The following is a 72,089-nucleotide window of genomic DNA, read 5'->3' as shown; positions in this document are numbered from 1 at the left end:
CATACATACATACATACATACATACATACATACATACATACATACATACATACATACATACATACATACATACATACATACATACATACATACATACATACATACATACATACATACATACATACATACATACATACATACATACATACATACATACATACATCATACATACATACATACATACATACATACATACATACATACATACATACATACATACATACATACATACATACATACATACATACATACATACATACATACATACATACATACATACATACATACATACGGCCACACACATATATATACATACAAGTTCATCCATTTTATTTTTCTTTAAAAACCCATTTGTTTTAGTTTCAAGTTTATGTTTAGATTCAAGAACAAGAGAAACTTCCATCATTATTTAAGATCATCAAGAATTAAAACAAGAATTGTGAAATAAACTTTATACCTTCAAGATTTTAGATGGGTTTTTGAGAATAGATGATGAGATGGAGGTTGTTCTTTGCTTGAAATCACTTCTAAACACCCTTTTTAGCTTGAAATCATCTTGAAAGAACCTTGAATCTTCATGGAAATAGTTCAAAATTGTTGAATGTGGGTGTTTAGAGGGGTGTTCGGCCGAAGGTTTTCAAAGAAAGAGAGAGGGTGAAAATTTGAAATGCATTCTTGGAAGGATGAGTGAATATGAGGACATAATCAAGATTAATCATCATGCATCTTCCCTAGGTTGGACAAGTGTCCATATTGCAAGAAACTAGAGAAACATGGTAGCCCAAAGTGCCGCCACCCATGCCCTATCTCTCATATTATATATATATATATACATATACATATTATATGTAAATTAGCTCACAAATAGGTATTTTACTGATTACCGGGCATTATATCTAGCGTTTTAATCCCGCTTTAATGCGTTTTAAATTATCTTTATCATCCTATTAAAATAATCACTCAAAATTATTACTGAAATAATTACCAGTTGCCTTGACTGGTTGCGTTGTCATTATTTGGCAGTATGCGCGTTGTGCTGCGCGGTACACGTTAAAAATCGCAAAAATAGGAATTTAAGTGTTTTTATTTATTTTTGTCATTACATAAGAATAAACTTATCAAATTATTGATAAAATGATTTTTCAGTTGTCTTGACGGGCTGTGTTGACAGTATTTTGTCGATATACGCGCTGCATCGCGCGGTACGCGTTTAAATTCGAAAAATAGAGTTTCTTAGCATTTTAATTCATTTTTCCTCACGTATAGGATTAAAATTATTATTTAATCATAACAGGCTGTTTTTAGGATTTTAACACTGTCCGGTTGGTCAGCGATGTTCGTTTCGCATTTTAACCGTTACGCGATAAGCGCTTATTTTACCGTTGCCAACATAATTTTTATCAAAGTTTAGTTTTACCAATACACTAAATTTCACATATAAATATCATAATCAGTCAAACATAGTCCTGTTAGCTATTCACAACACGTGTTATAATTGTACGGTACGGCCTGAAAAGCTGGGTGTCACAATTGATATCTTGCGCACAGGCATGTGGGATACATAATATCAGGTCTCCACGTTGTAAGATACACAAGTGAGCCTATCATTGAGCGGTATTTTGTAACATCAACCTTGTCACTTGTTAGATCTAGATTGATATTATGATTTTGGGCAAGAGGAATACTCGAAGCTGAGGTTTTTGTCATCTTGAATTTTGTAAAAATATCATTGATGTACTTTGTCTGATGAATGAAAATGGCGTTATGTAACTGATCCATCTGCAGCCTTAGAAAGAACTTCATCTCCCCCATTGAGCTCATTTCAAACTTCTGATGCATCAAAGCTTCAAATTCTTTGCACAGCTTATTGTTCGTCAACCCAAAATTTATGTTTTCCACATATATTTCTACAATCAGAATGTGCCCATCAATTTCTTTTGTGAACAAAGTGTAGTCGACTGTTCCTCTGACAAAATTATTATCCAAAAGATGCTAAGATAATGTTTCATACCATGCATGTGGTGCCTGATGCAATCCATATAGCGCTTTTTCGAGAGGAACCACTTTATCTTTGTTATATGGATCTACAAACCCTAGAGGTTGTCCAACGTAGACCTCTTCTGTGACACCCCAGGAAAACCAGTAAATCAACTTACCTAGCTTCCTCAGTAACCGCATGCTAAATTTCGGGACGAAATTTCTTTCAAGTTGGGGATAATGTGACAACTCGAGTTTCCGACTTTCACTTTCGCATTTGATGCACGTTGACTTTGACTGTTTAGATGTTGACTTGTAATGTACACTTCGTGTTATAATAAAACGAATTGTGTTTGCTTGATTTTGTGTTTGGTTGTATACGTATAACATGTGACTTATCAGAAAACTTAAACTTAAACGGTTAGAACCCATTAAGGACTCGACGAAACAAGAATGTGTTTCGCCAATAACCATCCGACGAAACAAGATGTGTTTCGTCACCTGCCTCTCGACGAAACAGGCTGTTTCGCCGGCCCGCTGATTCGCCAAGCCCATTAAGGGCCCAAAACACTTAGACGCATATAAGTTATACGTAACCACTCCATTTGTTACACTTTAGCAAAACAGAAAACCCTAGAGCTTCCCCTTTGTGTGACGGCAGCTTTGCATCCTTCCAGACTTCACATAGCGACCGAACCATTCTTGTTAATATTCCGGTTAGTGTGATTAGTTCCGTAATTGTTTTGTATGTTTATGTCATTGATGTTGATCTCATAAATCTGATCAGGCTAGCGACTAGAGTTCTAATAACGTTTATGTGTTAGGTTTTTGTAACGTATGATGATCTATATGGTTCGGTGTTCGTAAACTGTCACGTATGAACGTATAATTGATTGGCATGTACAAATTGGTCAACTGTAGGGTTATGCTGGGTTGATCGAATGATGACATGATCCCTGTTTCATTGATGTTTGATTTTGATGCGTATAGACTAATGATGGGTAGTATAAGGCTCATGGTGTTGAACGATTTCTTTATGATGAATCTGTATGATGATGATGATTCTGTGTGATGATGATGATCGATAATGTTCATGACGGCTGTTAGCAATAATTAGGGTTTCCTGTGATTTTGCGTAACTGTTGAAATTGTAACTGAATTTGCATTAGGACGTAACTGAAACTCGACGTAACTGACTGTCGACGAATCGCATGCTCGACGAAACGGATATGACGAATCAAAACTTTGTTTCGTCAAGGCCAGTCACGACGAAACGGAATGTGATTCGCCAAGGGGCATCACGACGAAACAGATAGTGTTTCGTCGAAGGGATATAACGACGAAACGGGTGTTTCGTCGAGTGGGTAAAACAACACAGTAACTTAACCATTTCCATTAAAACTTAACTGAGTTAACTAACTGCTGTTAGATTGATATGCATGACTTGTATGAACTCGAATACGTACAATGTGCTACTTGGTGATTATTGATGCATTGTCCACTGTGATTACATTTACGTGCCAACTTAGTGAATACGAACTAATTACGTATACGTGCGTACCTTAGGACGTGATTGACTTACTTTGAGCACATACCTAGCATACCGAGCAAACCAAGGTGAGTTCACACAGCCAAGGCATGGGGTTCCCAGGGTGGGAATGGGTTTGGATTATTTACTTGTACTTACCTAGCTTATGGAACTTAGTTATATGGTCCTCGGGTGAGGAAGGGTTATTGATAAGATACGACTAGACTAGTGATACTTAAAGAACTGATCTTCGCACACACGTCGGGGTTGGCCGCGATAATATGACTAATCTTCGCACACATGCCTAGGAAGGCCGCGAACTATATACTAAACTTCGCACACATGCCGGGTGGCCGCCATACCAATATACCTAGTCTAGAATACTTGGGGAATTTTCCCTAATCTTCACATACATGCCTAGAGGGCCGCGATACGAACTAATACGATACATGACTTAAAGAACGAACACAAGGCATACTATAGTATTACGATTACTGAACTATTAACTGTGAACTCGCTCAACTAGTTGTTGACTCTCTGCTGCATGCCTTGCAGGACCTTAGGTACATATGGAGCTTGCACAGGGAGGAGCAGGTCGTTGTGGGACATGGATCGTGGATGCCATGTGAAAACATTTAAACATTTGAACTTATGTTATTTATTGGGTTTTCATACTTATGCTTCCGCTATACTTTGAAACTATACTTACGTTTTGAACACCTATCGTATTTGAATGATTGGTTTGCATTTACTATTACTTGTTATTAATTACATGTTCGATATGATTGGTGGCTTGATCCTGGTCATGTCACGCCCCCAAGCGGTGATACTCCGCGTGTGGTTTTTGGGGGTGTGACAGATTGGTATCAGAGCCATTGGTTATAGAGAACTCGGTTTTAATAAGGGAAAACGTTTTTACTAAAACTAGACTATAACCAGAACAGTGCTCTCAACGATCCACAAGGATGCTTCGCTCCACGTGCTAGACTAAACATCCTAGGTAATAAGGTTTATTTTTATTACCTGCTTGCTAGAACTACATAGAAATTTGCTCGTAGTATGCTTAGATTACATTGTCTACTATACGCCATTACATGAGAACACCTATGTGCTTACACTCTTCTGTCATCGCATTACTCGCGAACCATTCTCACTTATTCTACTTTTAATATGAAGATCATGTCTGGACGTGTGAACATGACTCAAGCCCAGTTGACGGCTCTCATTGCTGAACAAGTAGCTGCGGCACTTGCAGCTGCACAAGCAGGTAGTATACCCTGCGGATGGGATACACACTAGGATCTTTGAATCCTACATTCCTAAATCAACTCTTGTATTTAATACTGTCCTATTCTATGCACAATAGGTCAACACGCTCAACAACCTGTCTGCACATTCAAGAACTTCATGGACTGTCGTCCAAGCACATTCAGTGGCATGGAGGGAGCAGTGGGACTCCTCCATTGGTTCGAAAAGCTCGAGTCGGTGTTTGAGATGTGTGAATGCCCTGAGGCTCGCAGGGTCAAGTACGCCACTGGCACGCTGGAAGGGATTGCGCTAACCTGGTGGAATGCGCAAGTTCAGATTTTAGGGTTGGCAGCTGCTAACGCCACCCCTTGGAACGAATTCAAAGAACTGATCAAAAGGGAATACTTCACACGCGATGACATCCACAAGTTGGAAGTGGAGCTTTATCATTTGAAAATGACGGGGTCAGAGATTGAAGCTTATACGAAACGGTCGAACGAACTGGCCATCTTGTGTCCAACCATGGTGGACCCTCCAATCAAGCGCATCGAGTTGTACCTCAAGGCTCTAGCATCAGAGATTCAGAGCCATGTGACATCGGCTAACCTCGACAATATCCAAGACATCCAGCGTCTTGCTCATCGCCTCACGGATCAGGCGGTGGAACAGAACAAGCTGCCCAAACGCATCAGTGCTACCACTCCAGCTGCTACTTCTACTACACCCAACGATAACAAAAGAAAGTGGGATGGGGATTCCAACAAGGGATCAGTTTCTGTTCAGTCTCAAGCACAGCAACGCAAGACAAATGACTACCAGAATCCGAGTCAGCAATCATCAGGCAGTCAGGGGCAGGGTGGATATCGGGGATTTCACCCACTATGCAATAGGTGCAACAGACACCACAGTGGACGGTGTCGCAAGGAACGTTGTCAGAGATGTCTCAAGTTAGGGCATGAAGCTAAAGACTGCAGGAGTGCGTGACCTGCGAACCAGAATCAGCAACTCCCACCACCAGCTCCACAGAACCAGCAGCAGCAGCCACAGCGAGGAAACCGGGGATGTTTCCAGTGTGGGGCTGAAGGTCATTTCAAACGTGATTGCCCTCAACTGAACCAGAACCAGAATCGCAACAACAATCACCAGGGCAATGGGAACAACAACAATGGGGGAAACAACAACAATGGCAACGAAGCTCGGGGTCGTGCTTTCGTGCTGGGTCAGGGCGACGCAAGGAATGATCCCAATGTGGTTATGGGTAAGTTTCTTCTCGACGATATTTATGTTACTGTTTTGTTCGATTCGGGTGCGGATACAAGTTATATATCTTTGAAAGTGAGTAGATTATTAAAACATACACCAACACCCCAAAACACCAAACATGTCGTAGAATTAGCTAATGGTAAGAGTCTAGAAGCCACACATGTAGTCAGGGGTTGTAATATTGTCTTAGCCGGTCAGGGGTTGTAATATTGTCTTAGCCGGTTAAGCGTTCTCCATCGATCTTATTCCCATAGTCTTGGGAAGCTTCGACATCGTTATTGGGATGGATTGGCTGTCCCGACAGCAGGCAGAAATCTTATGCAAGGAAAAGATAGTTCGCATTCCTCGTTCGGGCAAGGAACCTCTCGAAATTCAAGGCGACAAGAGTGGTGCTGTGGTTGGCATCATCTCTTTCTTGAAGGCTCAGAAATTTTTACGAAAGGGGCACACTGCCATCTTGGCACTTGTTACTGATGCATCAGCGAAAGAAAAGAAATTGGAAGATATTCCAGTGGTATGTGACTACCCTCAGGTGTTCCCTGAAGATTTACCTGGGCTACCGCCTCTTCGCCAGGTCGAATTTCAGATTGAGTTAGCTCCTGGAGCAGCACCAATAGCCCGCGCACCGTATCGTTTGGCTCCAACTGAACTGGAAGAACTGTCAAAGCAACTACAAGAGCTCATGGAAAAGGGCTTTATTCGTCTAAGCTCTTCGCCTTGGGGAGCTCCAGTGTTATTCGTGAAAAAGAAGGACGGTACCTTCAGGATGTGCATAGACTACCGGGAACTCAACAAGGTGACGGTGAAGAACCGTTATCCTCTTTCGCGTATTGATGATTTATTCGACCAGTTGCAAGGGTCGAGTTACTACTCCAAGATAGACTTGAGGTCAGGGTATCATCAGCTGAGAGTCCGGGATGAAGACTGTGACAACTCGAATTTCCAAGATTTCTATTTCGCATTTATTGCACGTTCACTGTTTGTGTAGTTAATTATTTGCACAATTGATTGCTATGGAATTGTATACGTTTTGATGCAATGAATCGTATTGTGTGATTGTGCATGGTTGTTTGTTAATTGTGATAGACTTGTCAAATATGTGAACTTGGTGGTGAAACTGTGAAATTGTTGTGAGTTGGTGTGCTTGTGTAAAATATAATAATTCAGGGTGTATAGAGTAATTAATGAAAATTTAATTATACTTAACCCTAATCCTTCACTAAATCACACACAAAAAAAATCCAAGCACGTAGTTCACATTCTCTGGCAATCATCACCAAATCATTGGCAAGACATTCATCACTTTTGTTTCCACATTCTCTCTAGAATCATCCAAGGTAATTGTTTAATCATTGCTTGTTGTTAATTGTTGATTGACTTATTGATTCATGATAAAAACCCTAGTTCTTCATATGATCTTCTGTGATTGTTGATTTGGATTCTGAATTATTGTGATGGTGATGATGATTAGTTGTATGTTTGATAGATTGTTCCTGTAATGGTTGTTATTGTTGATCATAGGTTGATTGGTTATATGATTCTGCCGTCAAGATGAATGAAATTAGGGTTCTTTGTTCGTATGCGTAACTGTTGCATTGTGTTGAATGTTTGCACGATTGATGCCAACCTTTGATTACACCTTGTCCGAATTCTTCCTTTTAAATTCATGATCCGACTTTCTTTTAAAGCAAAGGGGTCCGACTTTTTACAAGTAACTTATCCGAACTCTTATAATAAAACAAAGGTCCGAGTTTTTAAGGAAGTAAATGGTCCGAGCTTTGTATCATGCTTGTTATGTCCGAATTTTGTTGATGTAAACTTGAAGTCCGAATTTTATAATGCTAGCATGATGTCCGAGCTTTTAAACAAGTTCAAGGGTCCGAGTTTCCATATGAATATCATGTTGTCCGAAGTCTTGTAAGGAAAGCGGGTCCGAGTTTTGATCCCCACTATCCTTGGTCCGAGCTTTAACCCCAAGCCCACTTATCCGAGTTTTAAACCCACCCCAATGGTCCGAGCTTTGTGCCATTTATATCATCACACCTTTTTAAATTGTAATGGGTCCGAGTTTTTGGCCCATTACCCTTGTCCGAGTTTTGTGACTTGTTCTCATGTGCCATCCGAGTTTCGAACAGGGGAAACCCCCCCCCCCACACACACACACATGTCTGAGTTTTACAGAGGGCAAGGCCCTGTCTATTTCGTGAGGCCAGGAATTGTATATTAATTGATGATTGGATCTGATAAGATATGTATGTCCTTTGCTAGCCACTAACACCGTTAAATCTGTTAAGGTGTATGATTTAATTGAAGCCGCAACTCTGTTAAACTGTGAAGCTTATTAACGATGTGACATGTTAAGTATGTTAACAGTGGCAATTAGATTAACATCCACGTTAGATTAAACTGTGTAATCAAGACGCGACGCATGAATTACGTGAAAACGATTAACTGTTTACGTGACGTATGATTCTATATATGATCGTATGATACTGAATGCAACTGTATGATCTTGCATCATCCTGTACACAATAAGCACACAAAACACAGTTGCTTGAATGTCAATGATTTGCAAACCCTAATTTGATGCCAACACTTACATCGTATCACGTGCAATGAATCCTAGGTCGTGTGTAACGGACTTAGACATTTACTAAACCCTAGAAGCAATAACATACCGAGCAAAACAAGGTGAGTTCACACCCTTACTAAGGCATGGGATTCCCAGGGTTGGGAATGGGATTGAAGGAATAAGGTTGAATAGATTCATACTGACACTACCACTAGACTACCATACCAGCGTCCTCGGTTGTGCAGGACACATACGTAAACCTACGTATGCTTATACTACTTACTGTCCTCGGTTGTGCAGGACACATACGTAAACCTACGTATGCTTATACTACTTACTGTCCTCGGTTGTGCAGGACACATACGTAAACCTACGTATGCTTATACTACTTACTGTCCTCGGTTGTGCAGGACACATGCGTAAAGCTCACATATGCATATGCTTCTTACTGTCCTCGGTTGTGCAGGACCCCTACGTAAAATCTACGTATACTTATACTTACTACTATCCTCGGTTGTGAAGGATACTCACGTAAAACCTACGTGTATTTATACTTACTACTATCCTCGGTTGTGAAGGATACTTACGTAACCTACGTAAAGCTTATACGTACTATTGTTCTCGGTTGTGAAGAACACTTATGGTTACGAATAGTCTAGTGGTTATACAACATGGGAAGCCCCCACCAATAGAACGTACTATCGGCCCAGTAGAGCCACATGTTACAAACGAACTTACTATTACGCATTTACTTTCTGTGAACTCGCACAACTAGTTGTTGATCCTCTGCTACATGCCTTGCAGGTCGTTAGATACATGGAGCTTGCACAGGGAGGAGCTGGTCGTTGTGGACTTGGATCGTGGTTGTTTTATTAAACACTTATGACATTTCGTACTTATTTATGTAGGGTTTTACTTATACGCTTCCGCTAAACAGTGATAACATACTTGTGTTTGAACACCTTTCATATTGGTGATTGAATGGCATTTACTTTTATTTATTAATTACATGTTCGATATGATTGGTGGCTTGATCCTGGTCAGTCACGCTCCCAAGCGGTGATATTCCGCAGTTGGATTTTGGGGGTGTGACAGATTGGTATCAGAGCCATTGGTTATAGAGAACTTGGTTTTAATATGGGAAAACGTTTTTATTAAAACCAGACTATAACCAGAATAGTGCTCTCAACGATCCACAATGACGCTTCGCTCCACGTGCAAGACTCGACATTCTAGGTAATAAGGTTTATGGTTATTGCCTACATGCTAGAATTGCATAGAATTTTGCTCGTAGTATGCTTAGATTACACTGCTCATTACTTGTTATTGCTTGAGAACACCTACTTGCTCACACTTTTCTGTCATCGCACTACTCGCGAACCATTCATACTTATGCTACCTTTACTGCTCGATCATGTCTGGACGTGTTAACATGACTCAAGCCCAGTTGACGGCTCTCATTAACGAACAAGTTGCTGCGGCGTTTGCAGCCGCACAAGCAGGAGGTATAACCTGTTATTCCAGACCTATCCTAGGATGTTAGATCCTACTCTCATGACCCAACTCTCGCGCTTAACCTTGACCTATCTTTCTCGCGCAACGGGTCAGAACGCATAGCAACCTGTCTGCACATTCCAGAACTTCATGGACCGTCGACCAAGCACGATCAGTGGCACGGAAGGAGCAGTGGGACTACTCCATTGGTTTGAGAAGCTCGAGTCAGTATTCGAAATGTGTGAATGCCCTGAGGCTCGCCGGGTGAAGTACGCCACTGGCATTCTCGAAGGAATAGCGCGAACTTGGTGGAACGCGCAAGTACAGATCCTAGGGTTGGCAGCTGCTAACGCCACACCTTGGGAAGATTTCAAGGAACTTATCAAACGAGAATACTGCACACGCGATGACATCCACAAGTTGGAAGTGGAGCTTTATCATTTGAAGATGACGGGGTCAGAGATTGAAGCTTATACGAAACGGTCGAACGAACTGGCCATCTTGTGTCCAACCATGGTGGACCCTCCGATCAAGCGTATCGAATTGTACCTCAAGGGTCTAGCCTCAGAGATTCAAAGTTATGTAACATCGGCCAACCTTGCTACTATCCAGGATGTCACTCATCTTGCTCATCGCCTCGCAGATCAGGCAGTGGAACAGAACAAGCTGCCTAGACGCATTGGTGCTACTACTACTACTACTTCTGCTATTCCCAGTGACAACAAGAGAAGGTGGGATGGAACCTTTAGCAAGGGTTCAACTTCAGTTCAGTCTCAGGCACGGCAGCGAAAGATTGATGACTATCAGAGCACTGGTCAGCAATCTTCTGGTAGTCAAGGGTTGTAACCTCGTCTTAGTTGGTCAGACACTCTCCATCAACCTCATTCCCTAGTCTTGGGTAGTTTTGACATCGTCATTGGGATGGATTGGTTATCCCAACAGCAAACGGAGATCCTATGCAAAGAGCAAGATTGTTTGTATTCCCCGTTCTGGTCAAGAACCTCTCGAAGTTCAGGGCGACAAGAGTGGTGCTGTGGTTAGCATCATCTCTTTCTTGAAGGCACAGAAATGTTTACGCAAGGGGCACACTGCTATTCTGGCATTAGTTATAGATGCATCGACGAAAGAGAAGAGAGTAGAGGATATTCCAGTTGTACGCGAATTTCCTCAGGTGTTTCCTGAAGATTTACCCGGTTTACCGCCTCATCATCAAGTCGAATTTCAGATCGAGCTCGCTCCAGGAGCAGCACCTATAGCTCGCGCACCGTATCGTTTAGCTCCAACTGAATTGGAAGAACTTTCAAAGCAACTACAAGAGCTCTTGGATAAGGGCTTCATTCGTCCAAGCTCTTCGCCTTGTGGAGCTCCAGTACTATTTGTGAAAAAGAAGGATGGCACTTTCAGAATGTGCATAGATTACCGCGAACTGAACAAGGTCACAGTGAAGAACCGTTATCCTCTTCCTCGTATAGACGACTTATTCGACCAGTTGCAAGGGTCGAGTTACTATTCCAAGATTGATCTAAGGTTAGGGTACCATCAGCTGAGAGTCCAGGATGAGGACGTCTCTAAGACAGCATTCAGAACTCGCTATGGTCATTACGAGTTCCTAGTCATGCCATTTGGGCTTACGGACGCGCCTGCAGTTTTCATGGATCTTATGAACAGGGTGTGCAAACCCTATCTAGACAAGTTCGTCATCGTTTTCATCGACGACATTCTGATCTACTCCAAGAGTCAGGAGGAACACGAGCAGCACTTACGACTTATCTTGGAACTTCTTTGAAAGGAGCAACTGTACGCAAAGTTTTCGAAATGTGACTTCTGGCTTCGTGAAGTCCACTTCTTAGGCCATGTGGTGAACAGGGATGGGATCCATGTCGATCCATCCAAGGCAGATTCGATCAGGAATTGGCCAGCGCCTCGCACACCAACGGAAATACGCCAATTCTTGGGTTTGGCAGGATACTACAGACGGTTCATTAAAGACTTTTTGAAGATCGCACAACCGCTTACTATGCTGACACAGAAAGGTGTCACCTACCGTTGGGGAGATTCCCAGGAAACTGCTTTTCAGCACTTAAAGGATAGGCTTTGCAGCGCGCCTATTCTCTCACTGCCACAGGGCACAGACGATTTTGTGGTCTATTGTGACGCATCGATACAGGGGCTTGATTGTGTATTGATGCAGCGGAATAAAGTTGTTGCCTACGCTTCGCGGCAACTCAAAATTCATGAACGGAACTACACGACGCACGATTTAGAGCTGGGAGCTGTTATTTTCGCGCTTAAGATAGGGCGACACTACTTATACGGTACCAAGTGCACTATTTACACCGATCACAGGAGTCTCGAGCATATCTTCAAGCAAAAGGAATTGAACATGCGTCAACGACGATGGGTCGAATTACTTAATGATTATGAATGCGCCATCAAGTACCATCCAGGCAAAGCCAATGTTGTGGCTGACGCTCTCAGTCGAAAGGACACTCTACCTAGATGCGTACGAGCCTTGCAGCTCACTATTCAGTCCAGTCTTCCTGCACATATACGAAATGCTCAGGTGGAAGCATTGAAACCAGAAAACGTCAGGGCTGAAGCCTTACGCGGATCAAGGCAACGATTAGAACAAAAGGAAGACGGCGCCTACTATGTAACAGGACGTATTTGGGTACCACTATACGGCGGTTTACGAGAACTTGTGATGGACGAAGCTCATAAGTCTCGCTACTCGGTACATCCAGGGTCGGATAAAATGTACCACGACATCAGAACAACCTATTGGTGGCCTAGTATGAAGGCCCACATTGCTACTTACGTCGGCAAATGTTTGACTTGTGCGAGAGTCAAGACAGAGTACCAGAAACCCTCAGGCCTACTTCAACAACCCAGGATACCACAGTGGAAATGGGAAGAAATTTCCATGGATTTTGTTACTGGCCTGCCTAGATCCCAGCGTGGGAATGATACTATCTGGGTAATTGTAGATCGACTCACAAAGTCTGCTCATTTCCTGGCTATTAAGGAAACAGATAAGTTCTCTACCTTAGCAGACGTCTACTTGAAAGAAGTTGTTTCGAGGCACGGAGTGCCAATCTCTATTATTTCGGATCGGGATGCACGATTCATGTCAGAGCTATGGCAAGCGATGCACAAATCTTTCGGCTCACGGTTAGTCATGAGCACAGCGTATCACCCTCAGACGGATGGGCAATCTGAGCGCACGATCCAAACTCTAGAAGACATGCTTCGGGCATGTGTTATCGATTTCGGCAACAGCTAGGAAAAAGCATCTCCCGTTAGTGGAGTTTTCGTACAATAACAGTTACCACACCAGCATACAAGCCACTCCATTCGAGGCATTGTACGGACGTAAATGCCGTCACCTCTCTGTTGGGCAGAGGTGGGAGATAGTCAGATTACAGGTCCAGAAATGGTAGTTGACGCTACTGAACGAATAGCACAAATACGACAACGCATGGCGGCAGCTCGCGATCGCCAGAAAAGCTACGCGGATAAGCATAGGAAGCCATTGGAATTTCACGTCGGGGACCGGGTTTCACTCAAAGTCTCACCCTGGAAGGGTGTGGTTCATTTTGGTAAACGAGGCAAGCTCAACCCACGGTATGTTGGACCGTTCGAAATCACTGAAAGAGTAGGCCAAGTAGCCTACAGACTGAACCTACCAGCTGAACTCGGTGCAGTTCACAATATATTCCACGTGTCGAATCTGAAGAAGTGCCTGTCAGACGAGACCCTTATAGTTCCTTTTAAGGAACTCACTATCGACGAGCGGTTGCAGTTCGTCGAGGAGCCAGTTGAAATCATGGACCGGGATGTTAAGGTCCTCAAAAACAAGAGAATCCCTCTTGTTCGAGTTCGTTGGAACTCCAAACGTGGCCCAGAGTACACCTGGGAACGCGAAGACCAGATGACAGAAAAGTACCCCCAGTTATTCGGAACCAATGCAACCACTACTGAGGCTGAAGCTACTACTACTGAATTTCGGGACGAAATTCCAAATCAACGGGGGGATGATGTGACACCCCAGGAAAATCAGTGAACGATACAACTTACCTAGCTTCCTCAGTGAGTGCGTACCAAATTTCGGGACGAAATTTCTTTTAAGTTGGGGATAATGTGACAACTCGAATTTCCAAGATTTCTATTTCGCATTTATTGCACGTTCACTGTTTGTGTAGTTAATTATTTGCACAATTGATTGCTATGGAATTGTATACGTTTTGATGCAATGAATCGTATTGTGTGATTGTGCATGGTTGTTTGTTAATTGTGATAGACTTGTCAAATATGTGAACTTGGTGGTGAAACTGTGAAATTGTTGTGAGTTGGTGTGCTTGTGTAAAATATAATAATTCAGGGTGTATAGAGTAATTAGTGAAAATTTAATTATACTTAACCCTAATCCTTCACTAAATCACACATAAAAAAAATCCAAGCACGTAGTTCACATTCTCTGGCAATCATCACCAAATCATTGGCAAGACATTCATCACTTTTGTTTCCACATTCTCTCTAGAATCATCCAAGGTAATTGTTTAATCATTGCTTGTTGTTAATTGTTGATTGACTGATTGATTCATGATAAAAACCCTAGTTCTTCATATGATCTTCTGTGATTGTTGATTTGGATTCTGAATTATTGTGATGGTGATGATGATTAGTTGTATGTTTGATAGATTGTTCCTGTAATGGTTGTTATTGTTGATCATAGGTTGATTGGTTATATGATTCTGCCGTCAAGATGAATGAAATTAGGGTTCTTTGTTCGTATGCGTAACTGTTGCATTGTGTTGAATGTTTGCACGATTGATGCCAACCTTTGATTACACCTTGTCCGAATTCTTCCTTTTAAACTCATGATCCGACTTTCTTTTAAAGCAAAGGGGTCCGACTTTTTTACAAGTAACTTATCCGAACTCTTATAATAAAACAAAGGTCCGAGTTTTTAAGGAAGTAAATGGTCCGAGCTTTGTATCATGCTTGTTATGTCCGAATTTTGTTGATGTAAACTTGAAGTCCGAATTTTATAATGCTAGCATGATGTCCGAGCTTTTAAACAAGTTCAAGGGTCCGAGTTTCCATATGAATATCATGTTGTCCGAAGTCTTGTAAGGAAAGGGGGTCCGAGTTTTGATCCCCACTATCCTTGGTCCGAGCTTTAACCCCAAGCCCACTTATCCGAGTTTTAAACCCACCCCAATGGTCCGAGCTCTGTGCCATTTATATCATCACACCTTTTTAAATTGTAATGGGTCCGAGTTTTTGGCCCATTACCCTTGTCCGAGTTTTGTGACTTGTTCTCATGTGCCATCCGAGTTTTGAACAGGGGAAACCCCCCCACCCACACATACTTGTCCGAGTTTTACAGAGGGCAAGGCCCTGTCTATTTTGTGAGGCCAGGAATTGTATATTAATTGATGATTGGATCTGATAAGATATGTATGTCCTTTGCTAGCCACTAACATCGTTAAATCTGTTAAGGTGTATGATTTAATTGAAGCCGCAACTCTGTTAAACTGTGAAGCTTATTAACGATGTGACATGTTAAGTATGTTAACAGTGGCAATTAGATTAACATCCACGTTAGATTAAACTGTGTAGTCAAGACGCGACGCATGAATTACGTGAAAACGATTAACTGTTTACGTGACGTATGATTCTATATATGATCGTATGATACTGAATGCAACTGTATGATCTTGCATCATCCTGTACACAATAAGCACACAAAACACAGTTGCTTGAATGTCAATGATTTGCAAACCCTAATTTGATGCCAACACTTACATCGTATGACGTGCAATGAATCCTAGGTCGTGTGTAACGGACTTAGACATTTACTAAACCCTAGAAGCAATAACATACCGAGCAAACCAAGGTGAGTTCACACCCTTACTAAGGTATGGGATTCCCAGGGTTGGGAATGGGATTGAAGGAATAAGGTTGAATAGATTCATACTGACACTACCACTAGACTACCATACCAGCGTCCTCGGTTGTGCAGGACACATACGTAAACCTACGTATGCTTATACTACTTACTGTCCTCGGTTGTGCAGGACACATACGTAAACCTACGTATGCTTATACTACTTACTGTCCTCGGTTGTGCAGGACACATACGTAAACCTACGTATGCTTATACTACTTACTGTCCTCGGTTGTGCAGGACACATGCGTAAAGCTCACATATGCATATGCTTCTTACTGTCCTCGGTTGTGCAGGACCCCTACGTAAAATCTATGTATACTTATACTTACTACTATCCTCGGTTGTGAAGGATACTCACGTAAAACCTACGTGTATTTATACTTACTACTATCCTCGGTTGTGAAGGATACTTACGTAACCTACGTAAAGCTTATACGTACTACTGTTCTCGGTTGTGAAGAACACTTATGGTTACGAATAGTCTAGTGGTTATACAACATGGGAAGCCCCCACCAATAGAACATACTATCGGCCCAGTAGAGCCACATGTTACAAACGAACTTACTATTACGCATTTACTTTCTGTGAACTCGCTCAACTAGTTGTTGATCCTCTGTTACATGCCTTGCAGGTCGTTAGATACATGGAGCTTGCACAGGGAGGAGCTGGTCGTTGTGGACTTGGATCGTGGTTGTTTTATTAAACACTTATGACATTTCGTACTTATTTATGTAGGGTTTTACTTATACGCTTCCGCTAAACAGTGATAACATACTTGTGTTTGAACACCTTTCATATTGGTGATTGAATGGCATTTACTTTTATTTATTAATTACATGTTCGATATGATTGGTGGCTTGATCCTGGTCAGTCACGCTCCCAAGCGGTGATATTCCGCAGGTGGATTTTGGGGGTGTGACAAAGACGTCTCCAAAACAGCTTTCAGAACTCGCTACGGTCACTACGAGTTTCTTGTCATGCCATTTGGGTTAACGAACGCGCCTGCCGTATTTATGGATCTAATGAACAGGGTATGCAAGCCCTACTTAGACAAATTTGTGATAGTTTTTATCGACGACATTCTGATCTACTCCAAGAGTCAGGAGGAGCACGAGCAGCATTTACGATTGATTTTGGAACTCCTTTGAACAGAGCAGTTGTACGCTAAGTTTTCAAAATGCGACTTCTGGCTTCGTGAAGTCCACTTTCTAGGCCACGTGGTAAACAAGGATGGGATTCATGTTGACTCATCCAAGGTAGATTCGATCAGAAATTGGCCTGCGCCTCGCACTCCAACGGAAATACGCCAATTCTTGGGTTTGGAGGGTTATTACAGACGGTTTATCAAAGACTTCTCGAAGATCGCACAACCACTTATGCTACTGACACAGAAGGGTGTCACCTATCGTTGGGGAGATCCCAGGAAACCGCTTTCCAGCACTTAAAGGATAGGCTTTGCAGCGCACCTATTCTCTCATTGCCAGAGGGCACGGATGATTTTGTGGTTTATTGTGACGCGTCGATACAGGGTCTTGGTTGTGTATTGATGCAACGGGATAAAGTTATTACCTACGCTTCGCGGAAACTCAAGGTTCATGAACGGAACTACACGACGCACGATTTGGAGCTGGGAGCTGTTGTTTTCGCGCTTAAGATATGGCGACACTATCTATACAGTACCAAGTGCACTATTTACACCGATCACAGGAGTCTCGAGCATATCCTTAAGCAAAAGGATTTGAACATGCGTCAACGAAGATGGGTCGAACTTTTGAACGATTACGAATGCGCTATCAAGTACCATCCAGGAAAAGCCAATGTTGTGGCTGACGCCCTCAGTCGGAAAGACACTACACCTAAGCGCGTACGAGCATTGCAGCTCACCATTCAGTCTAGTCTTCCAGCACAGATAAGAGATGCTCAGATAGAAGCATTGAAACCGGAAAACGTTAGGGCTGAAGCCCTACGCGGCTCAAGGCAACGATTAGAACAGAAGGAAGACGGTGCCTACTATGTAACAGGGCGTATTTGGGTCCCACTTTATGGAGACTTACGCGAGCTTGTAATGGACAAAGCTCACAAGTCTCGCTACTCGGTACATCCAGGGTCGGATAAAATGTACCACGACATCAGAACAACGTATTGGTGGCCAAGCATGAAGGCCCACATCGCTACCTATGTCAGCAAGTGCTTGACCTGTGCAAGAGTCAAGGCAGAGTATCAGAAACCAGCAGGCTTACTTCAGCAACCGAAGATACCACAGTGGAAATGGGAGGAAATTTCCATGGATTTTGTTACAAGCCTACCTAGATCCCAGCGTGGGAACAATACTATTTGGGTGATCGTGGACCGACTCACCAAATCTGCTCATTTCTTGGCTATCAAGGAAACTGATAAGTTCTCCACACTAGCAGACATATACTTGAAGGAAGTAGTCTCAAGGCACGGGGTGCCCACATCTATCATTTCGGATCGCGATGCACGATTCACATCAGAACTATGGCAAGTAATGCATAAGGATTTTGGCTCTCGGTTAGATATGAGCACGGCTTATCACCCTCAGACGGATGGGCAATCTGAGCGCACGATTCAAACACTAGAAGACATGCTTCGGGCATGTATTATTGATTTCGGCAACAGCTGGAAAAACATCTCCCTTTGGTGGAGTTCTCATATAATAACAGTTATCACACCAGCATTCAAGCCGCTCCATTTGAGGCATTGTACGGGCGTAAATGCCGGTCACCTCTCTGCTGGGCAGAGGTGGGGGATAGTCAGATCACGGGTCCAGAACTTATAGTGGACACCACGGAAAAGATTGCACAAATACGACAACGCATGGCGGCAGCTCGCGACCGTCAGAAAAGCTACGCGGATAAGCGTAGGAAGCCATTGGAATTTCAGGTCGGGGACCGGGTTTTACTCAAAGTCTCACCTTGGAAGGGTGTGGTTCGTTTTGGCAAACGGGGCAAACTCAATCCGAGGTATGTCGGACCATTCGAAATCGCAGAAAGAGTAGGCAAAGTGGCCTACAGACTAAACTTACCAGCTGAACTCGGTGCAGTTCACAATGTTTTTCACTTGTCGAATCTGAAGAAGTGCCTGTCAGATGAAACCCTCATAGTTCCCTTGAAGGAGCTCACTATCGACGAGCGGTTGCAGTTCGTCGAGGAACCTGTTGAAATCACGGACCAGGATGTTAAGGTCCTCAAGAACACAAGAATCCCTCTTGTTTGAGTTCGTTGGAACTCCCGTCGCGGCCCAGAGTTCACCTGGGAGCGTGAAGATCAAATGAAACTCAAGTATCCCCAGTTATTCGGAACCAATGCAACCACTACTGAGGCTGAAGCTACTACTGCAGAATGTCGGGACGAAATTCCAAATCAACGGGGGGATGATGTGACACCCCAGGAAAACCAGTAAATCAACTTACCTAGCTTCCTCAGTAACCACATGCTAAATTTTGGGACGAAATTTCTTTCAAGTTGGGGATAATGTGACAACTCGAGTTTCCGACTTTCACTTTCGCATTTAATGCCCGTTGACTTTGACTGTTTAGATGTTGACTTGTTTGACTTGTAATGTACACTTCGTGTTATAATAAACGAATTGTGTTTGCTTGATTTTGTGTTTGGTTGTATACGTATAACATGTGACTTATCAGAAAACTTAAACTTAAACGGTTAGAACCCATTAAGGACTCGACGAAACAAGAATGTGTTTCGCTAATAACCATCCGACAAAACAAGATGTGTTTCGTCACCTGCCTCTCGACGAAACAGGCTGTTTTGCCGGCCCGCTGATTCGCCAAGCCCATTAAGGGCCCAAAACACTTAGACGCGTATAAGTTATACGTAACCTCTCCATTTATCACACTTTAGCAAAACAGAAAACCCTAGAGCTTCCCCTTTGTGTGACGGCAGCTTTGCATCCTTCCAGACTTCACATAGCGACCGAACCATTCTTGTTAATATTCCGGTTAGTGTGATTAGTTCCGTAATTGTTTTGTATGTTTATGTCGTTGATGTTGATCTCATAAATCTGATCAGGCTAGCGACTAGAGTTCTAATAACGTTTATGTGTTAGGTGTTCGTAAACTGTCACATATGAACGTATAATTGATTGGCATGTACAAATTGGTGAACTGTAGGGTTATGTTGGGTTGATCGAATGATGACATGATCCCTGTTTCATTGATGTTTGATTTTGATGCGTATAGACTAATGATGGGTAGTATAAGGCTCATGGTGTTGAACGATTTCTTTATGATGAGTCTGCATGATGATGATGATTCTGTGTGATGATGATGATCGATAATGTTCATGACGGCTGTTAGCAATAATGAGGGTTTCCTGTGATTTTGCGTAACTGTTGAAATTGTAACTGAATTTGCATTAGGACGTAACTGAAACTCGACGTAACTGACTGTCGACAAATCGCATGCTCGACGAAATGGATATGACGAATCAAAACTTTGTTTCGTCAAGGCCAGTCACGACGAAACGGAATGTGATTCGCCAAGGGGCATCACGACGAAACAGATAGTGTTTCGTCGAAGGGATATAACGACGAAACGGGTGTTTCGTCGAGTGGGTAAAACAGCACAGTAACTTAACCATTTCCGTTAAAACTTAACTGAGTTAACTAACTGCTGTTAGATTGATATGCATGACTTGTATGAACTCGAATACGTACAATGTGCTACTTGGTGATTATTGATGCATTGTCCACTGTGATTACATTTACGTGCCAACTTAGTGAATACAAACTAATTACGTATACGTGCGTACCTTAGGACGTGATTGACTTACTTTGAGCACATACCTAGCATACCGAGCAAACCAAGGTGAGTTCACACAGCAAAGGCATGGGGTTCCCAGGGTGGGAATGGGTTTGGATTATTTACTTGTACTTACCTAGCTTATGGAACTTAGTTATATGGTCCTCGGGTGAGGAAGGGTTATTGATAAGATACGACTAGACTAGTGATACTTAAAGAACTGATCTTCGCACACACGTCGGGGTTGGCCGCGATAATATGACTAATCTTCGCACACATGCCTAGGAAGGCCGCGAACTATATACTAAACTTCGCACACATGCCAGGTGGCCGCGATACCAATATACCTAGTCTAGAATACTTGGGGAATTTTCCCTAATCTTCGCATACATGCCTAGAGGGCCGCGATACGAACTAATATGATACATGACTTAAAGAACGAACACAAGGCATACTATACTATTACGATTACTGAACTATTAACTGTGAACTCGCTCAACTAGTTGTTGACTCTCTGCTGCATGCTTTGCAGGACCTTAAGTACATATGGAGCTTGCACAGGGAGGAGCAGGTCGTTGTGGGACATGGATCGTGGATGCCATGTTAAAACATTTAAACATTTGAACTTATGTTATTTATTGGGTTTTCATACTTATGCTTCCGCTACACTTTGAAACTATACTTACGTTTTGAACACCTATCGTATTTGAATGATTGGTTTGCATTTACTATTACTTGTTATTAATTACATGTTCGATATGATTGGTGGCTTGATCCTGGTCATGTCACGCCCCCAAGCGGTAATACTCCGCGTGTGGATTTTGGGGGTGTGACATCTTCTTTTACTATGGCGTAGAGAAATTTTGATTTCACATCTAACTGACCCTTCCAGGAACAGAACGCTAAGAAAATTCTAATTGCTTCAAGCCTTGCAACCAGTACATATACTTCGGTAAAATCAACACCTTCCTGCTGACATAATCCCTGCACAACCAACCTGGCTTCGTTTCTCATAATGACTCCTCTATCATCTCGCTTGCACTTGAGAACCCACTTCGTATTGATTTTCTTGTGATCATCTAGTAGGTCTACAAGCTTCCAAACACCCAACTTCTCAAACTGTGTAATAATTCTTCTTGCATCACAGTGACCTAGCTTTCTTCTGTTAACACCTCTTTGCAATTCTTTGGTTTAATCTCTGAAATAAAACACTTGTAAGAGAACCAATTTTGAAGTTCTACAACTTTTGAATAAAAATAGTTGTATCCTTGATTAATTTGGTTTCGTGTTTATATGTTGCTTTGTAGATTTCCAAGAATATTCTCCAACAGATGATAAGATAGAGACCGTGTAATAACTTCTGTTGAAACAATAACTGACGATTCTAATTTGTTAACCAGATTGTGTCAGAAAAACAACAATTGGACTAGGAATTTGTTCTAGAGCAAGACTCTATTGTTGTTGATATAACAAAGCAAGCTCTTCATTGGTTGGCTTAGTAGGTAAGTTGAATGACTTCCACATATTCTCATAGTCAAATAACCACAGGTTACCGGGCTTTTGAATCGGACTTGTGTACTTTTGACAATCAACATGTTGAGCTTGAACGATCTAGTAATTATATTTGTTTAAAGTTGGCTCAAAACTTACTAAGTAGGTAATAGGGTTGATATGAAGCATGCATTTATTATACCCAAAGCTTGTTAACTATATCTATTCATTTTCTTAGAAACAATTGCTATAAATGCCTTTTTTTCCTATATATAACAACAAGGAATATGACCATGACTAAGGACTTATACATGTGTCTCAGTTTGGAATTCGTTGATGATTTACTTTGAAAAAGTCGATTTTTAAACACGGTTAAATCAACTTAAAGGCAAAATGTTTCAAAATTTCCAATTTTCTCCATCTCTATAGTTAATATTGACATTGTCCTCAATTTGTAGTGTTTTGAATGAAGGTTAAGATTTAGAACACTACAGTTCGCCTGAGATGATTATAGTGGATTTACAAACATGGAGGTGGATGTGATGTTCAGCTCTTCAACTTCGGTGTTTGGATCTTCAATTGGGATGATAGGAGCTTTAAAAAAACAATCCAAGTAATACACACAAATTAAATTCTTATTGACTAAATTAATATTTCCTTTTGGTTTTTAAAATAAATACTAATTGCAACTCAACAGTTATCTAGTATAGTGTGATCATAGTATACATTGATTAAATTTATAGTTTATTAAAAATATGTTAATTGTTGAGCTTTATAAGATTTTCCTTTTTCTATAACTGAAAGAGTTGTTCTTGATACATTATAGACTTCTACACTTGTTCTAATAAAAGAAGGTTGGCCTTTAAGATCTTGTGGTCCTAGATTTTAATACAAATGACATGTTATACATTACAACGTGTACCACTACTAGAAAATAGCCCTAAGACAACCTTTTAGATGCAACTTTATTCAAATGAGTTAAATTTGATTCTAATGCAGTTTCGTAAAACATAAAAGTTATATTAGAATATCTAATCCAACCTCTTTAATAAAAAGTTACAAAATTATATTAGATTTGTAACCTTTTTATTAAAAGATTGTGAATTTAACTAAAAAAAGCAAACTTTTAATGAGAGTTTGCGAATTTTATTGAAAGTTGCAACTTTTGTTAGAAAGGTTGTATTGAGAAAATTCAAATGTAACTATATTTTAAAATTTTGCATAGTTAAAAGTTAAATACAACTATTATTTTAAAACGTTTCATTTAGATGTACGTGGTGTTGTGTCATAACGTAATTACTTTCCATAAATTTTGGCGACCAACAAATTTTGGGTTGAGAGATTCAGTAAATCAACATTATCAGACCGTTACCTTTTAGATGCAACTTTTTTAAATGAGTTACATTTGATTCTAATGCAGTTTCGTAAAACATAAAGGTTGCATTAGAATATCTAATGCAACCTCTTTAATAAAAAGTTACAAAATTATATTAAATTTGTAACATTTTTATTAAAAGGCTATGAATTTAACTAAAAAAGTAACTTTTTACTGAAAATTTTGCAAATTTCATTGAAAGTTGCAACTTTTGTTAGAAAGATTGTTTTAAGAAAATTCAAATGTAACTATTATTTTAAAATTTTGCATTTTTAAAAGTTAAATGCAACTATTATTTTAAAATGTTTTATTTAGATGTACGTGATGCTGTGTCATAACGTAATTACTTTCTAGTTTCTATAAACTTTTACGACCAACAAATTTTGGACTTACAGATTCAATAAATCAACATTATCAGACTCTTTTTTTTACTTTGGGAGCTGCAGTACTGCAGGGGCGCTTTAAGCTTGTATTTAGATAAGAAAAAAAAAACACAAGTTCAAAAAAGTCACAACACAGATTCAAACCCATAATCAATGTTATATTAACCAAGGCATAATCCACTAGAACACTTGTCAGTTTTATTATAGGCGCACTCTAGTCTTTTTGTATGGTGTTCTATTAATATTAAATAATTCAAAAAAAAGTACGTGGAACTAGGGATGGAACTCCCATCTACTCTTATGAAGACCATGTGCTCACCAACCGGAGACTTTTTAGTATAAAGTTTCGTAAATGTATTAATTACTCTTTAGAAGAACATGTGCTCACCAAGTAGACTGGAGACCTTTTAGTATAAAGTTTCGTAAATGTATTAATTATACCAGTCGGTGTTAGTATATATAGAGTATCTAATAACATAATCGCGATTTTTTATAGGTATTTCATTAACGAGTTTGGTCCAAATCACGGGTATCAGTTAGTATTGTTAATACAACAGCCTTCCATCATTCATCTTTGATTATGGGTTAATATTTTAAAGGGTAAATTACATTTTTTCATCCTTTATGTTTGTATGGAATTGCAATAGATAACCTTTAACTTCAATAATTACAATCTCATTTATTTGGATAACTCATTACACCCTAGGTCCTTTGACACTAACCTAGTTAAAATCTTAAGCTAATTCTGATCACACAAGGATAGTTTAGTATTTTTACCAAGCTAATAAATTTGTTTTATAAATAAAACAGTTTAGAATTTAACCCCATCAACACCACCTACTCTTCTCTGATCAAACCTCTAACCCACCCACCGTCCAGATCCACACCTCCCATGTCCCTCACCCATTCAACCTTTTAATTAATCAAACAAGAAATCAACACCCATTCAACCTTTTAATTGATCGAACAAGAAAACAACATAAATCGTCCAAATCCAAACCTCCGATCTCACCCCTTCAACCGGACGAGCAGTTGGCGGTGGTGTTGCGGCTGCACACGGCGGCGTGTGAACGAGTTGTGGCGGTGGAGTTTACGAGGCAGAGAGAGAGAGAGAGAGAGAGAGAGAGGTGACATCAGCTGCACATCTTCTAAGTCTGTTTGTTTTGGTTCAAGTTTTGGATTTGGCGGATCTACATCATCTGGTTCGAATTTTAAATCCTATTGATGAACATCTGGGTGGGTTGGTGGTGATCTCGTCTCGATTTGTTATAAAATTTCGTTAGAGTTTTGGACTCAATCGGCCACCACTTCACCGTTGGCAGCGCCCTGTTGAGTGGAATTTGAGTAAATTATGATTATTTAGGATGATAGGTTGAAGGTGTAGATTGCAAATTGGGTTCGATGGAGCTAAGGTTGAACCTGGTGTAATAAGTGTTCAAAACCATTGATGTTATGGATTTTTTTTTCTTTTTTTTTTGAAATCGAAACTTAGCATGTCGAAACAACAGTTATTTTTAATGGTGGTGGTTGTGTTGGTGGTGGTTGTGACAGGTGGTAGTGGTGGTGGCTGGCGGAGAAGAAAAAACACAAGGAATAGGCGTTTTTTTCTTAATAATATATATACTTTTAATAAAAGGTTATGGTAAATGACTGAAATATCCTCATGATCAGACTTAACTTAAGATTTTAGCTAGGTTACTGCTAAAGGACCTAGGGTGTAATAAGTTATCCAAATAAAGGATTGAGACTGTGATTATTGAAGTTAAAGCTTATCCATTGCAATTCCATACAAACATAAAGGACGAAAAATATCCCTATTGTGAATGAGTAATCTTCTTTTATTATCTATACTATATTATAATGTATAAGGGATGAGCATTTTAAGATACCCAAAAAATAAGAACTTCTTCCCTCTTAATTTATAAATACACCACTAAAATGAAGGTAAATTACTCTTTTAAACACTAATTATATTTTGGCCCCCCATCTTATTACGCTTAAATCCCTGGGTTTTAACAAAATTGTGGATAACTAGTTACATTTTTCTCCCTCCACAACAAACTTATAATTCTTTTACGTATTCTTGCTATATCTTATAAAGTACAATGTACTAAAAAAAATCCAAAGGCACCATGACAACCTACTCATTTTTGTCAATGTTTCCATAGTTGTCTTGGTCAGTATTAACGTGTGGATTAAAAGGTACAAGCAGACGATGCCTTAGTGTACAAGTGATTAAAGCTCAACGTACTTGGTCATTATAACATAACCGAATGTTTAATAGCTACAAAATGTCAAGTGATTAAATACCGTCAAAAAATATATATGAACATATACGTGTAAACTTATCCATGTGATATTTTATGATGAATTAAACTTATATAATCATTTAATGAGTTAAATTAGGGCTGTAAACAAACCGAACATTCAGCGAACAGTTATTGAACCGTTCGGCGGGAAGTTCGTTTGTGTTCGTTCGATTAGCTTAACGAACGAACACGAACAAAAAATTTCGTTCGGCTAGCTTAGCAAACGAACACGAACACAAGTTTCGTTCGTTCGACTACGTTCGTGAACATTCAATAATATGTTCGTTTACGTTCGTTCGTGTTTGTTTGATTATATCAAAAAAATAATAAATAATAAACCTTTTATCTAAGCATATTGAAAACCTGAAACTCTATTTTTTCTAAGTAGCTAAAATTTGGACATTCTTAGACATTTTAGGGGATAATTATGTCTAAATTAGTAGACTTCTTGTGTTTTGATTTATCATTTGATGGTTGTATTTAACTACTTATATTCAATGTCTAAGGATAACGATGTTTTTATTTTTTTATTTTCAAGTTAAACGTTCGTTTGCGTTTGTTTTTATTTGCTTGCGTTCATTCGTGTTCGAGACCAGTGTTCACGAACTGTTCGTGAATAACTGAATTTGCTTAACGAACGAACATGAACATGACCTTGTTCGTGTTCGTTCGGTTCGTTTACAGCCCTAAGTTAAATCATTGGTTCTATAACATTTTCTTTCCAAAATTTTTAAAACTAAAACTATTGTAAAATACGAAATGTCAAGAAAAACTAAAACAAAACTCCATGCTTTAAAGGTTTAGTCAAATGATAAAAACTAACAAAAAAAAATCCTAATTTAAAAAATTATTCAAATTTCAAAAGAAACTAACAAAACTTTATCAATTAACTCGTAAACACGATGGAGGTGGAAAACCACTCCGCCCTTGCTCCTTCCTTCATCACTTCTCACCTTTAATCTTCCACATCCCATCAACGCCCTCATCTATTGTAGGTTAGTGAATGCTGCAATTGAAGTTTCAAGCGTTTATGGGGGTAAGGAAGGTGTTCCTTTTAAGATGTTGAAGTAGCCTCTAGGTTCTTGCTCATACTTGAAACAACCCTCCTTCATCTTAACAAAACCTTGATCAGATTTTTCAACCACCAGCTCTGCCGGTCTGTCTCTCCCTCTCTACTTATTTTGTTTCCAATGTTTCTAATTAGGTAGGCGATAATGCTGTAAAATCGTTCTTGTTATTGTTATCATTTTGGAGAATCTATAGGTAGTGTTTGATATGCAGGATTGAGAGTCGAAATGGAATGGACTATTACGACGGAATGAGAAAACAAGTCTTTGGTTGGTCAAGGTAATGGAATAACTCATTACATAAGGCATTCTATTCCCTCAAATTCATTCCATCCACCACCCCTGTTTTTTTTTTCCCATTCCATTCCCTCTCACCCTTGTTCATCAACATCCCGCCTACCACTATCACCACCTGCCACCACCACCACCCACCATAATTACCAATACCCGTCGTCGACAACCAACACCCTGTGTCGCTGTCCGACCACCGCGCCAACGCCGACCACCGCTACCCACCATCGCAACCATCATCAACACCCGCTGCCGACAACTGCCACCGCGCTGAAAAAAATCGCATGTTGCTTAAAAAACCAAAATTGCATGTTCAAAAAAATCGCTTGTTGATACTGCATCTGGTACGCAGCGTAAGTTAAGGCAATCTGAACAATAACTGGCCTCTCTCTCTCTATGTGTGTGTATATATATATATATATAGGGTCAGGATTTAGAGAAAACGGTGGAAAGTGTGAGAAGGTGAGAACGCTTATGGATCATTCGATCAAAACAATCTATGGACTAGATTGGCGCGGTGGCGTTTTCGTTAATAACACGAATTCTATTAAGTGGACACGCTTCATTAAGGGTAAAAGGGTCTTTAGACTTCTCTACCAAAAACGCCAACTAATGAATAAAACGCCATTACGGGCCAAAACACATCCCTATATAAACAAAACATCTCAGACATTCATTAAACACACCCCCCGAACCTGAAACGCCATATTTAAAACTATATACCATTCATCTTAGAAATGTCAAAAAACCCAAAACATCAAACACACCTACTCAAAACGCCATATTTTGCTATATACCAATCATATTAAAAAACGCCAAAACACTCAAACATCAAAGATTCCAAAACATCGACATTTCTTTTAGATACACTATTTACTCAGTAAAACGCCAAAATAGCAAACACCGTTTCTTGTATATTCAATATTGTTCTACGCGAAGTTTCGCAGAATGCATTCTTCCTTGAGGTTCTGTGACTCAATAACATTTTGCTGCATGAGATGGACAAATCTTAAACAAAAAGAAAAAGATGCTGGTCTCAGACTTATGTCATTTTTTGTGTTTTGTTATTGATGAATATTATAATGGCATGAAGAGACGAATGACACTGATAAGTGGTTTGAAGATAAATATTCAAACAAAAAACTCACGTCATTTTGTCTTTCCAAACGGCCACAAAAAGCCTACTTCAACAACAAAAACTCAAGCATGCCAAAGTCAAACCGCCAGTGAACATGTTTCAAAGAAGAAAGAGACTGATGACAGTAAAGATTTGGAAAATGAATTGTTTCTATTTTTATTTTTTTAATTTTCTTTTTCTTTTTCTGTTGTTAGTTATGTATTTTTTAGCTAAGATCAAAAAATACATTATTTTAATAAAAACGCCAAACAGACATAATGATTGTGAAACGCCATAATGCAATAAAACGCCAAAAACTCCCAAACTATAATAAAAGTCATTTGGACAAGTATTATTAAAAGCTAAAAATGAAAAAAAAAACGGCAAAAACTACTTAAAGCCATTAAAAACGTCAAACTTGGAAGATGGCACGTCTATCACCCTAAAAACTCATAAAAAGCTGAACAAAAACAGTAAAAATACACTTAGTAACTGAAAAGACGGCTACTTTATTAATATCATTTATTATAAATAAAATCCCGCCTAAATTACGCGCCAAAAACATCATATAAGAGAGACATCTCTGCACAATCAATTGATCACACCCACAAACAAAGCCATGTTTCCTAGAAACCATTCACTTTAAAACGCCAAAAAAAATAGTTAAAAAAGCCACAGATGGGAAACCTCATTTCTTCTATATTGAGTATTGTTCTGAATGAAGTTTCACTGAATGGATTCTTCTCCGAGGTGGGTCTCTATAAGGTTTTGCTGAATGAGATGGACAAATATTCATGAAAAAGAGACTAATGACACTGATATCTCATCATGTCACTTTGTTCTTAATGGATATATGGATGGTATGAAGGGATCAATACATTTGAGCAGGCGTTGATCTTCAACATGTCACCAAACAAGTATATATCAAACCACAATATAGGATGCCACTAAAAATAAGCATCTTCTATAGACGGGCGTTATGTAGGAAAATAAGGATCTAGATAAGGTATTCAAAACAGGTTCAAAAGGCCAAAAAGGTTAAAGTAGAAGAGGCTGATGACAGTGAACATTTGGATGAGAAATTAGATTAGAATTTTTAATTTTTTTTTCATTTTCTATTGTTTGTTATCTAATTCTCTATTGTTTATTATCTAATTCTCTACTAATAAAAAAATTGAGTATAAAACGCCAAAAACTACAAATACCAAAACGCCTGATAGTATGAAAACTGTGAGAACGGATGCTAGCAAAGCACGTTGCTGCTATATAAAACTCCAAAAAATGCCAAACAAAGTATTACCGGAAGAAGCAACACTAATTGACAGATGAAACTGAACGAAACAGTAATTGCAAAACAGTAAAATGAAGAGACGGTAACATTATTGCCAAACATTTATTATATTAAAAGTCACTACATGGAAAATTGAATTTGTTTATCTTTTCAAAACGCCATAATTGCCTGTCACATTGTAGGCCTGCATCTGTAGGATCGATTTCAGACCCAAACGAGTCGATCAGAAGAGTACTTCACCAATACAAAAGGCGGAAACAGATGTATCAGTGTTATTTCAGATGAATTGCACGAGAAATCACTTTAAGCTGTCTTTTGATTGATATTAGATCGTTTACAATGCTGTAGACACTTCGACAGAGCTTCGCCGTCGGAACTAATTTCGTTACAAATGACATAGCACTACAGGGTATTTATAGGCTGCTAATTCCACATGAACTGGTCCAAGCGGAACTTAATTCTGCACGAAATTAACTCAAACAGAATTAGATCTCAAGCGTAATTAGGGTTCCGTGCGGAATTACAATTCCATGCGGAATTACCTATAAACTATATTTCTCGTTTTGTGTGCCCTGATCTAACTAATACAATACAAGACTCGATACAAGACGAAGTCGACAGACGTATGCACCTAGAGACTCCCCCTCGGATGTTGACGAGTCTTCAGTGTCGAGTCTTTGGTTGTCAAACCTTCAGTCTTTATCAGTCTGCTCGCTCTCTCCAATGATTCTCCATTGTAAGAATCCTCAATCAATCTCTTTCTCTTTCCCTGTCCTTACCAGAATCACAATCTGGCTCTATTCATCTTTTGATCAGGTCTCTTGATTCTTCAACTTTATCAGCATCAGTCGATTGCGTGAATATGATTCCAGGATCAAACACTGGCTCTAACACTCCCTTTTGACTATCTTCAGACTCCCTCTCGATGTCTTTAGACTCCCCTTTTCAATATGCTGGGATCGCAGTCTGGAATTCACCATCTTCAGGTATTGGAACCTGGATATTTTCAACCTTTGAACCTGCACATTCTCTACCACAAACATAAGTTTCACAAATTTAAAATTTTGCAAATTTAGAAACTACTTGCAGGTATCATTCAACAATGATTTAATCTTTGATGACCACTTATAAACATAACTTTTTCACACACTCTTTCCTAAACCTGTTCATCATGTTTAGCACTTGAAATTTTGAAAATCAGCTCTTTCACTATCAGTAGTCAAAAATCTTTTTGAATTTTTCAAAATTTTATGCTAAAACACAATAAAATCTTTTTAAATTTTTTGACTTTAATGAAATGCAGTAAAGAAATATTTACAAACAATAATTTTGTGAGTTTGTGTAAGAGGATCATATCAGTTTTTGAGACAAATCATTAACATCGTTAAGCTTTAAACATTTTAAGTTCTAAACAGTTCACCTAGATTGTCAGTATAATGATCCACTTAAATTTTCACACAAATTTCAATTGTTTCAAGATACGAGATTAGTGCTTTAAGAACTTGAACTTATTCGAGTGTCCCACCTCCTGAATATACTCCCGTATCCAGATCCCAATATTCAGTCTTACAGGTGAATATACCTAGATGATATCTATAAAGGGGTAAATGCGAAACCGTGAGAGCTCAGGTCAGAACTTTCATTCGTGCAGAGAGATGACGGCTCGACTTTAGGTGTGTTCCCTTTAGAGAATCTTTTCTTCAACAGCACATGATTAGCATTTTGCAATGTTTCATCATTTTTATGTACTGAGGGCGAGCTTTAAGATTAAAGCAAATGCAAAGTATTATTCGGGGACTAGGCCATTGCTTTCGCAAAATCAGAAGTCCCAGGATAATACCCCAGATATCACTAAGCATAAAGACTTAATATCTCAGAAAGACGGATCTTTCAAACAAGATTTCGGGGGTTACCCATATATCCGAAAGATGTTCCCCACGAGATAAGTAAGTATTTGAATTTATGTTTATATCTCGAAAACAATTTACTAAATGTGCAAAAACCTACTGACACATCCGCAATGAGACCGTTTATCACATTTTTTACTTTCATTTCTTTAGCATGTTGTGATAGTTCACTGATGTACTATCATTTCCTCTTTTTCACAACAAAACTCATTTTTAAATTTTTTGATGTTTTTGGATTTTTCAAAGTTTCTAATGTTTTTGGATTTTTTGACATTTTCTACTCCCCCTAAAATCCAAAAACATTTAAAGAAACATGAAAACAAACTGTACAAGTAAAATGACAACTGTTGTGAATTGCTTCAATTCGCCATCCACTCGGCATAAACAATCAAAACTCTCCCTTACAACAAACTATTTTCTCATTATGATTTCAAAACACTTAAGTTTATTTTAATCAAAATGGTTTTTCCGGAAAATAAGTTTTGTTGATTTTACCACTTGTAAAGTTGGGGTTTAATTCATCACTTTGTTTTTCAAACACTTGAATGAAAATTAAATCAAGTTCAACTTAATGACCTTGATTAACCACTTGTAGGTGACAACCCACTTTTCTACCACCTGTATGTATACTCAAACAAACATATTCAAGAATGATGCCGATTCCTGCTCCACGATTACCAACTTGGGAGCTCCGGCAAGTCCAGAGTTTTATTCATGATAGGTTCTATCCCAGATGCTAACCCGGGATGAACCATCTCCATCTAGTTTCTTCAATTTTTTCTCATAAAATTCTTTAACCCCTTTCACCTTCCCATCAATCATTTTTCCAAAAATGTTTTGATCTGTGGGGTTAAAGAATTTTTCAACATCTAATTCTTTCTTTTCAGGAAAGAATTGATTTGAAATTTCAACTTTGCCAATTTTAGATTTCAAATTCTCAGCCCGCAATGGTGGAAAATTAGCATCATCCAAAGGCGGTACTGATTTTTCTTCTTTTACAACAACTTGTGGCTCCTCTGATTTTGTGGAATCAGATTCATCGCCAGAACTGTCAGTTGAATTCTTAACAACCCACTTTTGGTTATTAAGTTTTTTCTTTCTTTTGCAAACACTTTTCGAAAATTCACCAACCTCAAATTCAGAATTTTTGAAAATCATAAAGTGTTTAGTTGGTGGTTTAGTTTTCTCAACAACTTTTTCTTTGAGTTTATCAGAGACTCCCTGTTTTGTTTTCACTGCCATTGGACAATTCCTAACAATGTGACCAATTGTTTTGCATTGAAAATAGGTTCTTGTCTCTATCTTCTTCTGAGCAACTTCCTTTTTCATTTCTTCTTGCTTTTTGGCAATGAATTCTTTGTTCGTCTGTTTCCAGATTGAACTCTTTTGTTCTCTCTCAGCACTTGTTCCTGAAATAAAAACAATTTTTGATTTATTAGTTTTCTCATTTTTATAATTTTCTGGTGGAATAAAACCAAGACCCTTCTTTTTGAAATCACCGTTATGGTTTGGTTTCTTTCGATAACCTGAACCAGAACTGTAACCTTTTTTCTTGTTTAAACGTTGTTGAATTCTTGAGGTGTAAGGTTTAGGTTTTTCCGAAAGATTTAAATCTTTTATTTCAGAAATATTAATTTCTGTTAGTTTGAAAACCTTTTTTATCATTTCAGTTTTGACACTTCTTATTGGAAAATCTTCATCAAAATATAATTTGTCTGAGTCATTCAAAGTATATGCCACTTTGATTAATTCGTCATTCAAATTTGATTTTGACAACAAAATTTTTTTATTATAAACCCGTTTTCCCTGTTTGACTTTTTGACTTTGATTTTGACTGCGTCTTTGACTTTGACTTTGATTTTGACTGCGTCTTTGACTCCTCTGTTTCATCTTTATCCAACACCTGATCGACCACTTACTTTATTAAATCGGACTCATGATCAGTGTCAGATGATGTGAACGTAACATCAATGTTTTCTGGCAAGTTATCTGACGACTCAGACTCCCACTATAAATTTGTTGCCTTTTTTACTCTTTCTGAATTTGGATTTCGCGGAGAATATCCATTTTCGACAGGGGTTGGACATTTGTTATAGACAACACTTGGTTTCTTACCAGAAATCTTTACTTCATCATCTTCTTTTGTTTCAGTCTTCTTCTCTTCCGAAGTCTTTTCTTCTTCAAACGTCTTCAATCCTTCCACTATCGGATAAATCCTGTCAACCACAAAAGTAGAACATGAATAACTTTTTAATAATCTGTTAACTCTTTCAATTTCAATTCTTTGGGTTTCTAACTTCAATTCAAGCTCAGCACACTTCTCAGTGTAATAAGTAACACTATCAAGCTGTCTCATGTATGCTCCTTTGAGTGTCTTCATTGCTAAAGCTTGTTCACTGCTCGACTCGTTGTATTGATTCATGGCTTTGTTCAGAACATCATATGACTCTTTTATCCTGTTCAAGTTGTGAATCAATTCACTTTTTTGCTTTATCAGAGAGTCACAGTTCATACACTTCTCAGGCACTTTTTCTGCAACAGCTTCTTTCTTTATTTCAAACACGGGAATTTCTTTTTCTTGCTTCTTTATCACGCATACCTCTTCTTCAACCTTTTTATTTTGCCTGGCTAAATATTTCTTCATTTTCTCTGCCCAATAATCATCAACATCACCATCATCTTTAACAACTTGAGCAACAAAAGCTTGACTCTTCAGAAGTTCTTTATCTGGACAAAACTTATCCCAACTAAAATTTTCCCAGCTAAACCCTTCTGGTAATCTTTCATCATCTTGATCTGAAATTTTGTTCAACAAATATGCTTTACTCTCTTCAGAAATAAACTTATCCCAGCTTAAACCTGTTGATGAACTTCCTTGATCTTGATTAACCAGGCAAGCTTTCTTTGAATCTTCGATCACCTTCCTAGCATGTGCAGTTTGTGGTTGTTCTTGTTCTTGTTGGTACTGCTGTTGAGCAACTTGATGATAAATTGCCTTTCGATAGTAGTCATTGTTTCCGAAAGGATTTTGAGCTCCACCTGCTTCGCGATTTGTGCACTCTCTTTTGAAATGCCCTTTCTCCCTGCACCGGAAACAAGTAACTTTAGATTTATCAAATCCTAAATTAGAAACATTTGCATCACGGAAATCATCTCTTCCCGTGATTTGTTTAAACTTTTTAGCTCTTCTCAACACGCTTGCCATACACCATTTTATATCCATCAATTCCATCTCCTCAGCATCAACTTGATCGTAATCCTCTTTAGTCAACATTGGATTTCCGATCTTTCCCACAACCAAACTACCATACGACTCTAGCACAGTCACCAGCAGATAGATATGACTTTTTGCAACTTCTTCCGAGTAGTTTTGATCATTTTCAAGATTTAAGGCAATGTTACACTGAAGAACTTGCCACTCTTTGTTGTCGAAAAATGTGGATCAAATGAAGGAAATGAAGTAAATCCCGTTTTGCTGCTTAATCCCTATGATGAACTTTCAGAAGAACCTTTTGCATTGAAAGCAGTTTCAGTCTTTGGTGACAAATTGGTCTTCTCACTAACACCACTTTTGTAATACAACCCAATGTCTTGTTCACCATCATAGTTCTTCATTCTTGCTATCTTTCGTTGCTCCATCTCTTGAGCTTCAAGCTGTTTAATAAAATCACTCAGCGTTAGATCATTAAAACCTGGTTTATTTTTCAGCATCATAAGATACGTGCCCCACTCATCATGTGGCAACGCATCGGCTAACTTTTCAATCAATTCGTCTTTATCTTTGTGAATGCTTAATCTTTTCATATTTTTCAATAAATTGCAATATCTTTCAATGATTTGTTTGGTGTTTTCGGTTCTCAGTCCTCGGAATAGATCAAACTCTTTCTTCATAAGCGACTTTTTGTTCTTGAGCATTTCATCACTCCCAAGAAACTTTGCTTCCAACTCTACCCACATCGAATGTGCACTACCATTATGTTGAAGTAAAATCAGAATGTCTTCTTTAATCGCTTGTTGCAACAAACTAACCATCAATTTTTCATCTTTGCATTTCTTTTTCTCATCAGAATCCAGATTCCTAATTTCAATTTTCACCCCATTGTTTCCAACTGGTCTACTGTACTGAACTTCAGTATGTTCCCATGCATCTAAATGATATGCCTGAACCCAGTTTTCAAAACGTTCCACCCATACACTATACTCCTCAATACTCATAAGCTTAGGCGGTTTTTGATTTGTCCCCGTCTCATTTTCAAAACGTTCCACCCATACACTATACTCCTCAATACTCATAAGGCATTATAAAACTCGTTCTCCATGTTTCGGTATACAATGGTTCATAATCAGTCAATTTCAAACGAAACTCCTCTTTAAACGAAATTACTAGACAAATGAAATATCCCTTTTCACACGAAATTACCCAGAAACTTCACACGAAATTACCCTCTCACACGGAATTACCCTTGATGCGGAATCAGCTTCAAACGAAATTAGTAATTTCGTTCAAAATGGTCAAACGATTTTTAATTCCGTGCGGAATTAAACTTGCTTTCAAACGAAATCAAGTATTTTGAAACGAAATCTAATTCCGTGTGAGATTTTCACACGAAATTGTGGATTCAAACGAAATTAGATCTAATTCCGTGCAAAATTACAGCATTTGTTCGAACGAAATAATATCACTTTTCAAACGAAATTATAGTTTCAAACCAATTTAAGCCGTATTAATGTCTGAAACTCTCAAGGGTTTGTTAAAACACAGTTACACACACTATATTTGAAAATCAAACCATTTTAACCGTGAAATCAAGTTTAATTGTAAAAAGAAGGTGTAGAAATCAGAAATTGCAGCTGAAATGGTAAGAACTCTTCCTCCTGAGCTCTGATACCACTTGTAGAATCGATTTCAGACCCAAACGAGTCGATTAGAAGAGTACTTCACCAATACTAAAAGCGGAAACAGATGTATCAGTGTTATTTCAGCTGAATTGCACGAGAAATCACTTTTATCTGTCTTTTGATTGACATTAGATCGTTTACAATGCTGTAGACACTTCGACAGAGCTTCGCCGTCGGAACTAATTTCGTTACAAATGACATAGCACTACAGGGTATTTATAGGCTACTAATTCCGCATGAACTGGTCCAAGCGGAACTTAATTCCGCACGAAATTAACTCAAACGGAATTAGATCTCAAACGGAATTAGGGTTCCGTCTGGAATTACAATTCCATGCCGAATTACAATTCCATGCGGAATTACCTATAAACTATATTTCTCGTTTTGTGTGCCCTGATCTAACTAATACAATACAAGACTTGATACAAGACAAAGTCGACAGACGTGTGCACCTACAGCATCCTACATGGCACAACAATCAAAGCCGTACTTAGTTAAAACGCCAAAATATTTACTATGCTCCTAATCTAAAAAAAAAAAAATAAAAACGCCGCGTATTTGTTAAACGCCAAAAATGGAAAGGTGATGTGACACGCGTTTAAAAAAAAGAATATAAAAGGACAAAAAAGCCCCTCTGCCCTTCACTATGTCGCGTGACACGTGTTACGCCAAAATCCGTTCTCACCGTTCTCACACTTTTGGGCGTTTTCTACTGATCACATATATATAATACTAAATCATTTTGTAATATCTTTAATTTATAAAAATCCAACTATATAACCGATGGTACCAATCATTAAGCTTATTCTCATAACTTTACTCACCCTTTTATAATAATAACAATAGTAATAGTATATTCAAATAAACTTCTATTAAATTTATTGAACATAATATTTTGGAATTAAAGGATGGATAAATAAAAGGTTTAAAGAAATAAATTAATCAAATTATAAACTTTCTGGACTCATGTCACACCCCGATATTTACAGCTCAGCCCGGTGTGCTCGGTGGGGAGTATCATGACGTAAGATTGATATCGTCATAGTCAAACAAACACCTAATAGCACAGCGGAAGTCTTAGAATATAAAATAATATTACAAACTCAAATGTCTGAAAATACCAAAAGGATAATTACATACAAGCTTGCAACATTACATCCACAGGCGGATCTATATAAAATGTATAAAATGAAGTTGGGCATCCAAAGGATTTGCAAGATCCTTTATTAACACCAAGTAGCTCCCAGCCGATTTGCGTATAGTATCTGTCACTTATTCTTTTGAAAATACGTCAGTTTACACTGGTAAATACAATTAACTGACTCATTTGAAAATGTTTATGAAAATTTGTTTAAGGGCACGAGGCACAAAAATTCTTTTATAACTTGACACAATTATTTAAAATAATATTGTATGCAGATTTACATGTTTGTCGTACGTTCAGGGCCCGGAATAGAAGAGCCGAGTCATGACTAATAGACACACCACTAATATAGTCCCACGAGGAGTTATCCTCACGTGTGGTTATACCTTATATCTTAATTCCCTTTTTGGGAAAAGAATCCTTATCGTAACTGTCAGGTGTATGCCTACACCCCGTGCTTAGGTCGTGGCCATTTGTATTTAAATGATGCCAAGGATATCCAGGACACGGTCATTAACCCCCAAATTCTTTGTATCAAACAAGACAAATTAAGACGGGTTATCTCAATGATTTAACCACTAATCGATTAAATATTTAATACCCGACCAAGCGATAATAATTTACCATATCCCAAGCCCGTAACGGGAAAATAAGTTAAAAGTATTTACCTGAGCTACTTCTTGATTTACAGCAAGATTTATATAACTCAGCCGTATCCAATCTAACTAAATGCAGACAGCTTTTACCGGGAGGCTATAGTCTGGAATGACGGTAATATATATAACCAATTTAGAATGCTAACGGGTCTTATTTAGGTCATAGACCTAGACCGGCTAACTTAAAGTATTAGAAACGGTACGATACGCTAGATTAAGCGGTGACCGGAATAAAATGTAATTTAGACCCAACAAGTATAAAAACTTGTATAATATGGGTAACTAAATACATTCTGGATTTTGAAGTATAAATGATAAGGTTTGACCCGTTTTGGCTAATTCATGTGTCACATAAACCGCACCGTACACGTATAAGCATAAACAGGTGACCGAATGAGTCATGTACAAGTTCCATAAGTTATTATGCTTAAAATGTGTTGTGATATCAGTAGGATATCTTCAATTATGCCCAAAACGAATTTAAAACCAATTTAAGCCCCGAAAGGGTAATTTGGTCATTTTAAAGTTTACAAAAGAGGTTTAATAGCAAACTGAGGTTCTGGTCTAAAATATTCAGTAAAAGTATTTATTTTATCAAGTTACATCAGTAAGATGTCATACATATGTGAGGTTTACCATTTATAGCCAAACTATGCATTGTAGGGGCATATTGGTCATTTCACATATGCTTTTAAAGGCAAAATTGGAAGTCTGAGTTCACAACTTGTACTTACTGTAGAAATATAAAAGTTTATTTATAAACTCAGTAGGTAGCAAGTCTTAGGTGTTAAATATGGTTTTAAACCATACTATCCTCCTAATTAGCGTAAAGGTCGACAATTGACGATATATGCGATGTTTATGAAATTCTGAGATTTTTATCAGCCTTGAATGTTTAAAACATTTTATTTTTCATATAAAGTCAGTAGGAAAAGGTTTGGCATGTTAATGATATGTAAATCTCATTTTATCAATGAAAAGGGCATTATCGTCAATTACCGAATCCATACGAGAACTCTATGTTATGATCAGTATAAAATCTGACCAAAATTTTCAAAAATCCCTAAAAAATATATCATAATAGTAGGCAATGAGTTAGGTGCCAATAATTGGGTTTAAATATGATTTATGCTAAAAAGCGCAATTTAATTAATAAAAAGTCATATTTTATGATATCGTGCATAACTTTAGTTTGAGGCCAGAAACTGATGTCAAATTTGTTTGAAATGCTTATATATCAGTAATAAAGCTTTTTGTCCTCTCACATTTTCAAAAATCTTGTTTTTATAACATAAGGGCATAATAGTCAATTTTTAAGCAAATAACGGAACATGCAATGAACTATGATTTCTAAGGGACCATGTAGTATAACCTCAGTGGGTTATATTAATATATGATATGGTCACAAAGGAACCTTAAGGCATAACTAAACTATGCTAATTCAGGTCAGAAATGAAAGTCAAAGCAAAAGTCTACTTTTGCGACTTTTGGTTGCGAACCGATCCTAAACTCAGAACTGTCGGGTTGAACATGCCTAGACATGTTCAATTAATATTTACCAAGTTATTAAAGTGACAAAACTGATTTTATAGCTTCTATATTATCAGTTATGAGTTTTATTTAAAAAATGACCCGTTTGACTTTTATTTAATTACTTTGACCCGACAATTAACTAAGTGAACGCGGTAACTAGGAGGTGCCCTTTTGAGGGTTTAACACCTACCTAATTACGATCATGTAGCCATGTTCGTTGCGAACAATGGCTTGACCGTTTATGGTCTAGCTAAATGTCAAAGCATTTATTGTAAGCGCTTGACTTTTCAGCTTTTAAAGCCAAATAAAATAAAGTAGTCACGAAAGGACACTTACAAATGGTCCTATGGACTGAAGAAAGCTCCATGGAGGTTCCCAATTGCTCAGGATCCTCTAATATTGAGAAGTATAGCAGATTGGAATGAAGGTGTGAATTTTGAAATGAATTCTACACCCCTTATATAGAGTTTAGAGGATGATTGGATGATCAACAAGTGTTAGGGGAGTGCTTAGGATCATTGCATGTGTATACCAGCTATAAAAATCAGTTAGTAAGCCCCTAGAATGATCAAATGGTTTTAGAAATCAAAATTGGTGAACAAGGAAGAAGAACTTGCAGCTGTTGGTAAGATTCTGTCCAAAATCACCCGTCGCGTCGCGCCACAGCTGTTGATGCATGCATCTGTCGACTTCGTCTTGTATCGAGTCTAGAGTAGAATAGGATAGATCAGGACACGAGAATCAAGAAATTGTTTATAGGAGTGATTCCGCTCCAAATGACATCTTGTCATTCGGAACGAAACCCATATGATCTGATTTCGCCCGAGAGTACATTTAATCTGACTTCGCTCATGATGAAAATGCTGATTTCGCTCCTATTGTTTATGCATGTTCGAGCGAAATCAGCTCACCTATATAAAGGGTGTCATTTGAAGCGAAATCTAAGCATAGTTTAGGTGTTTGTCTTCCGGTGAGCCACGAAGTGCTGCCGAAGTATTGACTCGTTTGTAAAAGTCGTTCAATCAATAGAATCAACAGTTTAAAGGTGAATTCTCGGTGAATTGAACCTGATTTGTTTGTTTAAACCACTCAAATCAGGAAAAGTTCTTCTGATAGACTCAATTGGGTCCGAAAACGATCCTACATGTGGTATCAGAGCTAAGGAGGAAGAGCTCTTGCCAATTCAACCGAATATTTCTGTTTTTCTACACCTTCTACACTGTTATTTGCAAATTGACTGGGAAAAAGTTATTGAATTAATCTGATTTTTGAACATGTTGCTCGGAATTGTAATTTAACAAAGCCTAGAAAGTTTCATCAGCAAATTCGAACCAAAACTTGACAAAATTGTGATTTCGCCTGAAACGAGTTAGTGAAATGATGACGTAACTTCTGATTTCGCTCGAAGGTTGAGGTTGAATTTCGCTCCAAAACGTAATTTGGCTCCAAAAGTATCTGGTTTCACTCCAGGATTCATTGGTGATTTTGCTCCTGATAACATTAGTGACTTCGCTCCTAAGACCATTGTGATTTCGCTCCTGTTGACCATTGTGATTTCGCTCCTGATTAACTTGTTAATTCCGCTCCAAACTGTCATCCCACTTAAATAGTTGATTTCGCTTGAAACATAAAAATGGACGAAGAATTTTACAATGCATTCGCTACTCCGGGTACCCCGGTTAGTTTGGTACAGAACACAATGCTAGAGAACGAAACAGGGACAATGCAAAAACCACCCAAACTCATGAACATAGAAGAATATAAGGGATGGGAAGGTCGTTTCGAGAACTGGGTACAAGCTAATTATCTAGATGCGTGGGAGTGTGTTGAGACGAAGTATGTGAGACCGTTAGATGACGATGAAGAGGAAGTTGCGATCAAAGATATGAGTGCCGATGACAAGAAGAAATACAAGAATGAGAAAATGATGTTAGGTCTGCTACAACAAGCTGTGAAGGAAGATATTATGGTCTTGTTGCAACACAACGGAAGCTCGTATTCAATTTGGAAAGCGTTACGATCAAAGTTTGTTGGAAGTCAGGAGATGGTCAAGAATAAGAAATCTCTTCTAAAGAAAGAGTTTGACTTATTTCGTGGTTTAAAGAATGAGAGCACAAAGCAAATCATCGAAAGATATTGCAATTTGTTGGTAAATATGAAGAGGGTAAGCATCAACAAAGATAATGAAGAACTAATAGAGAAGCTTGCAGATGCATTACCTCATGAGACTTGGGGCACATATTTGATGATGCTCAGGAACAAGAAAGGTTTTAGTACGTTAACCTTGAGCAAATTCATTGAGAAGTTGGAAGCTCAGAAAATGGAGCAGAGAAAAATTGTTCGAATGAAAGATTTCGACGGTGAACAAGATATCGGGTTGTATTACAAAGCAGGAGTGAGTGAGAAATCTACAAATTTATCTCCAAAAATAGAAACTGCGTACAATGCCAAAAACTCAACCGGAAGTTCATCAAAAGGATCAAATAGCAACACAAGTTTCTCATCATTTCCGTCATTCGATCCAAACATTTCAGCAACAAAGAATGGAAGAAAACTTCAGTGCAATATTGTTTTAAATCTTGAAAATGATCAAGATTATTCAGATGAAGTTGCTAAAAATCAAATGTCTTTATTGGGAATGATTTTAGAATCTTACAGTTGTTTTGTTGCAGGTCGTATCGGGAATCCAATGCTTACAAAGGAGGATTACGACCAGATAGACGCTAAAGAGATGGAGCTGATGGACATAAAATGGTGTTTGGCCAGCGTGTTAAGGAGAGCTGAGAAATTCAAGCAGATTACGGGGAGAGATGATCTTCGTGAAGCTAATGTTTCTACTTTGGGTTTTGACAAATCTAAAGTCACTTGTTTTCGTTGCAGGGAGAAAGGTCACTTTAAGAGGGAGTGCACCAACCGCGAACCAAGTGGAGCTCAGAATCCTTTCAACAACAACAATGATTACTACCGAAAAGCCATCTACCATCAAGTTGCTCAACAACCTTCTCAACAACATCAACATCAAGCTCAAATTGCACATGGAAGAAATGTGATTGAAGATTCTGGAAAGAGAGCTTGTGTGGTTAATCAAAATGAAAAGAAACCATTCAACTGGGATAATTACATGTCAGCTGATGTAAAAGCTTGTGTGATTGATCAAGATGATGAGAAATTACCTGAGGGTTTTAGCTGGGAGAATTTCACTTGGGATGATTATATTCCTGATCAAGCCACAGCTCATACAGCTCATAAAGCTTTTGTTGCAAGAATTGAAGAAGATAGTGATGATGATGGAACTGAGTATTATGCTAGACAAATGGCAAAACATCTGAAGATGATGGCAGAAAGCGACAGTGAAGATAAGAAGGTAAAGAAGAAAAAGAAGAAGGTAAAGACACCGGTGAGTAGTGATGATGAGACAGTATCGGTAGTGAGAAGAAAAGTGAAAGAAGTTCCAAAGTTTGAGATCAACGAAGAAGCCATTGCTAAAAAGAGTCCAGTAACTTGGGAAAATTGTGAAGCTGTAAAGAAACAGAACAGTTCATTGATCCACAATATGAAAAGATTGAAAGAATCATATGATGTGTTAAACAAGGCAATGAATATGTACAATGACACAAGTGAAGAGCAGGCTACAGCAATGAAAACACTTCAGGGAGCGTTCATGGTTAAGCAAAAACTTGTGAACAATTATATCGAGAAGTGTGCTGCTCTTGAACAGAAACTAGAACTTCAGAGGATTGAAACTGAAAGAGTTAATCGCTTGCTGAAAAGTTACTCATGTTCGTCTTATGTCATTGACAGGATTTATCCAATGGCTGAAAGCTTGAAGGCATTTGAGGACAATGAAGTAACTGAAGAAAAGAAAGTTTCAGAAGAAAAGAATCCAGTGAAGAAGACTATAAAGAAGAAAAACACTGAGGAAACGACATTTGGTAAGAAACAAGGTATGAGTTACAACAAGTGTCCACCCCCGCTGGAAAATGGATATCTGGCTAGAAATCCAAATGATGAAAGAGTCAAAAAGGCAACAAATTTACAGTGGGAGTCGGAGTCGTCAGTAAACTTGCCAGATAGTATTGATTTCGTGTTTACATCGTCTGACACTAATCAACAATCTCAATTGATAAAGAAAGTCGTGGATCATGTGTTAGATAACGATGAGATAGAGGAGTCAAAGTCGGAGTCTGTGACATAATCAAAGTCTGAGTCAAGTACTACGGGTCAAACAGAAAAACAGGGCAAAAGAGTTTATAGTAATGAATTCCTGTTATCAAAATATAATTTGAGTGATGAACCATTTAAAGTTGCTTATACTTTGAATGATTCGGGCAAATTATACTCTGATGAGGAATTTCCTATAAGAGGTGTCAAAACTGAACTGATAAACAAGGTTTTCAAACTCACAGAAATTAATATTTCTGAAATAAAAGATTTAAATCTTACTGATAAACCTAAAAAATACACCTCAAGAGTACAACAAAGACTAAACAAGAAAAAAGGTTACGGTTCTGGTTCTGGTTTCCAAAAGAAATCAAACCATAACGGTAATTTCAAAAAGAAAGGTCTTGGTTTTACTCCAACAGAAAAATAGAAAAATGAAAAATATGTTCGTGATTTTAAATCCAAAATGACATTTGTTTCAGGAACGTCAGCAGATGAAGAAGAAAAGAAAGCATTCTGGAGGCAGTCAAACTATGAGTTCCTTGCAAAGAAGCAAGATGAAATGAAGAAGATGGTTGAGCAGAAGAAAGATATGAGAACCTGTTTCCAATGCAACACTGTTGGACATATTGCCAGAGAGTGTTCTAAGGCAATAGCACCAAAATAGGGAGTATCTCGTAAACCGAAGAACAAAGTTATTGAGTTTACCAAACTGTTATTGAGTTTATTGCCAGAGATTGTTGAGCAGAAGAAAGATACGAGAACCTGTTTCCAATGCAACACTGTTGGACATATTGCCAGAGATTGTTCTAAGGCAATAGCACCAAAACAGGGAGTATCTCGTAAACCGAAGAACAAAGTTATTGAGTTTACCACCACTTGATAGAACCAAACTGTTCAAAAATTCAATTTTTGAAACTGGTGAATGTTCAAACAAATTTTGACAACCAGAAATGGGTTGTTAAGAAGTCCGATGAAAGCTCTAGCGATGATTCTGATAGATCAAAATCAGAGGAGCTATCTTCTGGTGATGAATCTGATTCTACAAAATCAGAGGAGCCACAGGTTGTTTCAAAAAGTGAAGCTATTTTGAAAGATGAAAAATCAGTTCCGACTGTGGATGATGACAATTTTCCATCACTTCGGGCTGAAAATTATAAGAAGAAAATTGGTAAAGTTGAAATTTCTAATCAATTTTATAATGATAAATAGGTTTTTGATGTTGAGAAGGCCTTTAACCCCAAGGTAAAGCATATCTTTGGTAAGATGATTGACCGAAAAGTCAAAGGGGTTAAAGAATTCTATGAGAAGAAGAGAGGAGGTAAGAAACCGAGTGATGGTGACTTGGTGACACCCAAGGCTGGTCAGGCTTGGGTGGATATTTTCTTTGAATAGAAAAACCTGACTTGCCAGAGATCCTAAGTTTGTAATCGTGGATCAGGAATCGGCATCTTTCTTGAGGAATCTACTACGGTAATGTCATCATACAAACGGTAAAAAGGTTTGTTTGTGTTTTACTTACAAGTGGTAAGAGGTTTGATTATGCATCTTTGCAAATGGTAAATCAAGGACATTAATTTGTACTTGCATTTTCCTACAAGTGGTTGAAAGACAATATGATGAACCACATCCCCGAACCTATTATTGATATACCTACAAGTGGTAAAACCATCCAAACTTATTTTCCGGAAAAACCATTTTGACTAAAACAAACTTAAGTGTTTTGAAATCTAAATAGGAAAATAGTTTGTTGATAGGGGGAGTTCTAATTGTTTATGCCAAGTGGATGGCGATTTGAGGTGATTTGATATCGGTTGTCATGTTTCTGTATAGTTTGTTTTAGATTTTCTTAATGTGTTTGCATTTTAGGGGGAGTAGAAAATTTCTGAAAATCCAAAAACATTAGAAAATTTGAAAAAGCACAAAACTCATTTTTGATCTGAAAAATATTGATAAAACAACAAAAACATGATAAAATGAAAAACGAGTTTTGTTGTATAAAAGAGGAAATGATAGTACATCAGTGGACTGTCACAACATGCTAAAGAAATGGAAAGTTAAAATGTGATAAACAATCTTACTGCGGATATGCCAGTAGATTTTTGCACATTTAGTAGATTGTGACGAGATATAAACCTAAAAATTCAAACTTGCTTATTTGGTGGGTAACAACTTCTTGGATATATGGGTAACCCCCGAAATCTTGTTTGAAAGGTCCCTCTTTCTGAGATACTAGGTCTTTATGCTTAGTGATATCTGGGGTATTATCCCGGGACTTATGCTGTATGGAAATACTGACCTAGTCCCCGTATAATACTTTCCGCAAAATCTTGAAAAAGCGCAGCCCTCAACAAATTGATGAAACAATAAAATTGATAGTCATTGCTGTTGAAACAAAAGATCCTCTAAAGGGGACACACCTAAAGTCGAACCGTCATCTCTCTGCTGAACGGAAGTTCTGACCTGAGCTCTCACGGTTTCGCATCTAACCCCTTACAGATATCATCTAGGTATACTCACCTGTAAGACTGAATATTGGGATCTGGATACGGGAGTATATTCAAGTAGTGGGACACGCGAATAAGTTTAAGTATCTAAGACATTAATATCGTATCTCGGATCAGTTGAACTTTGTGTGAAAATTTAAGTGGACCAGTATACTGACAATCTAGGTGAATTGTTTAGAACTTAAAATGAAATAAAGCTTAACGGTGTTGGTGATATGTCTCATAAACTGATATGATCCTCTTACACAAACTCACAAAAAGATTGTCTGTAAATATTTCTTTACTGCATTTCATTTTGGTTATTTCACAAAATTCCAAAAAGATTTTCGGTGTGTTTTAGCATAAATTTTGAAAAATTCAAAAAGATTTTCGACAACTGATATTGAAAAGCTGATTTTCAAAATTCCAAGTGCTAAACATGATGACATTTGGTTTGGGAGAGTGTGTTTTAAGAGTTAATATCATACAAGTGGTCATCAAAAGTTTTTGGAAACGATATATTCTTACAAGTGGTTCATCAGATATTAAATGTTAAATCATTTTATGATTGTTACAAGTAGTGTCTGAGTGAGTTAAAGTTTGTTTATAAAAACTTATGTTTGAGGTAGAGATTATGCAGATAACCTGAGATGGAGGAAAGCCAGGTCACAATCTTGGAATGGAATCTGAACCTGTGAAAGCTAGCTTATTGAGAGGGGGAGTCTGAATGACAAAAAGCTGGATTCTGATCCAGAGATTATTTCTGCTGATTTAAGAGAGAGTATATGTTGGTGCTGATGAATTTGAAGATGTCAACATCCGAGAGAAGAAGTTTGTTGAAGATGATAGAGAAAAGAGAAGATAAAGATTGAGGATGCTTACAACGTCAAATACTTCAAAAGAAGCTCAGAAGACTGATCAAGACTGAAGATGCGAAGTCATGGCATTGTCAAAGACTCGACACATGCGACTCGTAAACATCTGAGGGGGAGTCTGTTGGTGCGAAGTCATGGCATTGTCAAGAAATTGTTTATAGGAGTGATTCCGCTCCAAATGACATCTTGTCATTTGGAGCGAAACCCATATGATCTGATTTCGCCCGAGAGTACATTTAATCTGATTTCGCTCATGATGAAAATGTTGATTTCGCTCCTATTGTTTATGCATGTTCGAGCGAAATCAGCTCACCTATATAAAGGGTGTCATTTGGAGCGAAATCTAAGCATAGTTTAGGTGTTTGTCTTCCGGTGAGCCACGAAGGGCTGCCGAAGTGTTGACTCGTTTGTAAAAGTCGTTCAATCAATAGAATCAACAGTTTAAAGGTGAATTCTCGGTGAATTGAACCTGATTTGTTTGTTTCCGCCGCTCAAATCAAGAAAAGTTCTTCTGATAGACTCTATTGGGTCCGAAAACGATCCTACAACAGCAAAAGGGGTAGGGTGTAGCGTCACGCTACCACCCCACATCTCAGCAAACAAGTTTTAAACTTGTCACTTTTAGTCCCTACACCTTTATAAGCCTTATAACTTTCATTTTAGGCACAACAACCCCTTGTAGTTAGTTTGGAGATGATCAAGGGTGTATAACCAAACACCATTAGTTCGGGTTTCGTTAAATGATCACTGAAAACACTAGTTTCTCCCCGTTGACACTTTTAACCCTTTAATTTGCGAACTTGTGTGTTTTAACATGAAATGGCATAAAAGCCTTTTAAGATCAATAACAAGCACTCCCAAGAGTATGATGGGATATTACAACACTCGAGTTTACTCCAGTTTGCTTAAATGGTCGCTCAAAGGTGTAGTTTTATAGTTTGACGCTTTTGGCCCCTTTAATGCACAACTTGCGTGCATTATCATTTTATTGCGTTAAAGTTCTATGTTATCCATAATAGGCATTCTCGAGAGTAATATTGAACATTACGATGCTTCGGGTTTGTTAAAAGGTCACTCAGAGGTCAATTTGAACATGTTGACGCTTTTAACCCATCTTCTTAATAATTGCAAAATCTAAATCGTTTATTTGCATCGAAACTTCACGAAATCATTATTCGACAATCGTGAGAGTATAAAAAGATTCTACAAAGTCTCAGGATCGTTAAAAGGCCATTCAGAGGTAAGAATTAACATGTTGACACTTTTAACCCCTATGGTTTGTAAATTTTTGGTTTTAAGCACAAACGGCTTCTTGTGTCCGACAATTTATTTAATAAAGAATACGATCATTATATGAGGTCAATCAGAGGCACAAGTTTGGCATGTTGACATTTTTAGTCCTTCCACATTCATAGTTTTCGTTTTTGACGAAATTAGTCCTTCAAAGTCAACATTTGACTTTAATAGAGTTTAGTACACGTGTCAACACATCATTACGTGATTTTACGAGGTGTTACAACTCATGGGAACAATTTCATTTTTAACTAGTGGGTTGAACCATATTAGTTTAAAATATTAAAACTTAACTCTTAATTTATTGTATATTATATTATTTATTCAAAGAAGTATTATAGTAGGGAATAATAAGTTTAACGTTTCTAAAATTGATTCTAAATATAGGTAGAGGATCCTGTACATTAATCCAGAAGTGTGAGAAGTGTATTATAACACTATATATAACACTATATAACACCATATAAACACCGTATAACCCGATGTAACACCATATAACACCATATAACACTATATAACACTATATAACAAATATAACACTATATTTTGTCTGCTAGCATGTCTATGATAGATGTATAGTGTTATATCTTGTTATATAGTGTTATATAGTGATACATAGTGTTATATGGTGTTGTATGGTGTTACATAGTGTTATATGGTGTTATATATAGTGTTATAATACACTTCTCACACTTCTGAATTAATGTACACTTACATGTATTAGAATATATATATATATATAATTCAAATATAGTTTAAGCGATGAGTTAAATTTAACGTGCCAGGTAAAATAAATAATAAATAAATAAAATACTACATTATTAATTTAAGTCGAGTAAGAAAAGAAGTTTTCATTTTGTAATATTTTTTACTTCTAAAAATTAATTATCTAACCTCTTTTATATATACCAATTGTACAAACCATCAGGCCCATCTTTCTCTTATTTTATAAAACATCATAAAATAAAAATTAATACTTCTATTAAATATAATATTCTAAATGATAGCCAATAAAGCGTGAATATTTATATATGAAAGTAAAACATAAACTCACTTTGTCACTTATAACTAATTTATACAACTTTTTAGGGTATGAACAGTCAGATATATATGATAGTAATTATACCAAAATGAAAGGCCACCTATTAATTATATCCATATATAATTAACTAGGTTATCACCCGGGAATGCTTCCCGGGTTGGAGAAAGTTACTAATAAACTTATTATTTATGATTAATACATACTTACAATGATAAAAAAAATGTATGACATATTAATGTGTATAATTAAAATTATAAAGTTGCTCCGCCATCTAACCAATTATCTATCCTAAAGAGTGTATTCTTTCTCGTTCAAACTTCGCTTACCAAATGTAGTCTTTTTCTAACTTGAGCCAGGTTTTATTTATTTTAAAAGGTTAACATAATATCATTAGAAATTAGGGGTGTGAAATAACCGAACCAAAAACTGGCAAAATCGAACCGAAATTAACCGAAACCGAATTAACCGAAAGTCGGTTAACGGATATTTTTTACCATCGGTTAATCGAAATTAACCGAACCGAACCATTTAATTTTTATACATTTTTAGCTTTTATACCTCTATTTCATGTATTTCATGTTTTATACTTTCATTTCATGTAATAATACCTCTATTTTATTTATTTAATAAAAAGGTAAAACTATATGAAGTTTTCATTGTAATTGCACAACTAAACAAAGAGTTTTATAAATCATCTAGGATTAGGACTAATTAACTTGCACCAGCATATTTTGGTGTTCAAAGTTATTGATAAATGAAAATATAAGTCAATAGTACCAAAATCTTACATTGTTCACATTTCTCAAATTAGAACAAAGAACTAAACAAATATGAGACAATTGTAACAACGTAGATTACATTATTTATAACTCTAAAAGATAATCGAAATATAAATACATATGTTTATACTATATTATATGAAACCAAAAATTGTGAGAATACATCATAAAAAGTCCATTTACCGAAACGAATATAATTCTTGAATTTCTCATACCCTTTATTTAATGTTTGCAAGAAGCAATTTTTTTATAAGTTTCTTTAAAACATAACATAAAAGCAAAGTAAATTGTATATGAATCCTCTTTGAAGCCATTACATGATTTTGATCCTGCACTAAATGTCTTCACAAATATAATTTTTTTATAAGTTTCTTTAAAACATAACATAAAAGCAAAGTAATTTGTATATGATTGTGAGAATACATCATAAAAAGTCCATTTACCGAAACGAATATAATTCTTGAATTTCTCATACCCTTTATTTAATGTTTGCAAGAAGCAATTTTTTTATAAGTTTCTTTAAAACATAACATAAAAGCAAAGTAAATTGTATATGAATCCTCTTTGAAGCCATCACATGATTTTGATCCTGCACTAAATGTCTTCACAAGTATAATTTTTTTATCAGCCAAATTTATTAAGAAAAAGCAAGCCAAAGGCTATACAACATGAGATTATACAGAGAGATTACATAAACTGAAAGGCTGCACCAACTGTTCCAATCAAAGGATAGAAGGTTAGCTCCGTTATACGCCCCATAAGAACCCCAAAGCTTTGACATCTTTCAACATTTTCACCGGGTCAGCCAGGCAATTAGAGATCACTTCGTTTCTTTTCTTCCAAATTACCCAGCAAGCAAGGATAATAACCAAATGAATCATTATTTTGCAAGTCACGGAGGCTTGAGAAAAGGGGTGAATATGGGAAAGATATTGACATCTTTGGGCAACCACTTGACCCATTCAAAGTGATCATTAGTTGAAACCACAACCTCGCTTTGAAGAAGACGTTTTAAGCTTCTAACTGAGAATTCCCCATATGATTCCACCAAACAATTCCATTTGTCAAGCCCCCACCAGGGATGTTGATCCCAAACAACCGGTTGCAACAATCCCAAAGTTCATTCGCTCATCAGCGGAAACCAGTTCATAAGACCAGACCCACGTCAACCTCGTAGTCTTCGGCGTGGTGGGGATGTGATCTTTGACCGTACAGTGTTTATTAGTTTCAAGCTGAAATAAGGCCGGGTAGAGAGACTGAAGAGTTACGTTCGCCACCCAAGCATCAAACCAGAACCAAATAGAGCTGCCATCACCAACTATACATTTGATTAATTTCTGGACGTTGACCGTGTTGTTGCACCCAAACAGGTCCGACTTTAAAATGCTAGGCCAAACTCCACCATAAACGCCCTTAAGGGGAAGAAAGAGGTGGGATCACTTTCATATAATTTGTAATTACAAACAAAATGATAAATAAAAAGTTTAGATGGGCCAAAATTACAAACCATTGAAACTTCTAAATAAGCACAATTTCACCAAATAATGCATTTGCATTTAAGATGACTTTCGACTCGTTTGACCCACATCATTTTCAGATAGAACTTATAAAAAAAATAACGAAAAAATAACCAAAATAACCAAATTCATTTGACTTATAGTTAAATGGGTTGAGTCAAAATGATGAAAGGCATGTACCTTAACTCTTCCTTTAGCAGGTCCCCAGCTTATATAAGTATCAAAACAACACTTGACTTGAATCTTTATATTTAGACATGTGAAAGTAAACTGGTATTCTATGCTAGGTATTTAAAGGCTCTACATGCACTCAAGGCACAAATAGTGAAGACTATTGCCTAGGCGAAGGCGCTTACAAAGTGAGGGCTCAAGATAAGCAAGGCGCATCACATAAACATGCCATTTTAAGCTGTTTTAGGGTAGTTTATACTGGTTAAAGCCAGTTCCATGCCATTTTTAGATGTTTCAGACCAGCTTTAGATGTTTTAGCCTTGTTCATACTGATTTTTTTTGCAAAATATGGACATAATTTGCGCATGTGAGCCTTTGCGCCTTTGACTACTGTGACTATATGACACTTGTACTGCATTTTATTTTTATCATTGCCTCTTAACTCAGATACCTGAATAAATATCAAACTTTATATTACAAGTAAGAAATGCTGGCAATAAAGTATATGCCATAAGTTCACAAGAGCAGTGAATTTAGTAATTTACCTGAAAAGGATCATGTTCTTCGCTATCACTTCGTTCCAAAAGATAGATGTACTTCATGCAGAGAGCTTTGTACCTGCGTCGACCACCTGAATTGACCATATCTTCTAGAAGCCTTATCAAAAAGTGGATAAACGGAATCTCTTAAAACACAGAAACTTTAACCTGATGTCTTCCTTTTGTAAGGCATCAATTTATCAACAACAACACGAACATCACAACTCCCATCGGTTGCTGACATTTCTTTTGCCAACGCTACATATGTATGAAAGTAGAGAATCATGTTCATTGATGCCATTATATGGATAAAATGAAAGATGTATCCACATCAGCCTCCTAAGAATATCAACAAAGCTAACTGTTACAACTACACTTATTTTACTACAGCTTATTATCTAATTATGACATCAAATAACCACCTCCAGAATCCACATCAAATACACCCCCAAACTCAAGTGTTCAATAATTATGCAGAATAATACAAGTAATTCCGAGTCTGTTAACCATGCGTTTGCAGGTTAAGAACCCAACATTGCCACAGAAAAAAACATGATTTCGTGTATACAACACATACCTATGTAACCTCTGTATCTTTGTTCCATAAAATATCTTTTAGTATGTTTCAAGGAGTATTCCCTTCATTTTGCATCCAAAACTCGAACGAACAAACATTATGCAAAGGAGCCCGTTGGCGACCGTCTTCTTATCTGAATACCCTAAGTTGCAGCTATTTGATCTTTCAAACCCCAATTTCCTAACTTTACCCAATGAGGCACTGGTTGCAACAGCAACCAAAGTGTCATCCTTCGCTCAAGACTACAATATAATCAATTAAAAAAATAATCATCTTTAGATAAAAACCTTAATCATCTTCAAGGACTCCTTTAAATGTAGTGTTCCCTACTCCACTATAAGAAAAAAAAAATTGTGTTAAAATTGGCATATAAAATTGGCCAATTGGATTTTAACACCTTTAACTTTGAAGAATTGGCCGATAACACCCGCAACTAACACTTTGATCTGTGACACCCCAAACTTTTAATTTTGTTTGTCATTTCACCACTCAGTTAAAAAATGACTAACTGAGTTAGTCTTCCATCCTAGCTGGCATCCTACATGGACTATTTTTGCTAATGTGGCACAAATGTGATAAGTTGGAGCTGATTACGTGGCGATGATGTGTCTTTTAACTCTCATCTCCTTCTTTATAACCAGACAAGTCCAAACAACCCTAATTTCCTCATAATCCTCATCGATTCAGGCCTCTCTCTCATCCTCACGAGCTCCGATGACCGGAGCCGTATCACCGGCGCTCCGGCGTCTCACCCTCTCCGCCAAACACCACCCACAGCACCCCCAAAATCACGTTTTAGCCTACAGATTCCCCCTGATTTAGGGTCAATTTCTGCTCCCACACCCGCTATTCCTCCTATCGTGAAGCAGACAGAGATATCCCAGGCGCCGCTCCTTCAAACCCTAATGATAATCCAAACGTAAACTCTGTGGATTATGGTCGGTCACCTCATGTGGCGAAAACAGATGCAAACGGAAAACCAAGCTCCAAAAAAGGTGCGATTCGTACCTCTAGATCCTCCACTCGATCTGGTGATGATGAATTGGACAGGGCTCGAGCTGAAATGGTAGCCCATGACCATGCCCTAATGCGTGATGCTAGCCTCCCCCTGGAGGTTTGAAATCGGCAAATCATAACAAGGTAGGGGTCAAAATCAAGGGCTTCAGGAACATTAAGAGATCAAAACCGGGGCTTCAGGAACATTAAGAGATCAAAACCGGTTGTCAAATTCAGCCCTACCCTATCTGAACTGCGTATAAAAGTGTTTGTTGAAGAAACTAAGAGAATCGCTGCAAAAAAAAGGGTGTTGCCTAACTGGTCAGCTTTATTGGCTGATGAAAATGTCATTCTTGAGGAACCAGAGGATTCGGAGGAGGAGATGGTTGCAGTGGACGAAATCAGGTCCTCTCCAAAGGCTACAACCTCTCATATGGAGGAAGATATGCAGGTGCCGGTCTATGCTTCTCCATCGGTCCAACAAAACAATGAACAGAGAGAGAGAGAGAGAGAGAGAGAGAGAGAGAGAGATAGGAGAAAACAGAAGAGAGAGAAGCTCCGGTCGTCTTCTCCGACACCGGCAATAGTGGCAGCGGCGGTCCGAGGTAGGGCGGCGAAGGGGCTAAGGAGTTTAATGTTCAGTTGAGTGTTCAAATGATGATGAACCACAGTAAATGCAAATGAGTTTAATGGATTTGGATTATTAGAATTTAATGGATTTGAGATTGTCTAGAACGCATCCAACAGAGATCCAGTTAAAATACTTTCTTTTGCTTTTTATATACAGTTATACACATGTAGTGCCACGTAATCAAGAATTTGCCATGTCATCTTGTCCACGTAATCAAGTCTGTGCCAGCTAGGATGGAAGACTAACTCACTTAGTCATTTTTTAACTGAGTGGTGAAATGACAAACAAAATTAAAAGTTTGGGGTGTCACAGATCAAAGTGTTAGTTGCGGGTGTTATCGGCCAATTCTTCAAAGTTAAAGGTGTTAAAATCCAATTGGCCTATAAAATTCAATAAATAGATGACAATAAGAAGAGTTATCATCCTGGATATAGGAGACTACCCTTTTGGTAACTGTACTTGGAATTTATGTACTTATTACATGAGAGACTCGAATTTACCTGCTTGGTTTTGGCCAATTATGTCAAAACCAACCGGCAATCGTACCGCTTTTGTGCGTTCAGTGCTGGCACCATTGAAAGTACCAAAACCAAAAACAAAACAGATGTATATTCTGTTGTCGATGTTATAAAACGATTATGAGGCTCAGATTTGTAAACAATCAAACAGAATGGATGAATCCGCCATGGCTGCATACTTACGGTTGCCATGTGAAACCACATAACTCAAACTTCTCCCTGCCACGTCATCAAAACAAAGAAAAATCATAAATTATTCACACTTTACATAGGCAAAAATATAAATAATTAACACATTTATAACTAACTATTGTTAGACAATAGATACCCTTGTATTCTTGCACAAAAAAAGCATAAATCAAACATTAGAAGTTACCAATCTTTTCTCTTCATGGCTCTGTCCATTAATTCCTTTTGCATCAAGATCTCCTAAAATCATTCAACAAATAATCATCAAAAATCAAGAAATGTACAGTAATCATCCAATCGATCAATCAAGTTACATTCAATGACACTCAAGAGACCAACCATTTCCTTTCATCAAATCATTATTTCCACGGCTTCCAACATCGTCAGACTTAATACCCGAATCCGCGACTCTGGAACCGACAGTAACATCAACCTTTATATCTTTGTAAACCTTCAAAACATGTTGTTATTGTTGGTACTATTATTAGTATTAACAATTTATGGTGAAAAAGAAACGCATATTCACAATCAGAACCAAAACTCTGATTAATAATTGTAGCCGGAACGTACCTATGATTAATAATGATGAATCGATGAATGAAGAACTGGATGAAGGAAAGGTCTGTCGAAAAGAGAAAGTGTGAATGAGAAGAATGAAGCGGCTGAAGAATTTAGGTCACAAAGTTGCGGACCATTCATAAAAGGAAAACATTTTGAAGAGAAGATCATTTGCTTGGAATGGAGATGGAGAATGGAGATGGAGGCTCTCTAGGGTTTTGGAAAATGAACACAGATATCGTACAAATGGAAGTCGGGTCAAAATTAAAGGAAATGGATCCCGCGTTAACCCATATACACGAATTTTTATGACCCGAATTTTGGAGCCAAAACCAATTTCTAGAGTGCCTATGGTGATGCCACATCATTTTCCAAGCCCTTATATCATGACACATCAGCCCTTATTTATCATGTTTATATATATATATATATATATATATAGATTATGTTAATTAATTATATTAACTGGGCCTTTTGACTTTCTCTTACTCTATGAAGAAGTTAGTTTGAGTTCTTTCGTATATAGCTTGTACTACATTTCCCCAATATATGGCCTCTATATAAAACTAACAATACTATCATTAAATATTACAAAGGTGTTTAACATGTTTCTATGACCTTGTTTCTTTTTCTTTTTTTTTTTTTTTGCCATAACTTAATAATCATAGACTAGACTTATGCTTGATAGTCACCTTTAATATATTTTAATTGGAAATATAATAATAAACAAAAATTTTAAACTTCTAAATATATTAGGTAAATGGGGCACTTACCTATTTAGGGAATAGGGGACCGCTAAAATGAAAAACACCTCCAGTTGTAAGAATCGCGAGAACCAGTTCCTAGCCATTAGATCAACAAGATGGATGGATGAGACTAAAAGTAACTAAAATTAATATTAAATACTTTTTGTCTTATTATATCTTTAATATTTTAATCCAAAAAGATAGGTTAGTAAAATTACTCTATTTTGTCTTTTTATCTTTATTGTTTTTTATTACTTTTTTGTATTATTTTATTAGTTTTATTTTTTAAAGATAATTTTTTTTATTAAAAGCATTTTTAAAATTCAGTTTTTTTTACAGATTTTTTAAACTTTTTACGTTTTACGTTTTACGTTAAACTTTTTACGTTTTACGTTTTTAGGTTTTACGTTCTTACGTTTTACGTTTTTACGTTTTACGTTTTTACGTTTTACATTTTTATGTTTTACGTTTTTACGTTAACCTTTTTACGCTTTACGTTAAAAACTTTACGTTTTACATTAAACTTTTTACGTTTTATGTTTTACATAGAACTTTTTACGTATTACGTTTTTACGTTAAACTTTTTACGTTTTACATTTTACTTTTTACGTTTTACGTTTTTATGTTTTACGTAAAACTTTTTACGTTTTACGTTTTATGTTTTACGTAAAACTTTTTACGTTTTCACGTTTTACGTTTTTATGTTTGGGCAAATTACATTTTCTTCCTTTATGTTTGTAATGGATTGCAACAGATAGCCTTTAACTTCAATAAGTACAGTCACAATCCTTTATTTAAAAAACTCGTTACACTCTACGTCCTTTAGCACTAACCAGATTAAAATTTTCAATTAAGTTTATTCACTTAAGGGTATTTTGGTCAATTCATGTTTTTATTTAAATGTTCAATAAATAAAACCCAAAAAATTGCAAATACACTTCATCTTCCCTAATTTCCTAACCCTAAAACCCTAACCACCACAGCCGCCGCCACCACGTCATACTGCCGCCACCACTCCGGCCACCGTTAGGATCCTTACCACCACTGCCATTCTTTTTCCGCGCTGGCGGCGTTAACGGTTCACTTTTAGAGGTCAGCGATCCGGTGTATCTGAAGCTCATTAGCGTCAGTAGTACTCTGATAACTTCTTAGAGGTCATTTCTTCGTCATCTAACGGCATATGGTCGCAACAATCATCTTCTAATAACTCATCTGTTTGTATAGTTGTATGTATACTTTTTATTTTGTTAACGTTCGTCTTGTATTGACTCATCATTAGGATATAGACTATAGAGTGTCGTTTAATAAGATCCTATTTCAAGTGATGAATTAAGATTACTATATTAATAAATGAATCTTCACGTTCACGTTGGAGTTTCTAGACCATACTCCATCTTTAAAATTTATTGAAAATTATAACCCGCTGATGTTGAAGATTCGTGTTTGCACTTTGCAGATTCATTTATTAATATAGTTATCATCGACAAATTTTATTATATTCTTCAATCATCTACATGTAAATTATAACAGTTTAGCAGCAGCTGGGTTGCAGATCTGCGAAGGGTTAAGGGTGGTGGGTGTTACGTGATGGTGGCCCAACTGGTGAACGGTGGCTGGAGTGGTGGTGGCGGCAGAATCTGGTGGTTAGGGTTTTAGGGTTAGGAAATTAGGGAAGATGAAGTGTAGTATTTTTTTTGGTTTTATTTATTAAACATTTAAATAAAAACATGAATTGACCAGAATACCCTTAAGTGAATAAACTTAACTGAAAATTTTAATCTGGTTAGTGCTAAAGGACGTAGAGTGTAACGGATTTTTCAAATAAAGGATTGTGACTGTAATTATTGAAGTTAAAGGCTATCCGTTGCAATCTGGTACAAACATAAAAAACAAAAAGTGTAATTTACCCTTTACGTTTTACTTTTTACGTTTTACGTTTTATGTTTTACTTTTTACGTTTTACGTTTTTACGTTTTACGTTTTTACGTTTTACGTTAAACTTTTTACGTTTTACGTAAACTTTTTACGTTAAAAAGTTTGCGGTTTAACTTTTTTTACACAAATTTTTTTTTTACACAAAACGAACGCACCCAGAAAATCGCAACTCGGTAGGTGTCTCAGATAGATTGCTATCATCATCGACGCCTCAAAAAATATAAAAATCCAACAAACAAAAATCATAAGAACGAGTGGATTCTTGAAAAAAAGGGTTTTGGCTCAGATTTTCCGATAATTAGAAGCTGCAAAGTGGGGTTGTAGGTTCAAAAACCTACCCTTCACCATCCTTGTCGCGCCATCGTCATCAAAATATGCGGTTTTTTTTTTTTTTTTTTTTTTTTGCATCATCACCGCCCAAATCCAAACGGATCAAAACCCACATAGTTCACTATCCGAAAATCTACCAAAAAGCACCAGCAAAACCCACAGATTCAAACATTAAAAAATCACCCAGCAAAAACCCAGCAAAAATCACTGTTCGAATCTACCAAAATGACTGTTCAAAACATTCAAACTCACCACCAAAACCCAGCAAAATCACTGTTCGAAAATCTACCAAAATCACTGTTCAAATATTCAAACATTCAAAACCATAGATTCAAACATTCAAACATTCAAAAAAATCACCAGCAAAAAACATTAATAAAGCATACCCAAATATCTCAGAGAAACAGTGCTAACCAAACACCACCACTGTCGCCGTGAAAAACCCATCACAGCCACCACCGTCTCCGTCAGTCCTCACCACCACCACCATCTTTGTTGCCATCAAAATCCACCACCACAGTCGCCGCCAAAACCCACCACCACCGATGCCGTCAAACCCACCACCACCGTACTGGTAAATCAGAGAGGGTCAACGTACTGGTAAATCGGAGCCGACACATCGACTTCCGAACACCACACCCCCATCGACTTCCGAACACCCCACCCCCAACACATCGACTTCTGAAGGGGGCGGCGGCGAATGGCGGCGCTGGTGATGTCGCCAGAATCTGATGAAGATGATGAAGAGTTGCTTTGAGAGAGGATGAAGCTTCATCAAAATCTTCATCAGGAGAGATGAGTTTCAAATGAAGAGAGAGAGAGAGAAAAAGATGGCTTTTAAAGAGATGAGTTTCAAATGAAGAGAGAGAGAGAGAGAGACAAAGATGGCTTTTAAAGAGATGAGTTTCAAATGAAGAGATAGAGAGAGAGAGAGAGAGAGAGACAAAGATGACTTTTAAATGATCTGACAATTAGAAAAGGTAATAGTTTTAATTGAGGAGAGAGGTATAGATTTGACATTTGTGGTAAATGACCAAACTACCATTTTTGTTGGCAGAATATGATTGGAGGAGAGTGGTTCTCATGGTTCTTACAACTGGAGGTGGTTTCTATTTTAGCGGTTCCCTTAGGGAATAAACGATCATTGTAAACTCAATGCGATTCACAGTACGGCGCCCCTATTAAGGGATTATTAGTTTGGGTATATTCTAATAGGGGTATATTATTAAACATTCTAAGGTAATATATAATGTCTTTTAAATTTTTATATAGGTCCCTATTAGAGACATAGTACATCTGCCTAGGTAGCCTATGAGTACATTTAATTATATTGGTCACTCATACTGTGAACTCAAAATTTGTTAAAATAACATATAAATAATAATATAAATAACAAAATTTATTTACACAGAATAACACATAAGTTATTACATTAATTTCCTAACATAATGTTTAGGTTTAGTTATTAAAAGAACACCTAAATAGCTTAAACCATTGGCTCTGATACCACCTTCTGTCTCAGCCCCCGACCCTACCCTGGGAGCGTGAGCCGTGAACCAGTCAAGTACTACTGGTGTTTATTAAATAAGCAGCGGAAAAAATTTCATCAGGATCGTAGTTAGAAAATAATTTCAGAGTTTGTAAAACACCAAACTTTTAATATTAAAAAATGGGCTAAAACCCATATTCCAATCAAATGTTTTTATAGCGATAAACCCTAATTGATAAAACATAAATTTCTTCTTTTATTTAGGTAATTATAGCCACTTTATTTAAGCCTTCAGTGCTCCATAGTAGGCTTCTATTACTTTCACAAGTTACCTAAGACACGTTTGAAAACATTTTATCAGTGAAAAATACAGGTGAGTTCATTCTATTTTATAAAAAGACACATTGTTATAACTTTACAGCATCAAGGGTTTTTACATTTGTTTATATCTATTAATTTCTCAGTATTGCGACTGGGGCCCAATTCCCCCATGCTTGTGGTCATGCTACTATTGGATCTCAATATCCAATAATAACAAGTGTCAAGTAATGCATACAAAACCCCACATACCAGCAGCAATTTATAGAATAGAAAAACTTAATCACTGTAAATATTGTAAATATAACTGATAAAAATTTAGGGTTTTGTAAAGCATTTTAAATAAAAATGTATCCCAATAATGTGATAAGAAGTTGAATAACTCACAATAATGTGAGAAAAAGAAGAATGACTTACGTTGCAAACTTAGAATTTTACTATAAGCTTCATGATAATATTTTCTGGTGATTTTCCTGAGTTCCTAATAAAAACACACAACGCACACGTGTTAGTATAATAACGCAATTCCACATAACTGATACAACACGAGATCAAAAACCCCAACGTAGTTAGCAAAGATTTTCCTGAGTTCCTAATAAAAACACACAACGCACACGTGTTAGTATAATAACGCAATTCCACATAACTGATACAACACGAGATCAAAAACCCCAACGTAGTTAGCAAAGTATAGCCTTATTCAGGCAACACCTTGACATCCGTTGCTGGGTTTAGGATCGATCCGACATGGTACCGAATTAGTGATTCGGGGTTAAAACACTTTCAACGGGCAAAGCTTCGCAGAATTTTGGGGTATTATAACTTGAGCAAAAAGTTTGAGAGAGAAAGAAAATTTTGAACGGTTTGAAATGTCTCGTGAACGCTCAATTTATAGTTGTTCTCGCACCCCATCACGTTGCGCGACCACAATGCCCTATCGCCTTCACGTAGCGCGAAGGCAGTAGCTAGGGCTTAGTTGGCCTTTGTCACCACTATAGACCTGCCAAGTGTCCTGATCGAATCTCAGGGCGTCGCGTTAGGTAAAAATCTGGTTTCCTTCGTTTCTCGTGCTGGTTCTTGTTGTACATGTTTGGAGCCTCGGTTATGGTGCTTGTGGTGTAATACTAAAGAAAATGGATATATATAGAAACAGAGAGGGCGAGAGAAAGGAAAAAGGTTTGAGCAGTTGGAATGTTTCACAAACTACTTCTATTTATACTTGAATTTGAAACTTATCATGCACGAAAAATAGATTCCTTCTTATCTTCGACCGGCCACGTAACACATATACATTTCTTTGTAAGTTTTAAATTTATTATTTTATTATAATAATTAATTTAGCTGCTTCACTCATTTATCGATTATAACTTCTAAAATATGTCATTTTATAAAACGATGAGTATGTCATTTGAACGAGCATATTTTTATCTACATTTTGACCTAATTTTCGTTAAAAACGGTGTAAGGTCAATTATAATGTATTTTTATTATTTAATTATTAAACGATTTATGTGTTCGTCTAGATACTTCATATTTCTAACAGTCAACTTACTCATAATCTACCCTTTTAATAATATATAAGTTTTAAATACTTTATTTTAATCTATAAAAATTGAAATGTTACATCTTCCCCACCTTGTTTTAAATCTCGTCCTTGAGATTTAGGTTACGATGTCTCCTTTAGGTTTACGTCACATGTTGGTCCATACTAATAGTATTAAGGTAAACGACACAAAATCAAGACATGTTCAAATGAATTCAAGGGTATCATATAACAATTTAGAAATCAGTGGTTCAACTTAATTAGTTCTAGAAATCGATGTCAAACAAACGGGGAGTAATAATATAATCACAAGAGTGAACAAGTTTACATGGGTCAAACCAGGAGAGAGATTTCTAATCAATAGATATCTAAATTGAATGCTTACAATTTGTGAATGACTTTTATAAACATTAGAATTCACTGTCAATGGAAAACTTACTTTGATTATCCATTAAGGGAGACTTAGAATCAATAAGCTCAAATGAAATAGAAGCTCGAAAATGATTTGTCAATTATCAAATCATGACATGAGGAAAAATCAGTGTGTTGACATTATTGAATTGCAAGGATACACCGAAATACAACAGAGTTGAGTGTATCATTGTCTTAATACGTGGTTTTGCATGAATTATATGATTATCATTAGCCCAAGCTACAAGTTTATATCAACGCCACAAGGTGTTGTGGTGATTGAAATAATTCAATAATAGCGGTTACCGAACAAGTTCACCGTGTTGAAATCAAATGAGGGCTCAACAAAGTAAATATGAATGTTTGTTCCAAACAAATATCATAGGATTTCCAATTGATGATGAAACAATTAAATATTGTTTTCAATCGACAATGAAAAAGCAATGAATATCACAAAATATTCGATCAATGCTGAAAAGAACCGTTAAGAGGTACACCGGAATATAACATGAATTTTGTGTACCATTATACTAACCCACAATTGTATTAAGACTGATTTAATACGATAAACCAATAAAGTGGATTTAATTTAAATAAATAAATTATTAAATCCGTACATAATGTGTAAAAAATGAGATTAGCGCAAGCTTCAAATTTTTGTGAAAACGCCACCACAAGGTGATCGTGATCAAAGAAACTATTCAATGAAATCGAAGACCAAACAAGCCTATTATGTTTCGAAACAAATGAAGTGCTTGTTAGGATTATGTTGAATATGATGACCTCAATCCATCATATGGGACCTTGAATTAAATATATATTGCGAGCAAGTTCAAACAATTGAACTTGGCTTAGACACATTCCAACAATTTATACATGTATCGACAAGAGAAATTTCGACATGGTTACAAGGAAAAACCACATATGTAACTCGAAAAGAAAAGGAGTTCTTCAAGAAATCTGTTGACTTGATATCAAGGAATCAACACTTTGTAATAATGCAGGTTATCTAGATCACAATGTCAAGATTGAGTATAACGAAATAATATTTGAACTATTTATAAAATAATCATTCGAAGTGAAACCACATGTGTAACAAACAATGCATGTGTAACATATGAATTTGTCAAGAAATGAAGCAAATGAGTGTTTGCTTTCATGAAAGAAATCCTCGTGATAAAATGACCATTGGGAGGAGTAGAAGTGTGAAAATCTGCTCACTATATGTAAAAGTCGGAATTTCAATAAAAGAAATTTGAGGACTTTACATGAAATTTCGTGTGAGGCCCAATTTTTAGGTAACATTACTATTGAATGTCAAACATAGTGTAATCGCCATTAACGAGACAGGGGAATGCGAAGACAGTCGACTTCTTTTGCAGCGCAAAAATTGTGAGTACCGTTAAACTAGGTATCGTTTGTTGTGAAATCTCGTTTGAACATACCTCAGCGTGATTCATGTTGCCTGCATGATCAGGTGGCAAATTGTCGCATTTCGGATAGAAGTTCTCCCATTGAGGGGATTAGCATCGTTGTCGTCGTGCCCAATTGTGTTTTCCAAAAGGCCTTGACTCGAAAGTCGTATGTGATGTGCTTCGACATCTGTTGATGTATAGATTGAGTCTTATGCATATTTGCACGTTAATACTTTGTTTTTCGTAGGTTACCTGCTTGGGTAAATAGCATTTTCCTAAAGGCTTCTTATTACGTTTTCAACATGTAGGTTGTGCAAATGAACGTCCAATTCCTTTCCTTTTATAAAAATTATCATTGACACACATGCTCGTTATTCATTCTAACTTGTCAATCGTTATGGATTTTGAATTTCCTTATAGATATACATATCTATATAGGGTATGTTTGGCAAAAGTAGCTAGTGGCTGGTAGCTGAAAGCTGGAAGCTGGTGGCTAGAAGATGGTAGCTGTAGTTGGTAGCTGGTGGCTGGAAGCTGGTAGCTGTAGTTGGTAGCTAGTAGCTGTAGCTTTTTAGATATATTTGGTGTTTGGTAGAGCAGCTGGAGCTTTTAATACAATGTATAAAATTACCAAAATTGGCATAACTAGAAATTTAGAAAGTTGGTGCATTAAAAAGTTCCTTATTTTTAGAGGTTAAAATAGTCATTTTTCCCTAAAAGCTTGTAGCTCCTTCTAAACGCTACTAGTGGTAGCGTTCAACCAAAAGCTTCAAGCTCCTAACCTAAAAGCTTAAAGCTCCATCAACCAAACAAGACTTTTTATTGAGTAGGAGCTTTTTCTTAAAAGCTTAAAGCTCCATGCCATACTCATAATCATATATTTCACATATTGTAATATGCATACCATTCATAAGGTCAATGTACTTAACAGATTCTTATTTCCAAAAAAAATAACAAGTCAGAAATCAGATCATGGTACTATTTAGGGAATTCCATAAATTTAACATAACATATACCCCATCTTATCCGGTCTCGCCGGAGTGGTAATCCCCATCTTACCCGGACAAGCTGTAGAGTCTACCACACCGTACCCAGTCTTGCCGGAGAGGTAATTTGTATTTCTAAAAAATAGAATTCTCTCAAATCATGATTTTAAAAGTGCATCATTAATTATGGCTTCCATCAAGAAATAAGGAAATTAGTATTCTCATGATGGATCATATTCTAGAACCGAGTAGTACTAATAAACAAGAAATAACAGTGACCAAGTGTTATCGCTTATTTATCATACTTGCAATGTTCTAGTCATCATCCTCACGACATACTAACACCCATCACACTATATCTATGCAAGTAATTAGCTTATCTCGAAGCTTATACTAAGGGATTTTTCTTAGGTTCAAATCTAAATACTATCATGGGTGTTACAAGTAAATATCAATATCCTAACTCTTTTGTTTAAGCATAGATATTATTCTGGTTGTGGCTTTCTTTTGTTTGGAAAATGGAGTTTTGACAAAAATATCATTGTTTCCAATTAATGATACTATGGCTAAGTTCGATGTGATGAGTATGCTTACAGCTAACTCTATTCATGCTTATATAACATTAGATTCCGTCGCAATGAATGTTTTATTGAGACATATGGTATTTTCAAAACATAACACGTTTAGTGACTCATCATTATAATGACTTCATGTTTTCAAATGAATCACCAGTGATATTTTCTCTTATGTTTATCTACAGAAGATATTTGATTATTATATTGTGTATACCGTCAAGAAATTTTATTATGTATATACATATATGTGTATATTTATTATTTAGAAACATAAAATTTCAAATCTATTGTTAATATTAAAGCTTACGTAATATATTCATATACATATGTGTGTGTGTATATATATATATATATATTTATATATAATACTTCATTTTGTAATATCTGTAATTTATAAAAATCCAACTATATAATCGATGGTACCAATCTTCAAGCTTATTCTTATAACTTTACTCACCCTTTTATAATAATAACAATCGTAATAGTATATTGAAATAAACTTCTATTAAATTTATTGAACATAATATTTTGGAATTAAAGGATGGATAAATAAAAGGTTTAAAGAAATAAATTAATCAAAATATAAACTTTCTGGACTCATGAGAACAATTTCATTTTTAACTAGTGGGTTGAACCATATTAGTTTACAATATTAAAACTTAACTCTTAATTTATTGTACATTATATTATTTATTCAAAGAAGTATTATAGTAGGTAATACAAAGTTTGACTTTTCTAAAATTGATTCTAAATATATTAGGTAATTAAATAATATACATGTATTAGGATATATATATAGAAACGAGATCGGGAGAAAACGCTCAATAGTTTGAGAACGGTGAGAACGCTTCCTGGCCCAACACGTGTCACACCGCTTAGAAAAGGGCGGAGGGGCTTTTGTATTTGGCCATCTTGGCTGATGTGGCAATTTAGTTTAGGAGGGAAATCACACAAATTCACAATGGACACGGGATCCAGAAAGCATCGGGTCGGACTTTTGGATTTGGATCAATCATGATGGATCCTTTATATATGTCTTTTTTTCTAAATCTTCTTCCATACTCTTCAACAATCTCCACAACCCTAAAACCAAACCCTAGATCAACTCAACCTTTCTGAACGTCACAGCGATTTCTCATCTCTCTAATCAGATCTTCTTCCGCTATTGAAGGTATGTGGTTTTACCCTTCAATCTATTTTTCTTAGCGTAGATTTTAATTTTATTCTTTTGATTTCTCTTTCTGATGTTATTTTGTTTCTTCACATATAATCTACCTCACATCTTTGTCGTTGTTGTTCCATAACAGATTCATGTTAGCAAGAAGTATTTTGATGATAAGTACCGAAAAAATTCTACCTGCACGTCTTTTTTTAGGGCTTGAAGGACTATATTCATTTGATGGTGTCTGAACGTGGGATGCTTTTGGTCGGACAACTGAGGTTTGTTTTTTTTTTTTTTTTTTTTGTCTATTAAAAAGTTTTGACTTAGTTTTTTTGTGTTTAGATTTATCAAGATTTGATCAAATTCAAAGGTAAATCTACCAAATCAAAGCTAAATATGGTTTCTTTGTGTTATTCGATTATATAGATGTTGATTTCTTTTTTGCAAACTGATTCGATTGATACTAAGTTTGTCATTGTTCTTATTTTTTTTTTGTAGATCCGTAAACATAAGTTGCAGGTATGTTAATCCGATTCGATGCTCTCTTTGTTTCCACCGTTTTCCAGAAGCATCATCATGTTGGTCTATCAAGATTTGATTACTGGTAATCTTTTCCTTTCAATCTTAAATATATTTTGTATTTACGAATTTAGGCTTATTAGCTCTTTGATTGCGAATCTTATCGTTTTTGGTTATTGATTAGGTTTAATTTGGCTGTAATCGTCTAGATCTATGTGTTACATAATCTATTAGTTTATTGTTTGATGTGAAGTTTTTTAGATCTGAAGATTGGTTTTTAGGTTTATTTTTTCATGTGAATCCGTAATCTGTGATAAAAATCGGACTCCGATAATTCCACAAATGAAAGAGGTTAGTTAAATTTTATATTTTTTAATCTTTTTTAAGTTTGTAATATTTAATTTTATCCTTTCTGTTCAGTAATTTTTTTTAAATTAGTAATATATGTTCTGAATGATTTATGGTTTGTATTTTTCCCATGGTTAACCGTCAATCTTTTGTGAAATTCGTACTCGGAATGTTCGTCTACCAAAACAGGTTAGTTAAATGTTGTTGGTATTGTTTGTTTTTTGATGTATAGTCTGTCTTATTTCTTATTAAATTTTGTGTCACTATTTTTTTTTAAATTAGTAATATATGTTCTGAATGATTTATTGTTTGTATTTTCCCATGGTGAACCCTCAATTTTTTTGAAATTCGCACTCGGAATGTTCGTCTCCCAAAACAAGTTAGCTAATGTTGTTGGTATTGTTTGTTTTTTTGATATGTATACTCTTTCTTATTTCTTATTTCTTATTAAATTTTCTGTTTAGGCATAATTTTGAAACTTTATGTCATTATCTTTTGAAGTTCATATTGTTAGTTTTGTCAGTTATGAGTTTTTCTATTTAGGCTTAAAGATACCTTTAATTTCTTTCTAAAAATGTTTTTGTTTCCATAAACACATTACTGTTTTTAAGGTTAATTTTTGTATTCTCAATTATAACTCGGTTTCTGTAATTAGACATTGCTTCTATAAATAAGTTACCGTTATATTTTTTTAGAAAATTCCTTATTTCCTTTGCAGTTATGGATCCTAAAAACAACGCTCCTTCGTTTTTAAAGTTGATTGATGACTATGATCCTATATTTTTGGTATGTTTCTTTGGTTTTCATTTTATCAACAGACAATAAGTTATTTAAGCTTATATGTTTTTTGTTTCGATTCATAGGAAATACCGTATGATTTTGCAAGCTTATTGTGTGGAGGAAAAGTTCCATATGGTCAATGTTTTGAACTTATTGATGATGACTTATCTTGGGTCGTTCGACTTAAAAGAAAGGTTCCGGGACCTGTCTTAGGTGATGGATTCACCAAATTCGTTAAAGATTCAGGTCTCAAAAAGAATGATTATCTATTGGTCAAGGCTATTGGAACATCGACATTTTATGTTTCTGTATTTAAATCATGTGTTTTCGAGAACTCCTTCATCTCTAAGGTTGCTCCTGATGATACCTTTATTGTAAGTCATATTTATAATATAATAAGTCTGTTATAGAAATTTTTTTTGTTTTTTACGGTTTGTTTATGTTATTTTGTAAATAATTTTCAGTTCCTGGCTGACAAATTCTGTAAAGATTTTTACGGGGAAAGGTTTAAAGGTGGAGAGGCAACTCTGTATGTTGGAAATAGGTATTGGAATGTTAAGATGGAGGGATGGCCCGACATAAGTGCCTTCACTGATGGTTTCTCTAAGCTGATTGACGATATTTCGTTAGATACCCGCTCTACTATGTTGTTTATGAGTGTTGGATATAAAACATTCGAGGTATCCATTTTTAATCACTTAACATTTACTTAAATATATTTCAAGAAAGTTGAAGTTGTTGTTTTGGACGATTCTATTTATGGAGATGAAGGATTTGATTTATTGACTGCGGTTAGTGTTATATAATTTATTATTAATTATTTATTAATACTATCTTATTAGTTGAACTTTATTTTAACATTGTTACTAATGTGGATTTTTTATATGTAGTCTAAACACAAGGAGAAACATGAGACTAACGAAACTCATGTTGAACAAGATCTTTCTGGTGATAGTGTTGGTGACTTTCAACTTTCAAATTTTGAGTCTATTTTTAATGTATGTAACTATTTTTTTAATATATACTAACAAACTTTAACAACCAGTACATTGTTGTATTCTTATTTTTTTTTTATATTTATGGTGTCATTTTTTTAGGACACTGAAGACTCCAAGTTTGATCGACATATAGCTGCTCAAATTGAGATGGAAGATGCTAAGAACCTGGTAAGTGTATAAGTTCAAATTAGTAACAGATCTTATTATATCTATTAGATACGTATACTATTTAATTGTGCTACTATTTTATTTTATGAAGTTCAAGGATGGTTGGAATACAAAGAATGATGCTTTGAATCAAGATCAAAGGTAAATACACCAAATCGAACATACATCTTTGTTATTATATGTTCTGAATGAAGGATGTTGATTTTATGTTATTCCGTACACCAAATCGAACTTAAATCTTTGTTATTATATGTTCCGAATGAAGATGTGATGTTGAATTTATGTTATTCCTTTGTATTTAAAGGTATGTTGAATCTTTGTTCTTTCTACTTCTATTAACTTTTTTTTTCTGATTTTTGTAGATCCGCCTATATATCTTGAAGGTATGTTGTTTTACTCTGTTGTTTATCTAGTATTCATCTTTAATCTAAACGATTGAACATGTTTAATTTTTTTTAACTCTATTAACTTCTTTTTTTTCTGATTTTGTAGATCCGACCATAAATCTTGAAGGTATGTTGTTTTACTCTGTTGTTTATGTAGTATACATCTTTAATCTAAGAGATTGAACATGTTTATTTTTTTCTTAAACCAAAATCTACATCAGATTTTTTTGTTGATTTTTGTTATGTATAAAATCAAGTTTCCGGGTTTTTCTTAATCATGTATTCCACATTTATCGCAGTTAATGATTTTGGTTGTTGTATTTTTTCATGTGATTCCTTACATCCGTTATAACAATCTGAATCCCACCATTCGTCAACAAGAGAGGTTAGTTTATCTTATTTTTTAAATGTTTTTGGTATTGTTTTTTTTTAATATATATATAGTGTGTTTTATTCTTATTAAATTATCAATTATCAATGTTTTGAAGTTCATATTCATTGATTTTTCAGTTATCATTTGTTCAATTTAGCTTTAAAGAAACATTTAATTTCTTTTTAAAATTTATTTTTTTCCTACAAATAGACTACTGTTTTTAAGGTTAATTTTTGAAATTTGAATTATAAGTCTGTTTCTTTAATTAGACATTGTTTCTATAAATAGGTTACGGTTATATTTTTTTAAAAAATTGCTTACTTCCTTTGCAGTTATGTATCCTAAAAACAACTCTCCTTCGTTTTTAAGGTTGATTGATGAACATCATCCTATATTTTTGGTATTTTTCTTTGGTTTTCGTTTTTTCAACATACAATAAGTTATTTAACCTTCTATGTTTTTTGTTTTATTTCATTTGAAATACCTTATGATTTTTCAAGCTTATTGTGGGGAGGAAAAGTTCCATATGATCAATGTATTGAACTTATTGATGATGACTTATCATGGGTCGTTACACTTAAAAGAAATGTTTTGGGACCTGTCTTGGGTGATGGATTCACCAAATTTGTTAAAGATTCTGGTATCAAAAAGGATGATTATCTATTAGTGAAGGCTATTCGAAGATCGACATCTTATGTTTCTCTATTTAAATCATGCGTTTTTGAGAACTCCTTCATCTCTAATGTTTCTCCTGATGATACCTCTACTGTAAGTCATATGTATAATCTATTAAATATGCTTTATAAAATTTTGCTTTTTTAATTTCTGTTTGTTTATGTTGTTTTGTAAATAATTTTCAGCATATGGCGGACAAATTCTAGAATGATTTTAACGGGAAAAGTTTTAAAGGTGGTGAGGCAACTCTGTATGTTGGAAATAGGTATTGGAATGTTAAGATGGAGGGATGGCCCGACAAGAGTGCCTTTAGTGATGG

The 72,089-nt window shown here is 36.6% G+C and overlaps 1 protein-coding gene and 1 long non-coding RNA gene across 2 annotated transcripts; both read right to left on the bottom strand.

The window, feature by feature from the left end:
- Positions 1 to 51,981: 51,981 nt before the first annotated feature.
- Positions 51,982 to 53,890, bottom strand: LOC110887715. Its single transcript, XM_022135288.2, has 4 exons — positions 53,722 to 53,890; positions 53,313 to 53,402; positions 53,151 to 53,236; positions 51,982 to 52,329 (listed from the first exon to the last, which is right to left on the bottom strand). Exons 1-4 carry the CDS (start codon positions 53,747 to 53,749, stop codon positions 51,982 to 51,984), a joined length of 552 nt encoding a protein of 183 aa, XP_021990980.1. The 5' UTR covers positions 53,750 to 53,890.
- A 2,312-nt stretch (positions 53,891 to 56,202) lies between these two features.
- LOC110891723 lies at positions 56,203 to 56,643 on the bottom strand. The gene is made up of 3 exons (XR_002565508.2): positions 56,626 to 56,643; positions 56,395 to 56,506; positions 56,203 to 56,295 (listed from the first exon to the last, which is right to left on the bottom strand). It is a non-coding gene; the product is annotated as an uncharacterized LOC110891723 (long non-coding RNA).
- Between the last annotated feature and the right edge of the window lie 15,446 nt (positions 56,644 to 72,089).

This window comes from Helianthus annuus, chromosome 2 (genome assembly GCF_002127325.2).
Source record: "Helianthus annuus cultivar XRQ/B chromosome 2, HanXRQr2.0-SUNRISE, whole genome shotgun sequence".
In the NCBI taxonomy this organism is placed as follows: domain Eukaryota; kingdom Viridiplantae; phylum Streptophyta; class Magnoliopsida; order Asterales; family Asteraceae; genus Helianthus; species Helianthus annuus.
The sequence above is the reverse complement of the archived record's forward strand: the minus strand, read 5'-3'. Positions and strand labels throughout refer to the sequence as shown.

Coding starts and splice junctions, on each gene's coding strand:
- LOC110887715 (XM_022135288.2), bottom strand. CDS start 53,749: ATGGAACAAAGATACAGAGGTTACATAG. Junction 53,237..53,312: donor TTACAAAAGGAAGACATCAG/GTTAAAGTTTCT, acceptor TGGTCAATTCAG/GTGGTCGACGCAGGTACAAA. Junction 52,330..53,150: donor AAGAACATGATCCTTTTCAG/GTAAATTACTAA, acceptor CTTCCCCTTAAG/GGCGTTTATGGTGGAGTTTG.